Source organism: Neopsephotus bourkii, unplaced genomic scaffold, assembly GCF_033783945.1.
Source record: "Neopsephotus bourkii isolate Nb327-2 ecotype Australia unplaced genomic scaffold, CSIRO-AGI_Nbou_v1 NB_1707, whole genome shotgun sequence".
Classification (NCBI taxonomy): domain Eukaryota; kingdom Metazoa; phylum Chordata; class Aves; order Psittaciformes; family Psittacidae; genus Neopsephotus; species Neopsephotus bourkii.
In genome coordinates, this window is record NW_026902181.1 from 7,447,402 (window position 1) to 7,519,490 (window position 72,089).

Genomic DNA, 72,089 nt, shown 5'->3' on the forward strand with positions numbered 1-72,089 from the left:
TATGACAATAATATATATTTTCACAACAAACTGTTTGGTTTTGTTTGTTTGTTTGTTTGTTTTTTCTCTTAAAATTCTTGGAAATATTAAGTTACCAAGAAATAAGAAGTGATCTGTTAAATTATTCTCTCCACATTAAATGTAGGGTGAAAAAGGAACTAACCAAGATAAGAATCAGGACATCTATGACTATTTCTACTGTTTCTTTTTCTAGTTTCAATGTATGGGTTATGTTAACCACGTAGGTAGGAATTTTTGGACTCATAATTGCATGGTTATGGAATATAGTATCAATCTGGTGTCAAGGCTGTATATATAAGTGTCTAAGGAAGATTGTCATGTCTTTGGGAATATATTTAGATTAACCTTGACCTTGCATTATCTTATCTTGGTGGGGAAAGACAGTAGATGGAAGGAATTGCCATTTGTGGACCTGATCTGGTTCTGGTTGAAATCAGTGATGGCAGAACTATGCAGAAGAAAACCTGAGGTATCTCTGAAGAAGTTTATTCCCCATCTGAAAGCATTGATGTCTATGACATTGTTTTGTATCTGGGATAACTAGCTCTGCAGAATAACAGGTTTAATTAGTTTAGAAGCAACATTTCACTGATCTACGCTGCTTCCAGAATTGAGCAGCTATTTCTGCATAATGCTATGCTGTTTGTAAATTGAAGGTGTGAACTCATCCCTTTTTAGTTGTAAGAGGATCCAAACAGGACATTTATTCTTCAATGCCATAAGGTCGAATTTGTATGTGAGTGATCCAGATTTGTTCCTAGGCAATGAGACATGTTGCTAAAAACAAGCAGTCCATTTCCCGAATTGTTTAAAAAAGGGGAAAAGGTTTTATTAAAGGAGCAATTAACCTTGCAATGTGAAATATTGGAAATACACAGGAACACCCAACACATAAATAAAAGTCAGAAACAAACTGTGTCAGTTGTCAGAGTTGCTCAAGCCAATCTACAACAGAGCAGCAGGCTCTAGATATAGAAGAATTAGCAAGTTTATCTTGATTTTAGTAATATCTTTGATATTGCTTTATATGGCATTCTAGTAAGAAATCCGGGCAAACATTCTCAATGAATTTGTTGTAGATAAGCTTACTAATTGTATCTAGATGTTACTTTTCCATGGGTCTTTGATGTATTGAATGAGTATTTGTTGAGGCTTTCCAGTATTCAAGATCTTCAGTAGTATGTCCTGATAATGGTATTGAACAGGCTTATAAAACATTTGGTTGGTGAGAACTCTGTATACACTAAGGAAACTAATAAAAATTCAAAATTATATTTCAAAATAAAGTTCAAAGGCTGTTTGATGGACAAGGGCAAGTTACTGCACTTAGGCAGAAATAATCAACTGTGAAGTGGAGGATGGACAACCCAAGTAAGAATACTGTAGAAAAAGCAAAATGGATACAGTGGATCTTAAGCTGAATGTTAGTCAGCAAAATGATTTAAAAGGAGTGTCCTGGGTTCAGATTTGAACGTGCTTGGGTTGATTAGCTGAGAAGAAGACCAAAGTGAGAACATGGTAAGAGGGAATTAATAGCATAAGCTATAGCAAGAAAGGTTCTGATTAGAAGTAAGGAAAACATTTCTAATGGCAAGGGAGGTGAAGTTCTGGAAGAGATTTCCTAATGATAGCTTGCAGCATCCATCAACAGATGAGACAAACATCTGTTAGGAATGACATGGTTATAACTAAGCCTGCTGTAGTGTGGGAGGAAGGGAAATGGGTAACCTTTGGAGTGATTTTGTGTTTCTGTTTATGACATTTTCCTGCAGAACTCTTAGTAAAAACAAGAGTTGCAACTGGAGTGATTCCTGCCTTGTGCACATAAAGTAGTTTTCCTGCAGTGCATGTCATATCCATGAGATAGAAACACTGTGACAGCTGTTCATTGTATTTAGCAGGTAGGTTTTTTGCTTCATTCACTCAATTATTGTTCATATTGTGCAGTGCAGGTTTGACCCAAAGTCCATCAGCCAGCAGAATGGTCTAATAGATATACCCAGTACAGTCAGGCTACCAAAGTCTTCTTTGACCAAAGTCTTCCACTGTTTTTGTAACCCAACTTAAATACCTTGGGCTTCCTTTGGATTCTTTCCCAGGTTTTGTTTGCTCTATTTTTTTTGTTTGTTTGTTTGTTTTACATGATTCAAGGTCTTGCTTGATGTAAGCTCTGGTAATAAGGGATTATGACACTGTGGGTGTTTGTATAACACCTGGTATTACAGTGCCTGAGTTTAATTGAATCTTCAGTGTGCTACCATAACACAAATAATGAGCCGCAATAGCAGACACTAAAGACCGCAAGTCTTTCTGTTGACTCCAGTGGAAGTAATTGAATCAGGCCTTGAATGAATGAAGAAGAGTTTTATAAAAGAATATTCTTGGTCAGTAGTCTTTCTGAATGTCTTCACATCCTTGTGCCATCTTATTCTCTAATTCTCATTTGCTTGTGTGAGCTGTCATCTTACTTGATTTGCTGTGTCCCCGCTGTAGCATTTTGCAATACAGAATGCATGAAATATGCCTTTCATATGAGCACTCTAGTTTTGCTAAGACACGTCTGTGGTCAAAATTTGATATTCTCTGTCTAGTCACGGAGTTCAGAGGCTACTGTTTTAATTTATCTAAGAAAGCATATTTTCCTAGAGACCTGGCTTGTACATGAAGTATATAAAGAATGGAACATTTTAAAAATTATGTGTAATTCATGCACAAATGCTGAGCTAAGAGCAGAAGTCATAGCTTGTTACCTTTAGGAATCTTTTTTACTTTTGCTCTTATTTTAAAAAAGTATTTCTTTCTGTATTATACAATATATTTTTTAATTGGGGAAAAAAATCAGAGTCTAGCTAATGGTGAGACAGCTTAAAAATAATTGTAACTAGGAACTGGGCCATGATTAAAATTGTTCAGCTGTTCATTTTATTGTTTGTTCCCAAAACCTTAAATGCACTCTCTGAGAACAATAACAACAGTTAGCATGTAACTCCGTATGGGCCAATTCATGCAGTCCTCTCTCAATGCTTTCTTACTGCAGAAAAACTCTTGTTTAGAGGACTTTGTAAGGAATTCAGGGCTGAAAATATATGTTCTAACTATTTTGTAATAATAACATGAAAGCTACCATGGAGAGAGAAGAAAAAAGCAGAAAGAAAGGAGAAACAGAATTAAGTCTACTCTTTTGAAATATTAGGATTTGTGTTAAGTGTATAGAACAGAACCGGCTGTGACACCCCTTTGGATAATATCTATATCTCAGTTAATCTCACTGAAATAGGTGGAATATTTGCTATTGAGTTTGCTACAAGAGGGATTAAACTTTGTAGTGAGGATTATAGTGATAGGAAGTACATTGAAAATCAAAACCTACTGAAAAAGATGATGGTCATTTTCTACAGTGAAACATAAACTGGGTTTATAAGTAAGAAATAATTTTTGCTAGTGGTTGACCTTAGCTGATGCATTAAAAGTTCCAGCTTCTTCAGACGGTGGCTGGTTGACCTTCATGCTTGCTAAAACCTTCAGATTGGTTTGGCCTCTTTGGACCTACCAAAGCTAGGCACTTCTATGGTAAAAAATGGGCTTTTCACCTACACATCTACTGAAATCTTGGTCTGTGTTTCCACCTGCAGAACAAGGTTCTACCTTCTAAGTCTAACAAACAAGACTGGTAGTGAATTGAGGTAATTGTAACCTGTTGTGGCTGAGTTCAGAAGTGATGAGCTATGTTTAGGGTAGGTTTTTCAAAACTCCATTGCTTTTCAACAACTGCTAGAAGAAAAGTCTTACAGGCACTTGTGAATGTCATTCCCAGAGCTAGCTGCAGTGCATACAAAGACTGTATAGTTCACAGTGTCTTTCCACTATAAAACCTCTTATCACATCCTTAACATTTTGATTTCACTGAATTTCAGTTGGATTACCAACCAGTTACCAAGTTGGAATGCACACTTGGGCACTTTTATTACTGAATTTAGGAAAAGCTACTGTAAGCATAATTTGAACCTTTTCTCTAGGGAGAAGTACTGAAACCTCATACATGTTTTAGGATGAGTAAGGATGTGGTGTCACTCACAGTAGGAGCCTCATTTAGAACCCATTGATGTCAATGGAGACACTTCCCTTTGCCTGAGTGGGCTGTGGACCAGGAGAATGCAAGAGTAACTGAACTAAGAATTCTGCTGACTGTATCATATAGTATATGCTGTACAGTTTTACAAAAATAAACTCATCTACTTAGCCAAAATACTTCATGTTTAATTAAAAAAAAATAATATAAAAAGAATGGATTTTACTGATGTTTTAAGCTTTAATTTAATGTAGCATAGTGAAAAAGACACCAAATATTCTAGTTTTGTACCATTAGAACCAGATGGTCCATGAAAGACTTTCGGCTAAATTAGAGTTGGGAAAGCTTGTAAACTCTGACTAGTCTGAAAATGTGCTCAAAATTACTATATCAGATGATATACCCAATTTTATAATGTGAAATTCTTTGGCTGTTTTCCTGACATCTTGGTAAGGTGTTATAACATTTAGGCAATTATAAGAAACTTTTTGGATGCTACCATCATTATTGTTCTACTCTGTAATTGGAAAAACAACAAAATTGCTCTTATGCAGTGGATTATCCAAGAAAACTTCATGGTGAAGAACTAATGACGAAAAGAAATGTTATTGCTTATTATTCACTTACCGTGTTTATATGATGGATCAGATTTGTTTGTCTCAAAAAATTAAAAAGAACCCCAAATGCCCCAACCCGAAACCTCATGACCTTTAGCCTTGAAGAATGATAAATCTTCTCTCTTTACCATAATAGCAGTGCTGTTTATCTAACATCTCTATCGGACAATGACCAGACAGAATATTAACTGATTAACTGCAGAATGCACTGTTAAAGTAAAAAGATCAGCAAGAATGGTCCATGCAACTTAACTATTAAAATTTACTTCACTATTAATTCTGCCTCCTCAGTCCTGTGGCAGTCCTTCTACATCCTAGAAGATATTTTGCCTGTAGCCAGCTGCTGGTTCCATTACTCTGTAGTCTGAAGAGTGGAAGGAGGAGGCTGTTTTTATGAGGTAGACAGGTAGGAATTCATGCAAATTACTTAAGAGAAATAGAGGTAACCTGAAATGTATTTCCTATTGCTAGTAGAGATTGTCAGAAAAAATCCTGCCCATAGTACTTCAGTAGAGTTCACCTACACTTAAGATCAGATATAACTTTTACAGCCTTCTTACCTGACCTATATAAGGTTGCCAATTGCAACTTGTAATCTGCAACTGAATTACGGCTGTCAATTATCTTTGGTTGCTACTGTTAATGGTCTTGATGACATTATACAATAGTCATATCTTGGGCATTAGGAATGCATTTTCCAAAAAATTGTTTGTTTGGTTGTTTTTGGTGTTTTTTTTCCTTCTCTGATTTCCTGCTAATCCTTCTCAGATGAGAACTTGCATCTGCTGTGTTAGTGGTTTCATTGTTCATAACTAAACTGTTCCCATACAGAAGGCAAGCAGGATCAGGTTCTATGTGCAGGTATTTCTTAATTTCAATACTGAAACATGGTCTTGCTCCAAGTTTGTCAAATATAGATCAAGCTGATTTCAGTGGGGCTACTCACTGAATAAGGGCTGGAATTGAAAGTCCTTCCAGGAAGTTAAACTACCTTGTAAAGAAAACCACATTTAAAAACATGGTAATAAGAGGGCTACAGTGGGCAGCACAAGAGCTCGATTCAGTAGCATTGTGCCTCTGAACAAGCCAAGGTTCAGTTACAATTTGTGTATGACATTTAGCTTGTTTCTAACTGCAACCCAAATCCCTAGTAACTCTGCTAGCCTAATCCTCCTCATCCTCCCCCCATGTAGATATATATATATAGGTATGTGTCTAACCACTTATTTTCATGCATGTGCCTGCTATGGGTTGTAAATTTATATCAGTGATTTGCACAACAAAGTCAAGTGGGTACACATAGCTCTGCAAATATTGACAAGGTAATATGTCCTTTGGTCTTCTGTAGTTTCATAGGAGGGTGCTGTCTTAGGACTTTCTTTGCTTTATTCTTTCAGGGCTCAGGACCTTCCTTTTCCTTTGAAAATTAAGGTCTAGTGAATAAAGCTCCCAGACTTCATCCATGATAACTGACAATTTTCATATATTAAGAATTTTAAATGAAAAGTTTTATTGCTTCTACATGCTCAACCAGACCCTTCCATAATAAAGATAAAAAAAATTAGATGACCATTGTAAAGTTGTAACTTACACAATTCTCTGTACAAAATCATATATTGTTTTGGCTTTGCTTTATTAGGCATTAAAGTTTATTTGGAAGATCCTTGTATCTTAGTGAGACTTTTGAAAAACAGTCTTTCAAATTTGTAGGGAACTTGAAGCAAGAAAACCTTAATGTAACTTTGGGTTAACATTTCTCAACGCTGTCCATGTCATAAAACCCCAGACATTCATTTGTATAATTTGGCCTTAGGGTACGGGGGGGAAGTAGGGGATAGGCAATGGAAAATACACTGGAGGAGAAGGACAGATGTGGATCAGAGAGACTATGGCAGAAACTTATGAATTTGGAAAAAAGCCATATGTCTTTAAGACGAAAAAAGTGGAAAGAATCTTGACTCAGATGGCTATAAACCATTTCTTAATCTGTGACCTACAAACTGTCCTTTAAAAAAATAACCAATTCCTCAAGCCTCATCTTGTAAAATTACTCTGAAAACCAGAACTCAAGCAAAGAGCTAACTTTGGAACTAGCAATGAGTTTATATTTAAAGATACCTGATTGTTTGGCCATCAACTGAATGATGTACCCATAGAAGTCCTTAGAAAATAAAATGATTCCCTCTATATATAAAGTGTGTGCTCCCATTATGCCCCAAGTACTTGGTGCTGTTGGTGCTAACATAGGGACCTAATGGTGACCCTGAGAATTGTACAATTCTCCCTGGTTTCTGCTTTTGTTGTAGAGAACAATGAGGTAAATTCCAGTCAAACAACCTCTTCTCCCAACATATCAGCTCAGTGCTGTAGGTATTCATGGTTCCAATGTAAACCCAGCCTTTGCTCAACCCATTCTAAGCTACATCTGTAAACCTAAGGTGTGCTCCCCCTGCCCATGTCCTATGAAGTAGCCCGTGCATGCAGAGCAGCTGTTGGAAGCATGTCAGCCATTACCTGCTCTGAGGTAGTGACTTGTACAAGGTAGCTCAGATGCTGCAGAATGCCAAACAACCACAGGTCTTCTTGTTAACAACCTTGGGAAGACATACGCTGAGCTTTGTAATTGCTTGTATTTGTTTTAATGGAGATGACAGAACATTCAGCATGTGGCTGCATATTCGGAGTACTTCTGCTGTAAATCTAGAAGACATTTTTTGAAAATATCTTACAAGACAACTTGTAAAGTAGATAGAGATCATTTTCTTTCTTCCCATTCACTTCATAGTTCCCCTATGAAATGTGAAGAGAATTGAAATTGTTGATATGGCAAATGACAATTTGAAGAAGAACCAGTACTTAAAGGGAAGAGCAAATAACATAATTATTTACTTGTGACTCCTGTTTTGCAAATCTACATTTTGCCCTTAGGTCAGGAAGTGCTTAAAAGCTGGTGCTACACTAATCTGTGCTTTGGTCTTAGAATTAGCAAATAAAACACATGGTAAATACTGAAACACCAAACAAAGGTAGCTGTTCTGAGAGCATAGGTTGGAGTCCAGGAAGTAAGGAAAGCGGAGAAGGAAGGACAGACTTTCTTCATAATGATTGCTTTAAAGTTACCTTGCATATTAACTCATAGTGAGATTCTGTAGCTCTGCCTATGAAGAAACAGTATATCATAATTTAAAATAAAATAAGAGCTATATGCATTAGTTCTCCAAACTGTTTGAATTCATTTAGTACCAAGAGGTGAAAAAGCTGCTTAAATCCATGATAGAATTTTAGACTGGCTGACCTAGGTAAAGGCTGGCTGATGCATGCCTGAGGCCCACCTGAAGTAGTAAATACAACATCCCTGATAAAGGGCAGCCATATGCATGCTTTGAGCCAAAAGAAAAGTATAATTTCTTTGAAAATTAAACCCTAGCATGGACATACCAACCAGGAATTGTCAGGATAATGTGCAGCAGAAATTCTTTCTCTACTTTGTATTAGGTGACAGGGTGACACCATGAAATGACTGCTAACTCATGTGTTGATTCTGTGCCTTGGAGAGGCTATTGGAGAAAAGCACAAAGAGCAGGTTTTGTGCTGGTGCATTCATTTGGCATTGGGAGACTCAGTTCATGTGTTCAAGTAATAGTTTCCAAGGGGAGAGGGACCACAGTAAGCTCTCCCTGGCTCTGGTGTAGCACAAAATTTTGAAGAATCATTACTTCTTCTGACATTTGTTATGTGATCCTGTAATAGCTTCTATTCCAATGCATATCCACAGACAGGATGGTTTTAACATACATCAAGTCAGCCAGCCAGCCATATGTTTTGAGGCACATAATACAATTATTGATATGAAAATCAAAACAAGGTACCATATAAAGGCAGCCACTGTCAGATCGTTATGGATGAGACCATCAGTCTTGTTGCTGTAACAAACCCTGTATTCATTATCGTAGCTCAGGGCATTTTTTTCTTTGCCAGAATTGGTTGTTCTTTTAATGAATATTGCAAATCATAACCCAAATTATATGCCTTAAAATGTCATAATTGTTGATTTGTAATGAAGATTCCAGGAGCTTGATTTGTGTCGTGGTAAAGCATTCCCTGATGGAGGAGAAGGAGAGAGACATACCATGAAGAGGCTGCAGAATTCTGTGTGAACAAGCAGCAATTCAGACCTCTGGTACAGAGTAATCTGCGTGCTGTGTTTGGACTTCAGTCTGGACTCTCCTCTGAGCTCCCTCACAGGAGGTAGTCCTGAATTTGACAGTGTTTTGGTAAAGACCCAAAATGTTTCACCAAAGACATTTAAGCTTTATTGATAGTGCTGTATGTCAGCTCTGTTAGTGTCATAAATTGAAGGTTTTGGGGGGAAGAAATGAAACCACACTTTTCTCCCAAGCTGATCAAAAATTGTGCATTTATACTTCCTGTCTCATCTCCAGATAATAGTGTCTTTTCCCTTTTGAAAGACTGTGGACTAACTTTTAATTAAAACCAAAGAAAACCAGAAGAAAAATCACAAGAGAACTGTCAAAACCAAATGTCTGCTAAAAGCTCCTTGTTTTTTTTTTCAGTTGGGAGATTTTTATTTTTTAATTAAATTATATGTTTTATGCATATTTGACCTTTTTACAAGAAAGCCATGAAATTTTATTGACTGTCACCAGTTGCAAAATTTAGAGTTCCAACAGAACAATTCTGAAGAGGAGCTTTTAAAGACAAATTTGTTAGCTCAGAGTCCAATTTTGTCTGCACTATAACGTGCAGTGAGCGTGTAAGTCCAGTGCGGACACCTGGTAGCATCTGTTTTCTATGTATCATTTACTGTCCAACCATGACAGCCTTATTGGCATATTGACCTTCAACTAAAGTCACTCATGAAATAAGAACAATGAGTCACAATAATTGCTTGGATCAAGCAAAGGACCAAGAACTCTTGAAGCTGTTCACCTTCAGGGCATGCTTTATAGCCCAGTGTCTTGAACAGATATCTAGGGAGAATTGGGAAGGCTTGGCCTCTATGAGATGGGGAGATGTTATGCAATGGGATGTTCTTGCTGGCTGGTTCTTTCATGTGGGTGGGGCTTTGTTGTTCTTGTTTTTATTGTTATGGATTGTGAGATGAGGGATTGTTTTTCCATTAGAAAAGGCAAAACAACTGCTTTCAGTGTAGAATGACCTTTTAGATTATGTGCATGAACCACAAATAAAAAGAACACAATGAAATGCTCCATGGGCAAGCATAGTGAGTTTGACTCACCACAGTGTTACTCCAGTTCTGCACCAGATCCGTTCAGCTGAACAAAGATGAAACTTTACCACTCTTACTATCTGAGGGGAAGAGGTCTCATTCTGCCCCTGATCAGAATGCTGGTCTGGAAGGAATGAGCACTGCTGATTCGCTGTGTATCATATACATGACATTATGTATCCTGACATGACATGACGTATCCTGACATGACATGACATTTTTCATAAAGAATGTTCAGAAAAATTAGACTAAATAAAAAGATTTGTGGAAGTTGCATTTCCTAGTTCACCGTAACCTCCATAGTATCAGAGAAGGTGTTGGCACTTTGACTGTTTTACAGAAAATACTTGCATCTATGTCAGTTCTAGGAAACAGGGATTCTAATGGCTAGTGGCTGACATAACACATATGTCACACTTATCCTTGTTAGGATGTTTTGAGGCTTTCCTTTGAGTAGCTCCTTACCACAGAAATAAATCATCTCCTCATAGACAGCAGACGAACAACAACATGTGAAGAGAGGATTTATGGCTCTGGCTGCTTTTCTGAATGCCTTAGGTGCCCTGGACTGTAGCTCGATAGTGCCTCCTAGAGGCACAGACTATAGGTACGACGGCAGGAAGCTGCAGTGTAGCTGATACGTTGAGGTAGTGCGCATTGCCAATTGCATATTTACCAGTGTGTTGGCTGATTTCCTCTGCAGCTGTTGTGACTTGTGAATATTTGAATCATTTAATGCAATGGAAATGCTCAGTACTTGGCCTCTGAACGAGTGCAAACTGTCTGTTAATATGAGATAGTGCTTAATGGTTTCTGGCTTGCCTTTGTTCCCCGTTGTGGATGCTACACTAATAGCTATGCCTTCCAGGTGAAGAAGGAATCCTTGCTTTCCAGGAGACGGTGAATCTAGGTGAAAATTATGCAATTCTGTGAAGGTGAATCAGAGGATAATATTGATTGGCAGACTTGACTACATTTTAAACACTTTTAATCTTAAGTCAAGATAATGGCTTGCACAAGCCAGACTAATTTATTTCTGGTGATTGATTCATGCCATGATCAGATTGATGATTGATTGCAAAACATGGCTATTCTTGCAATATCTTGAGAGATGGTTGTTCCAAACCTTTTCACGTATCTTGACACTGAGTTGACTTCCAGTTGGCTAGTGGGTAGCATAGGAAAGAATGTCAAATATTGATTTAATGTAGGATAGAAAAGGATGAGTTTGGACATTGACCTTGACACTTGTTCTGGCATGTGCCATCTGGAGGGTACATTTCTGGCATTTGAATCATCCAGGCTTTTTTTCTGTAATTTACCTCATTCAAAGTGGATGGGACTGATGCTATGTGACCTGATAAAACCCAGGAAGTCCACTGTTTTGTAGAGACCATTAGACATTTCTGAGATGGGTTAAATAATTTCACTGTGCTGCAAATGCTTTCTGAGAATGACTCAATCATATGAACAGAAAAAAATAATCCTGTTGGATGCATCCCTTCTCTTTACAGCTGTTTCCATCATTGCTTCACATCTGTGGTCCTGTTCTCCATTTGTAGTCACATTTTTTCCCTGTCCCTGTTCGATGGTGAATGCAGCATAGGACTACTATGGAAGCAAGTATTTTATGTGTCTTCCATCAGACTTTACTGTGCCAAGTATTTTATTCTTTCTAAACAGAAACTTATTCTGGATAATGCTACAATTAATCCGTTCTTCTTCTAAGTTTATCATGTTCTTCCTGCTTATACTTCTCTGGTCCTTGCTTGCTGTATGTCTTAGTTGTTTGCTACTGCTGATGACTCCTGCTGTAGCAGCTCCTGGTTCTTTTCCAGTTGTTAATCTGGTATTAAGTGAAGGTGCTGTTTTCTTGTCTGTCCTGAATCAGAAGAGGCACCTGGACCTTTATCAGGCAGTGAAGCAGAAGTGCAAAGCAGAAGCAAAGTTAGTGTAACCGGATGGCTGAGTGTGTAAACGGAATTCTGTCAGAACGGGACCATCAGAACCTGGTCTGTGGTGGGTGGTAGTTGTACTAATAGTAAGTATATACTACTAGGTATATCAGAAAATCTGCATTGAAGGATTTCAGCTTGTTGCCTTGCTTGCTATCCTCTTGGACTGACGTGAGAAATGCAGTATGTTTAACACTGCAAGTTGCTATTAAATGGTCATAAGCCAGTATAGCCTCGAGGCATTATAGTACAGGAACTTGTGAACACATTTCTGTGCCAAGATGGTATCTGATGGTAAAGCTTTGATCCTGAAGCAGACTTTGTATTTGTCAGGGAATCAGTTCAGTGTACGTTCATATGAAAGTACAAAGCTGTCTTTTTTTCAGTAAAGTCATCAGTTATCACTGTGGTTGAAGGAAAGGCAAGACTGACCTTTTCTGCACTGGCTCAGAAAAAAAAAAAAACCCAAACATTTGTATCGATCATACCTGCTTAACATCCAGTTCTTTGTGCAGGCAGCCAGTGCTGTCTGGAAGATGGGAAACAAAATGGCAAGCAAGACTTTATATTGGGAAAAAATAGAGCCCTAATGCAGATTCTATTCCATATATATGAGCAAACCCCAACCAATATCAGGAATGTATAGTGCATAAAAGTTGTCTGTGCATGAAACTGGGTGAGTTTGTAGTAGAAAATGTTCTGCTGAGGATGTTGAAAATCTGCCCTGACTGAGTATAGCCTACTCCTAGAAGGTGTTCCTTGAGCACTTCTAGGATTCTGGGGCAATCTCAGGGTTCCACTGAAACAGCTTGTTATCCAATTTTGTTTGGGAAAAGATAACTAAACAATGAAATGAACATTTTGGTGGTTTTTTTCCTAAAACTCGATGTGCTTAAATTTCCTTTTTGCAGGAAACTTTGAGATGCTATGCTTTGACTTCTGTTTACAATGAAGACTTGTTTGGAAATATGGGTATTTCCTCCCTACAGATTAAAATGTCCAAGTTTTTATCAGCTGTTACAGAACTCTGGCTTTCTCTGGCAATGGAGACTTAATGCCAGGTCAATACTTCAAAGGTTAAGAGAAAGACATCATCGGTTTACTCAAACAGACCATGTCACAGCTTCTCCATTTCCATTTGCAAAATTTTGTGGGTTTTTTTCCTTTTTTTTTTTCTTTTCCTAAAACAAGGTAGTGAGCATACAATAATTATTTCAAGCAGAAACAAGGTGGTTGAAGTATCTGCAAGTAGGTAAAATCAGAATTATGCCCTAGTATTGTGTTGACCTCCTCTAATTTACTTCTAATTGTTCAGCAATAGATTAACCAATATGAGTGATTTATTTCATAACAGAAGTGTGCTTTTTATTGTCAGTTAAGACAATATTAAGAACAATTACTTGTGTCATTCCCCTTAAGCTCAGTGAAGGTTTGAGGTAGTGATCCAAATGGTTTTGGTATTCCAAAGTATTTTATTTTTTTTATTCTCTGAAATTGGATTGAGGCTGACATGGTTTAGTATGAGGTGGCAGGGGGGTTGGAAGTAGATGATGTTAAGGTCCTTTCCAACCCTAACTATTCTATGATTCTAAGACATTTGAATGCAGCTTTGGACCAGATGATCTCTTGAGGTGCCTTCCAACCCTTGGGATTCTGTGATTCTATGTTGAAGTGTGTCTGAGATTGGGACTGGCAGGTATAAGCTAACACCTATGCGACGCTTGTAGCAGCAGCTAAATGATAGGATGAATATATTCCTTTACTGAGTTTGTGATGAAGCACTTCTGCTGTGAGACTGCAGGTGACATACCCTTCCTAATTGTCTAACCATAGAATTTGCATTGTTTCTTCAAACTTCACAACACTGATTCTGAAGAACTGTCCATTAAACTATCAGCAGCCAACTGACTGATTCATCTTGGTTTTATTAGATTACTTTCAACAATCCTTATGAACAAATTCCATTGTAAATTTTCAATTTATGAAGTGTTGTAATATATAATTTCATGTATTTCCCTCAAAGATAGTGTAATAGATTCCTTCTTTGTATGTCTAATTGCAAACTTATTAGTTAAAAAATGATGTTACTAGCATGCAGTATCGGTATCAAGCATGCGTCGGATTCCACCATTGAGGCTCTTGACATTTTTAAAAAGCTTCAGAGTTAAGAAATATCAAAATAGTCTCAAATAAGATGCTACACATTTAGTTTCTTTATTGTTGCTGTCCTGAACCTTTAGAAAGAATTATGGTATCTATTCTTCTGTCTATGTGATTAAGTGATGGTGTGTCTATGATCTGCTGGTACAGACTTGTTTTTGTTATCAGAGTTTATGCAGGGAAAGCTCTGTGTTTCAGAAGTAAAGCTTTGTGTTTATGAGTAATTTTTCTCTGAACTGGTACTTTCCCATAATGAAACAGTTGGCTGAGAGTACAGTTTTCCCTGAGTTAAATGAGATCATAAGTATCCAAGATTTTCCCTGGAAGTTTTTCAGCACTACAGGGATGGAGAGGTCTCTTGGATGCTCTTCCTGCTGATACAAAAATGAGGCTGCTGAGAGCTCTTTGCATAATATGTAAGCTACATTTATGTTGCCAAAGTATAGCTGACAGGGAGGGGGGTGTTTGTGAGCTTGTGAATGGACTAGTTGCAGTTTCACAGAAGAAAACCAGCTTCATCTGTCTAACCCTTCTGCTGGCAAGCAGGCCATGAAAAATGAAGGTAAGACACTGTACCTATTTATTACTTCATTTCCCCCCATAAATTTTAACCTTGTGGTTAAGAACCCAACAAAATCCAGTAATTCTCAACTGTAAGCAAGTAGAAAAATAATATGGCAGAGCGTAAGAGGTTATAAGTATTCAAACCCTAAATATGTTAACATGGTTGCATGTCATGTGACCCACCACAGTTCTGACACAAAAATAAGTTAAATGTTTGAAAATGTTCAGAATATTGCAAATTTCTGATGATAACCTAATTAACAACAGCAATACAACTGTTAAAAATCAAAATGGAATGAATGAAGAGTTGTGTTGAAATGATATAAACAGCCCTTTTCCTTAGCTATTATTTAAAAGCTACAACTAAAGCCCTCCTACAGTAATACTGTGCAAGCTAGAGATTTTGCAATGCTTGCTGAGTGTATTACTCTAGCTGTGAGTGATCCAGCTGTGTTTTAGGGCATTCTCATGATCTGTTTGGGTTTTTGGGGAGGTCAGTGTGCCACAGTTCGGTGAGAAGCAATGTCTTCACATGATGTTGAACAAGGTAGCAGGTAACAAAGAATATTATGGCTGTTCCAGTGTGATACTGTAACAAGCATAATTCCTGTTGCTGGTTACCCTAATAGCGTATCTGTCTTAAACCAATATGTTCTGAATGTAGCTCAATGAAGCTGTTTGTGACTCCTGGGCTTGTACTGGCTGCTGCAAACTATGCCCTCAGCCATAGCTGGTTCCTGCAGTGGGTAAAGCAGTGGTGAGGATACCAGCTGCACGTGCAATGTTTGGAAATTAAAATTCATCCTCTGTCAAGAAGCTGAACAGTAAATCTTGAATGCCTGAAGTGAAGTAAAAAGCTCATTAAAAATCACAAAAACATGGAAAAAAACAACTGCTTATAGAAGCATTAGTGAAATTTACTCAGTCATAAATGTTATCTGCGTGCCAGGTCTTCTTTCAAATCCATAGGTTTTTCTCATTTAGCTACTGTTTAGTAGGAAACCTAATAAGCCTCTGCAAATAGCTACCTGTCCCAGAGCAATAGATGCAGGCTTCAAGTGTAATGATAACTGCAGGAGATTATCAGTTAAGCCTCCAGAAAAAAAAAAAAAAAGAAAGAAATTAAAGTGTCTTCAGTAACATTAAAAAGAATAAAATCAAGGCAATCTGAAAATCGATGTTTCCATCTATGAATGATTTCAGACAAAAAGTACCATTACTTTAACCTTTTCTTGTTTTATTTTCCCCAACTTCCAATCTGTGATGCTGAAAGTAGTCACTGCCTAGTTATTTGTTACATTCAAAGAAAATGTTGCCAAAATATATGGCTGTTAATGCTGACTTTTAACTGGTTCTTATTTTCTAAAATTTGCAAATATTTTAGAATTATTACCAGAATCTCAATCAAATAAATATTTTTTAATTTTATTTTCCTCAGTCAGGAAGAAAAAAGATAGGAAAAGACGGATTCAAGTGTTTTGCAGATGATTAATTTTCTTCTGTCTCTTCCTGGACTCTGAAGCGATAAAGCATCTTTTGAATTAAAACTTTAAGGAGCTCAGCTTATGCACTTTTTCTGAAGTTAGGATCTGTGGATTTTGGGGCAGGTACTGCTTTGATTCATCCAGTTATTCAGCAAGTATGAGTGATTAGTATTACCTGAAAATGTTTAATTTTTTTATGTCATACTAGATGTCATTGCTTCTGGTAAATATGTTTACAGTAATTTTTCCTACTGCTGTTGTTGCCATTATGGCACCTCTATAGATGCATAGCACTTTCCAAACAGGAGGGCCATTGCTTCACAAACATTTATGAATTTGGATATTTGAAACTACATTTTGCCTAGTCCAGCAGCTCCCTTGTTCAAGTAATGTCAAGATGCAGGTGAAAATCCTGTATGCCAGGATTTTCACCAGGAGTCTTCTGTAAATAGGGCAGCTGATCTTCTGTGCTGTGGTGCATTGAATCTTCACATATATAAGCATTTTCAAATATGTACACTACCATTCGTGTATGTGTGATTGACTCTTTTCATCATATCTAACAATTTTTATCTAGAAGAGCTTGGTATTACATTTACCAGATTTCTGCTTGGCTAGATGTCAGGGTATTCCAATTTGAAGAATTGTTCTGTCTTAAACATGTGTGTATAAACATCTTCCAGGACAATAATAAATAAATTTAATCTGAGAAGAATACTTGTGGTGATGGAAAGGAGGTAGACCTCACCAGAGTTGTGTTTCTATTCTACCTCCTCTCTTTCTGATTAAGCTTCTCAACTGCAACACTGGATGCTGCATTTTAATTCTGTTCTACGCTCTGGATATTTGGATCATCCCATCCTGTTTCTATGACAGGACATGAGCAATTAGCGGCAGTGAGATCTACCACAATGTGTTCTCAGTTGTTCCTCTCTATACTTTTTTGCTTCAGAGGAGCCGTCTGTGGGACTAATGCCCTCTCTTTTAGAGGAGTGTGCTGATCAGCTGGCTTCAGAGATTTTCTTGGTCTTGATGGTGACCATTTAAACTTGCATATAAAGTGAGAACCTACCTCACAATCCTTTAGTACCTAGTCACACAAGAAAGTCAGATCCAAGTTCAACCCCCTGCACTGTCTGGTCAAGACAAGGAGTTCAAATTTGTGTCACTAACTCCTCACATGAGTATTCTATCCAATTACTCATCAGATAATTTCAAAGTGGAACCAGTCCAATAAATCACTTCATATAAACTGCTTCAATACTAGTTGACAGTCAGTGAGCAACAGAGTAAGAATTACTCTCTAACCTGATGTTAACGGTACTTTGGAAGCTAGGGCAAACCCTGTTAACACAGTGAGAAAGAAATTCCCTCAGTATAACAAAGAGTGAATTCTATATAAATATTCAGAGAGAACAATCCTGCAACGATTTCATAAATCTTGTCTTGCACTTCCTTGTCTTTTATGTTTGCATTTGCCAAATGTTTGCATTTTCCAAAAATGTATCCTCATGAGACATATGGAACATTTCATGTTAAATGAAGTACAGTGAGCTGGGTGGGGATGGTAGTGGTTTTGGTGTGGAAACCTGGAAAAATTGTGAATTCGGTTCAGTTTGAACCAACATTCTTTTTCAACTGTTTGGCTTGGCAGCTGAACTGAAAAAAACAGTTATTTGCGAAGCCCTAAGCCCTCCTTTGCAGTTGGACCCCTGCGTTTTACTAGGAAAATTGTAGCATAGTCCCTGGAGCTGTTCATCCATGACACAGAGGCATGAAATGGAAATCCCACTAAAATTTAAGGTTGTCTGAAGTTTTTGGAAATGGGGGAGCTCTAAAATGGGATTAAATGATGTCATCCACAGTATGGGTACTACTGGACTCTCCAAAGACACGTTGTTTTCACAGATTTCCTCTTTCATTTGCTTGTCAAAAAGGTACCTCTGATGCACATGCTTATGGGAAGTGTTAAAGAGGAGAGCTGTTGCGTGAATTTTTAGCTGGGAACAGAGACGTTCCTTTTTCTAACTTTTTCATTCCATGATGTAATCAGAATTTCAAACCAGGTCAAGCAAATTTCAAGTGCCAAGCTTTTTCTTAGATGCTGCTTATAATCAAACACACGCATCTGCACTTTTAAATACCTCATAATTAAACATGCAAAACTGGAGACTTAATTTGAAAATGTAAATTAATCACGTTGTAACAATTGAAATTCATAACTGAACATCCATTAGCAGACAACGCTGTTCCTCATCCTTTTGTTTACATGTTTATAGTAATCACGCAATAGGATTTATGGTGCATGTCACCCTTTGAGAATTAATTCTGCATCAATGTAGGAGATGTGTTCCCATTTCTATTGTATAGCTTAGCTCTATAAATGAAAATAATTGCAAATTAAGCCCCAGATGTCTAAAGAACAGCAGGAGTGACCATTATTTTATGTATGATGCATGTCATATCATTTCTGTGTCACTCCTCTAAGGGTTAACTGAGTTTTATGTTTTGGACATCATAGGAAAATAATAAACAGTGTATCTCATCCAATGATCATTTAACATTTTTTTGCTAAATAGAGGACAAAGATATTTAGCATGTGTTTTCAATTGCCTGCTAAGAAAAAAGTTTACATGAGATAGACCTTTTTTCATCCTGAAAAATTGTGAATTTACATTCTGTGGCAATTTAGAAAATAATAGAATTTCTCCATATTGTGTATTTAACAAGTAAAGAACTCAGTTACTGTGGTGGGCAACATTAAATATAGATGGATGAGAATGAGATCAGTGTAGTGAACACCAGCTGTACTCCTCAAAGCCAGTATGTGTGTGCACATTACCTTAAAGACGTTTACCCAGTGGATGTCTGTATTTGCCAGTGTTTTCATTTATTTCATGCCAGTGCCTCTACATGATAGGCCATGAAGCTTTCCATGACAAGCATTTATGAAAGAAACATCCCTTTCATATTTGCATTCCCATTGAACACCAGCAGCACTTCTATTGTTGGTTTGAATGACTCTGCTAGTGTCAGAATTCACTGTAGGGTTTGGGCTCTTCAGTAATGTGGAGCCTGGTCAGTAAAGCCTTTTCATTAACCTGGATTAGGCCTTGGAATTATTCTTCATCAGCTCAGTTAAAAATTTTGCTTTGAGCTTTCTCACTCATGCAGAAGGTCTTCGCAAGTGAACCTCTCCTCTGGTTCTATTATATAAATCCAGCTTGATCCTTGGTGTCTTACTTCTTAATGTAGTATGCAACTGTCTCACACTCTTCGCTTCCATCTTCATGTTGCACCTCCCAGCAGGTCAGCTCCTTCCACTCTGTTGCTTTGTTGATTCTTTTCAAATAACCACTTTTTTTATAGTGCTACTTACAGGAACTACCTCTCTACTAATGGGTCTGAATCACAGCCTAAACTGTTGCTATATGCATCTTAAAGAAGCCTATCTTGTCCTATTCTATATAGCAGTATCATGTCTGTAGACACTGCAGTGAATTGTGATGAAAAGAAGGTGGAATTTTTTAAAGAAAAAACTCTCACCTTTTTGCACACAAAGTACCTAACTCTGATGAGAAGCACTTGGACATAGATCAGAACTTGGACTGTTCAGTTACACTGGGGCATACAGTACTGAGTGTGAAGGTAGGAAAGTATTTATAAAAATGTAGCAAAATAGTTTTATGATAATTAGTGGAAAGGAGGTCACAGCCTGTCTTTCTGTCCTGCACAAGCCTCTTATTTATTATTGTGGCATGACAGCACATGGCTCTTGAGTTTTTAGTGGACTAGTACCATTTCTCAGTTGTTTTTGCTTTCTTTTTTCTCACAGTAAGATGTGACTTAAATTCCTTAACTCACAAACCCCAAAAATTCAGCCCACAAGCCCCAGAGGTATTTGGAGTTTATGTATTGTTTAACCAAAGGCCTTTACATAACCAGATACTGGTAAATTCTTTAGTGAAATTCTCGAAGCTTTGGGCTTAACCACTGCTTCTTGCAGTGATGTGTTTGAAAAAATGTCAACTATGTAGCTGTACTGGAGGGCTAGTGCAGTTGAGGTACCTCCTTTTTCTCAAAGTGAAACAGTGGTGTCAAAGTCCAAGTTGAGGCAGGGTCCTGGCTCCAGCTTGAGCAGTCCCATGGTGACATCAGAATTTTGGCCCCTATATTTAAACTTCTTTTGTTATCGTCATTATTGCAAAGAAAAGCTAAAGATTAGGCATGAATGATTCCATTACAGAGATATCTGCTGGAGTAAGCAGAGGACTTTAAAGCTTTGCGAGTTGGGAATTGCTTCACTCATTTTTCATAGGTCATTAATTCTGAAACCTTTATGCTGTCTGCAACAATGGACTTGCATATATATGGAAGAAGTTCTCCAAACTGTAGGCAAACACCTGAATTCCAAGTGAATAAAAAGGAGTAATACAGCAAAATCTTTGTTGGAAGGAGAGATGTAAAATTACTTAAAGAGGCTAGAGAGAGAAAGACACAGAGGATTTATAAGGCTGGAGTTAAACAAAACTAAGTAGGATTTAGAAATGTACTTAGAGAAAATAATCCTGCAAAGGAAGGTTCCAACCTCCCTTTCCACCCAAATTCAAAAAGGAACACTATTAAAATGTTCTTAAAGTATTTAGTTTCTTTTAATAACACTCATGATACCTTGGGCAGTCCAGTGTGATTCTGTGTTCATTGGCAAAGCGTAGTAGCCTTTTGGATACTTAATCTTCATCTAAGTGTGTTTCAGATCTATGTATGATTACCCGATCTATGTGTGATTACCCTCTTTTGCTAAATATTGGAGGTTGATCTACTCTATAACACAGCAGTTGGGTTTCAGGTAATAAACCAAAATGATATAAAGGTATCAAGCTTCTTGGCCCTTAGTTGACTTGTTGCATTTTCTTCTGAAGTATGGTATTAATGAGAAATCTCATTGTCAGGACCCCTCTTATTGAAGTATTTCTGAAACTTTGTTTTTTTTCTAAATCATCTAGATAATCTACATTTCCATACAGTTTACTATGGAAAACTAGTGAGAGCACCCAGAAATAAAATCCAAGATTGGGCCTTTATTTCCCATATCTTTAACATATTCTTGTTCAGATGTCCTGGAGGGGAACATAGTCAACAAGCATAGTGCTCAACAGCCAGAGTCTAGAGCAAACTAATCTGCCACTGCTGCTCTGGGCAGTGGATTCTTTGTGGCTTTAGGCAGAGAGAGCATGTGTTCTTTCAGTCTGAGTTTCCTTTTCTGTAATATAGAATGCTTAAAATAATTTAATTCCTATCTATCTGACACAAAATTTTTATTTGCTATAGACAGATGAAATGGTATTGAAATAGCCTTAATGAGGATTGTTCAAAATCAGAGCATATCCATCATTCATCATTATTTGTTTCCATTTTTATTTTATTTATTTTTATTTATTTTTATTTTATTTTATTTATAATGGAAAGGACCAAAACATTTAAAAGTTGGATTTGTATTCTGGAGAGTATTCTGAATTTCAAGAAAAAACTACACCCTCCCCCCCACCCCATTTCATTATGAGAAATATTCTAAAAGCTTTCCAAAAGTTTTGTCTTTATGCAGAACCACATATTTCTTCATGCCAAAGATGAGGTTTGGCACAGGATTGTCCCATACCCTTGCCAAAAGCTCTCCTAAGAGCACGCTCAGTTAGTTTATATTACTACTTTTGAAAAAGGAAACATTAAAGAAACCATATTTTTAATACAGTATAAAGGTCTTCTGAAGGCTGAAAATGCCTCCCTCTGGCCCCACCTCAGTGCAAAGAGCTAGGGGAAGTGAGGCAAAGGAAGTCCTACAGTCAAAGAGCTGCCTCTGTGTGAGGCCTGGGAGCTAGGACAGCTTCACTCTAACCCTCATTGCCCTGCAGGCTCTGTTTTCAAAAGTTGCTTCGAAGTCTGGTTGCCCAAGTCGAGACAACCATGGCTTCATTTTCAGCAAGTCTGGGTACTCTTAACACCTGTTGATTTCACTGTGCTCAAGAGAAGGACCTAGGATGCCTCCTCCCAGTCTTCCAAACTACTGCAAGTGCATGGAATACCAAGTGCCTTTGTCTGTCCCTCTCCCTCTGTGACCCTATGAGAACTATTGTATTGCCTTTGCAGCTTCTATGAAAGGAGACAAAGCCAGAGAAAGGCCGTGGTTCTTGTATGCCCAACTTGCCTTTTCTCTTAATGTAGTATAACTTTTAGCTGGTGTCTTGAAGCCCAGGCCTTTTTCTGGTACCTAGAATGACACACTAGGCATATTCTCTAACTTTTGAATTAATATGGCATTGCCCTACATGCTTGGGAGAGACTTGATGGATCTGCTTAAACCTGCTGAGAGAGACTGCTGTTGACCAAACTGTTTCATCTGAATGCAGAGGCTTAATATTTTTACACTTCTATAAGGACACTCCATGTCTGAGGTAATATATAATTAAAACATAGAAGGCTATTTTCATAGACAGGCCTGATTCTGTAGGTATATTATGTATAGAGTGAGAAAGCATGTCAGGTGATTGTAAAAAGACTTGTCTATTGTTTAAAAAAAAAAGCATGTATGTGTGTCTGTGTATCCATCCATCCATCCATCCATCCATCCATCCATCCATCCATCCATCCATTCACCCATCCATCCGAACTCAGATTCTACTTTTAGAAACTTAATACAGATGTTAAAGCTGTCACTCAGCTATCCATCCAGCTCACTCATTGTCTACAGGCTGCATGGGCCAGGCATAGTCAGCTATCAGAGAGAACTCAGCTAAAGCATGGAAGACACTATTTTCCATTTGATTTCCCCACACTAAAACAACAACCAAAATTTCTGCATTTAATTTGCAAATATGCTTCCCCCCCTTTTTTTTTTTTTTTAAGTGAAACTGCTGCATCCAGAATTTCTTGTTCACCCACAATGCCTTTTCTTCCTATAGATCAGGCCAAAGAATTTCTGTTAGGTGCTGAATACCTAAGTGTTAGGGATGCATGTACAAGATCTGTAAACTAAATTTGAAACCCTAGTGATCCTTTTTTCTCTGTCTTTGAGACCTGTCAAAGTTTCACCAACGTGGATCAAGTTCCAAGGTCAGGGCCTTTAAGACTTTTTAGTGAAAGTTACCACTTGAGTTACAAAAAATTTCTACTATAATATGAAAATGAAATCATGCTGAAAATTCTTGAAGTATTCAAAGGACTAATCTTATAATCTGCAATTGTCCTCAATGCTGGTGTTTCTGGAAGAGAATAAATGTGGAAAGCTTCAACAGGTACGGTCTCCTTTCATAACTTCACACTGATACTCAGATGGCAGTTCTTTAGGAACTTCATCCCTTTTTTCTGCTGTAAATAGGTATCTTTGCTTAAGTTAACCTGCTGGAGAATTAGGGAAATCAACATGTTCTGTAGACTCACAGAGTGAGGACTGTTTATTTGTGCATTCTGGCCTCCCACATATTACAGGCCAAAAAATACTGCTCTGTGACATCTGCATTGAGCCCAGTTCTTTCAATGTTTGATTAAAGTGTCATCTGTAAATGTAAACTTATGAACACAATTTCTTTTCTACTGCTGTTCATTTTGAAAAACTGTGATTCCCTGAGCTCAGAATGAATAAAGTCTCGTTTCCTACAGCACTGATTCACTGGATTTCTAACAAGGTACAAGCTGCAGTTGGAGCTTTTCCAGTAGCTAGGAAATTTCTGACATCTCAATACTAGTGGATTCTCTGAAGCCTAGTATGTTATGTTCACACTGAAGCCTTTCATTAACTGAGAGCACTAATAAGGCCATCCTGTCCATCCATCCGTTTTCCTTCTTCATGTTAAGGTGTCTGCTTTTATCAGCATTATGTTAGGAATTTAACTATGTTTGGGGTTTCTGCTTTTATCAGATATGGTTGGAATCGGTGATTTTGGCCAGAAAATTATTGAAGGGGTAATATGCGTGTGATCACTCATGCAGGCGAAGCTTGACTGCATATGGTTTGTTTCCACAGGAAATCTGGCACTTATACTGCCAGAAATATCTGAACCCTTGTGGATTTTTACTATTGTATTCTTACTGTTCATTAGAGAAGGAGACATAAGAGAGTTTCATCAGATGTAAAACAACATTCCCAAGGGATATCATCAATGACCAAAGGACTCATTTCTTTCTGACATTCTGCCTGTTTATGGGGGTGCTTTGCATCATGGTGGGTCTTTAAAAAATGTATTTAAAATACACTGCCCTGCCAGACTGGAAATGAGAGCTAGTAAATAGTTTAATTTTTGTCATATTGTCAAAGCACTTTGTCACGTTAAGAGCTAATAGGCAGGATGCAAGTGAAATGTTGAGGGTCTGTTTACATTCACTTCTGTTTTTATTTGCTACATCTGAAGACGCTCCTAGATTTTGTTACAATAATACTTTTCATTTAGAAATTTGGACCTCCTCTGATGTGAGCCCCAAACGTTTCCATTTTAAGTGCAAAAAATTGATCCCTATGTAATTATAAAGTGGTGCCAGGTTCTAACCACTCTACCTTACCTACCCTAGTCCTTTGGAAATGTTTTACTTGCAAGAACTTTATATACCAAACATGTTTGTTTAATAAAAATGTTGTTATGATAACTATAAACAACATATTTTTTATATGACTAATGTTTTCATGAAGTCGGCTTCATTTTCACAGGTCACTGCTTCCTTTCTAGCCTCATAAACAGTTTTCTCAATCATCTTGGGTACTGAGTTGGTGCCTTAGCACTTGGATCTGTGCCCTATGATTTGATCTTCTTTTCAGAGTGTTTTTCTATTTGTCCCTGTCCATGTGCTGTTTTTCTGACACTTTTTTAAAATTCTTGTGCCACTTCATGACAGTTTTTTCTCCATGTTGTGCTGTTAAAAGAGATGAGATATATGAAAGATAACTGGACTTGGTGTGAAAAAAAAACAACAACACAAAAACGGCAGCTGACTAATAAACTACCTAGAAAGTATGGGATTTTTCTAAATTCTTGTGTGTGTGTTGGTACCTTAAAATCTACATTCCTGACTTTATCTATAACCTGGGGCATATTCTGGAAATGAGCTTAAGCACTCTATGAAACTGTAATTATTCATAAATAATCTTATTGTTAATCATATGCATCACACTAACAGAGTTTGATATAGGAATTATACGAATAAAGTTCACCTGAGGTAACAGAGCTTATTTCTTTTCTAGGCATCCAGCCTGGATCTCAGCTGCAAAGTAAGTAACCCTCCACATCTCATTACCAAAATAGCAACCTGCTTAATCCTTTGCTGTGAAGAACAAAGGTTTGATTGAGTCTCTGGAGCAGAAATAGGATCTTAGTAATGCACTGGCAACTACAGTGTTTTTTTTTGTTAAAAAAGGGAGAAACGTGAATTTGCTGCTATACGTTAGATTAAGAACTGTTATTGTTTTGAGATTAATTGAATTGTTGTGCTTTTCCATGGCACTTAAAAATCTATGAAATATCTTGTAATTTAATATTCTGGATGAGTTCAGGAGTTACTTCCTTGAAATTAACTTCTATTCTTTTTATCTGTTCTGAAAGAGTCACTCAGTATCAGTTAAATGGTGTATTGCTTACTGTGCAAGTGGTAGATCTACGAGGAAAAGTTCTTCTGTTGCTTCTGACTGGAGTGCTGATATTCCTGGGCACAATCCATTTGCTGTCCAGTGGATCAGAGCTGATAACCAAAACACCAACAAGGTATCTAGTGCTCAGCCTTTGTGGAGTACTGACTTAGAAGAGCATCAACCGAATGTCCAGGCTTGAACTTGTTACAACTGGTGTATGAATTCACATTTTGGAGTATTAGAGCTCTGATGATGTTTTATGGAGTCTTTTCTTTCTTTTGAAAGATTTGCTGTCATGTAGTGTTGGGCTGCAGTGGACTGTGGAATTTGGGATCCCTGTGGAGTAGGCTCTCTATGCCTCTGGCAGCTCATCAGGATAAAGTTGAAATTGGGATTGCAGAGAAGAGCCAGAGGAATTCCACTTGGTAAATTAAATGCTATTGAGCTTGAGGACCTGGAAAAGGGTGAGGGAAGGATCTGGGTGAGCTCCCAAATCGGTATGAATGACTGGCATAGAAGGTATTGCTTAGAGCAAAAATAAATGCAGTGTAACTGATCTGTTGAGACCAGCAAACTGTTTCTGGAAATGACTGGTGCTTGATAATTCTTAGTGATAGGCAAATGCCATACTCCAAAACACGTGTGGTCCATTGTGCAATTCTGTGTGGGTGTGGATCTTTGCAGGTTATTGGCCTATGCCCTCTGGCACAAAATGTGTTTGTTTAAGTCTTAGCATGTAGAACTTTGGGTGTTTATCTTCATGTCTGTGTGAAAGGTTCAGGGTTAAGCGAGGGAGAACTATCCCAGAAACTGAGGTCAGCAGAAACATTCTGGATAACTGTTCCAAGGCCTGAGTACTGTCACAGAAAATGAAGACCAGTAAGATGGCATTTGCAGTGAACCTCAGATTCTCTGCTTTTATTCCTCATGGTTAGGACAAACCCTGTATTTGGACTTCAGGAGGTATGACAAAGATATGTCTATTGTTAGAGTATGTAGGCTGAGACTTGTGGCTTAGGTGTGTGGAATTTTATTAGTAAGTTCAAAGAGATGTCTGAGCATAATCTAAGGCAATTTTGTTGTATTAATTTCTATTTCATCCTGATTGTATGTCCCCAGAAGGTTTTAAGTATCAAGTTTTGATAAAACAGGAATGTTTCAAGTGCCAGAAGGATATTTGGGCCAAGCCTGTTCTCTGTTATACCATTGTAAAGCTGGGTAATTGTGTTGACTTCTGAGTGACAGTGGTGGTGCTTGAGTAGTACTGGACCTGAAAGAGGAAGGGGTGAGAGCGTGTGTGTGTGTGTGTGTGTGTGTGTGTGTGTGTGTGTGTGTGTGTGCGTGCCTTGGGCAGCGAAACAGCTGACTGAAGAAACAGCTCATGTAGTGCTCCTATTTCCCCTTGATCGTTTCCAGCTGTCCTCTTATCCCTGGCATACAAAATGTAATTAGTTTGAGCTTATGAAAATAAGTGAGAAGCATTCTGTATTACCCACCTTATAGTGTTGCACATAAACAATGTGCTCCATGCAACAAACTGGGATCACAGATGCTAAGTGACTTGTAATTATTAAGCCAGCAGCTGAGTAAAGGGAAAGCTCCTTTGGCAAAATAGTCACAGGCTAGACGGTTTTTCAGACTCTATAATAGGGAAACACATGCTTACATGCAGGAGAAAAATGTGTATTGTACCTGGCCCACAAATAAAATGTCACAGATTTCATGCTTTGATCATCACAAGTTTTCAGCACTGACTGAGGCAGGAACAAGGAAAGAGCTAAATAGAATAGTAAAGGAATAAGGCAGTATTGCTGTTTCCCCAGCCAGTAAGTACATGTTGGTAGGATATTAAGTTTGGGGTGTTTTGTGTTTACATTTCTTGCACATATTTTATCCTAGATGGCTTCCTCAGAAAATATGAAGAATAAGTAGATATAAAATGTACTCAAAGAGATTGCACACCTAGATTTTCCCACCTCTTAGTATATTGTCACGATGCAAGACTGAATGAATGCTATTTTAATGCTGCTGCAGCATGACCTGATACACCTTGCTGCTCATGTTCATAGGAAAGTATTATCAGAAACTGACCGAAGTCAAGAGGTGCAGAAGAAAACACATTAAGGCAGGCATGGAGAACAGAATGTCTTAACACCATTGCTGGTCCCAGAGAAAGGTTTCAGAGAATTGGATGGGCTGCTATAGGCTTTGACTAAAGCAGCTTGGAAATTAAACCCTCAAATTTAAGTGAATATTAGAGACTTAGTTGACAAGGTTATGCAAAAGTGGAATATGTGTGGAGGCTGCAGTCATGATGGAAGAGTTTCTGTGCAAAGGAGAAGAACACGTTGACAGGTTCGTGTTGCCCAACTAGAAGTGTTGTATAAGAGAGGGAACTTTTTCTTGGATGTGTGTGGACAGTAAAGGAGAAAACAGAGAATAAAGCAGAAAACCTGCTTGGAAGGGTGGGGGAACTCTTGCCTTGTATGAATTTTGACTGTCTTACACTTAACCCCCTATGCAAGCTGAAATGAGAAGGCTACAGATGTTCAAGCAGTTTCCACCTAATTTAATGCATTTATCCACCTATTCTGTGGGTGGAGATGGCAGAGGAACTTCCTGTTAGGTGTGTTGGTATGATGGGTGGCAAGTAGCCTGAGAAACATGGTGGAGACATGTATAGAAAGGCTGGGTCTGGAGGTGAAAGTAGATAAGATTCAGAAGCAAACCAGTTCTTAGTTCAGATTAGAGCTTTTAACTCTGGAAAGACAGAGCAATAGGATTTGTGTGCACTGTAGAAAGTTTAATTCTATCAGAGCATCTGATGTTTATTTCATGTCGAAGGCTGATGCAGCTGTAGGAAATCTCATGTGTTGGAAGATTGCCGTGATCTTAACTATAGGGTTTTCAGACTTCAATGCTGCATTTTAATCTCTCATCCATTCAGTAATAGTGTGTGAGGTGCTGGTTTTCCCTGGGCACCAGTCATCTTACAGAATCTGGAAAATTAAAATAGTGAAAGGAGTTTGTTAAGCACATGTTGGTTTCATATTTTCATGAGGAGGTGGATTCTGAAGGAACACATCCCTCTGATCAGAAGAGCACTTAGCCTTCTTAGTGGAGCAGGACTCAGTGTGAAGTTGGGAAAGTGTCAATGAGGAAGAGTTTCGATATACAAAGTAAGGAATAATCATATCAATCCATAAAGCAGAGGAAACTGCTGTGCTCTCACAGGCTCTTTAAGCTAGTGAGCAAAGCCAGCCTTTACTGGACTGTGAGAATATTAAACAAGATTTGTCCTGCATTTCTGCTCCTGACTACTTGAGTCACTGAAGGTATGTCTACTCAGGGTTTGGCAGGCAGATACGCTCACTCTGTCCATGCTCCAAGCTGGCTGGATGAAAGCTGGCTCTGAATGGGAAGCTGTGTAGCCATCACTAGCATGTGGCTGAGCCTGAGCTAATAAGTCCTGCTGGGAAGCAGAATATGTTAGCTTGGGATCAGCATTAAGGGCTGCAGTTACATGACTTTAGGATTAGAGGTAGCTTGTATCTGGGCATCTTGGAGCACTTGCAGAGGGAATTACATCTGTTTGCAAACCTGCCATGGAAGCACACTCTGAATATTTTAGAAGGGTTAGCCAGACATGGTGATCTGGGAAAATGGTGCCTAAAAGGCTGTCTGTTCTGTTTTTAAAAAAACTTGAGTAAAAATCCAGTGCTAAACTCCAGCTTTAACAAGCCATCTGCTCAGTGCTTTCTGTCAGGTCTGAGGCTTGGTGTATGCTAATTTTTGAGGGAAAGACTTAAAATTGTATGTTTGGATGGAAACCCAACTGGTCAGGGAGAAGGACTGTACAACCATGATATATGAGCACCTTGCATTAATATCTGCCTGAATTCATTTCCTGTAAAGCCCATTGCACAAGCCACTTGCTCCCTTGTTTGCAATGAATGCAAAGTGCTAATGACAGGTTATTTATCTGGTGTCCCAGACTCCTAGTTTTCCTAGGTATTCTTGAAGATGTTCTCTTTCAAATTACTTTCTGTAATTAATTTACATGCCTCTGATTTTCAGAAAAACCCTGTCTAAATAAAAGCCATAGGCATTTAAACAATTATTCTGTCCTTAGCCTCAAGAGTCCATTAGTTGCTATGCTCTTGAAGTGAATTAAAACAATGCATTTTGCAGGATATAAAACTATTCCTACTTGTGGCAGTGGATCACTGCAATCATTAGATTAATACCAACTATTATCATCCAGGATGCTCATCTGGTTTTACTGAGCTTTGTTAATGAAATGGAAATGTATGATTAAAGTCATCCTGTCTGTCCCTCTAAAGTTGTGCCTGTGAATGAGTCACTGTTTTAGAAATGGGTGTTGCCAGACACTGATATTGAATACGGCTCCAGCCGTCAGAGTTCTAGGTCCAGCACTGCATTCTTGGAGTTCAGACTGGAACACTGAAATTCCCGTTGAAATCTGTGGGAATTCTGCATGGCCAAAGCTCAGCTACCTTTATGGCTGGCTGTGACAGCATGGAGAGAGATGTAGCTCTATGCAGTATGCATGTAATAGCTTGGGGACTCAATATGAATTTCATGCATCTCTTCACTTAGTCACCTGAAACCCAAGATGGAATTGAGGATACCACATTCCACTTAAGCTTTGTTTGTTTGAGGTCAGTTGAATGCCCTCTGCTGTCTCTGGACGTGACACCTTCTGCTCCACTGGCAAAGTTGCAGCTGTGGTTTCTGTGCTCAGTGGGTACAAGAGCTATTTGTAAAGAGCAAGCCCCAGTGTGTCAGCTGGCTTGCCTGCCCTGCCTGCTGCAGTGGCCGTGGCTGGCTGCATGAAGGGTGGAATATGCTTGAACCTTTTGGCAGGTATATAGCTGTTTGCATGCCCCAAAGCAAATAGCTCCCAAACATCTTCGGGTGGAGCTGTTCACAAAAAGCTGTGTCTTGTGGGCAAGGTTGACTCAATAGTTAACTTAGCTTGTTTGCTTTATATATGAGATAGGGTTTGAATAGTCCTGGTCTTGAGGAATTTCACATCTGGATTCAAATGCTTTATGGCTACTGTCCCCTAATCTGTGCCATGGGCTGTTCCCAAGTCCTAGTTCGGTACTTTTCCAAGCTTTGTGTTTCATGTTGTCCCTTCAGGGGCATTTGTAAAAGTGGGAGGGCCAGATTGGTAGTTGTAAGAAAGGGAAGTATCATCACTGACGTCAGTGCAGCTCTGCCACTTCACATTTGCAAGGGATCAGGCCTGTCTACCGGTGTCACAGTCTGCTGGGGAGGAAGGGAGGCAGCCTGAGAAGTGTTGGGTTTGCGCTTCACCAAGTGATAAACAGAGAGTCTGAGCGCAGTAGCCAGACATGTTATAAAACAAGCTGTTGGAGAGACAGCTCTGTGTGGAGGCTTGAGTCTTGATTTACTCCTGGTCATTGTCCTGATATTTTATGGCTTTAAGACAATTAAAAAAACCCACCACATTACTATGTGAGCTTCTGGTAAGTATAATTGGCTAGACCCCTTGTGTGGCTTGTGGGTGGTCTCATGTGACGTAGGAGGCCAATTGTGTGCAGAGATGCTTTTTGTGCATTTGGGTAAGGCTGTAGTAGAAAATCCAAGGCTGGTTGCTCTGTGTTGCCAAATGTAAATAGCTACACATAGGTTTGAGGTCATTTAAAGCTTCCAAATTCTTTACCCATCTCAGGATATTTTAACCATTTTTGAAAGCATGAGTTTAAGGGAATAATCCTGTATTGAGAGAAAGGGAGACTGAAAACTCGGTAAAGCAGAAGAGAGCCAGGTTTTTCTCAGGTGCAAAGGGGAGTAGAAAAGGGTGAAAAGGCAACTTGGTAATAACACACCCTCTCAGAGATTCACTAGTGCTGTTCCCAGAACTCTGCCTGTTTGGTGCATTTCTTCTCCTGTGCTTCTGCTCATATGAGCAGTCTCCAGAAATCAGGAATTGGGAACGCGTAAGAAGTAATTGCCTTTGCCAGGTAAATGGGAACAATAGTGGAGTGGGAAGGAATGAATCACTGCCATTAACAAGACTAGGGTTTCTCTCCTCATCAACACAATGCAGTGTCTATTCTCAAATGTCAAGGCTAATAACTCACCATTTACAAATTAGATTTAACCCCCTCCCACACAAACCCACAGAGTCTTTGCTAGCATTCAAGCTTAGGTCATAGCTGCCTTTCTCGGAGGGCCACCAATAAAACCTTTAAAATATATCTCCTCCAGACAGTCTGGCTGCTTTCAAGATCGAATACTCCTCCCCTTTTCCCTTTGGATTTTGTTTTAGCTACAGTTACGTCAGTGAAAAATGTGGAAATGTCTTTGAAAGCCCATCTAAAGCCCTAATTATCCTTAATGTAAGAGGACCATTATCGTCTACAGATGAAATGAATAATACAAGAAAGTAAGAAATATTCCAAAGTTTTGGTTACCTTAATAAATTCCTAAACATGAAGGAACTCACAGATCTTCATCCAATGCAACCAGAAATTACTAATGCAGGTGGGAGTATCAAAAGCTTGAGTTTTTCAGTTGGCATCTTACATCTTCTGTTGAAACGGTGCTTTTCATCCACTGTACTGATGGACTATGACTACAGATGCCCAGAAAAGATATAACAAGGATGCCTGTTTCCTGGATAACCATCACGTAGGTGTAGAGCATGAGATGCTGCTAATTTCAGAGGTTCATCAGGATATTAATAGACTGCTTACTTTGAAAGTAATGGGCTTGTTTGAATTCCTGGTCCTGAAATACAGGAAAAATTCAGGATACATTTTTCAATCAGGATGGCTTTTAAAGTGAAGTTGAAACAGGTCACTGGAAAAAAGGATGCAGAAAGAAATTTGGGACTGATTAGTAAAGTCCACTTACCAGACTCTGCTTGCCCAGTTCAACATAAGCAGTTTTTTGTTAATTAGTAAATCATTCTGTCTTTCTCTGCAGATTGAGAATTCTTCAAAGTGTCTGACATGCAGTTCTTAGTACAGCTGCTTGCCGGGGGTGCGTGCTCTGTGTGGGGGATCTATCAGCAGCCTGGCTACCTCTGCATTATCTTGGGTAAGGCCTGGATAAAAATCAAAGGCCAGATTGTTCTCTTTTACCAAATGTGTTGCCTGGGGCCTGCTAATTAATAGAATGTCTAGGAATGTCATACATCTATTGAAAAAAAAAGTGTCACTTGAAAATTGCTATTGTTTTAATTTAATGTTGTCATTTTCACATAGTGACCGATATCTCAGCTTACCACTCTTTTGAAAGAGCAAACTGGAACATGGGAAAACAAGCCACTCATAGGAAAACACTGTCTGTTTTTAAGTCATTTTTTAACTTAGGTCCTACAGAGCCATAAATGCTCCCACATGTTGACTGGGGGCCTTATCCTGAAATCCGAACTTGTGTTTCTTGTGAGTTATTCCATCATAAGTCAGTGCTGGAGGCTGACTGTAAACAGGGGTTGCAGAATTGGTCTGATTTTGACTTAGCAATAGAGCATAACTCTATGAACATTTGCTGGAGATATGGCAGCTAGTAACATGGGCAGGCCAGCTGAAACTCCGAAGTTTCATGGTGGTAGGCATGCAGGATTGTCTACCAGTAAGTGTTTGCAGAATTGGGTGGTAGGTGGTCCTACTTTATTTGCTGTTTTAGCAGAAGTCTGGTACTTGTTATGGAGTGAGTTAGTTCCTCTGGGAAAGGTGGGTGTAACTTGTCAGGACATGAAGGATAACTAACCTCAGACATTTGGGAAGTTGTGTGTGTGTTTTGATGCATATGATTTTGTTATGTAAAATAGTGAGGCTCACCCCCTTCTCTGCCTGATCGTGCCCTCTTGTGGGTTTCTGAACAGTTCTTTTGAAGGAGAAGGGTAGCTCATATGATGAGGTGAGAAAGATGAATGGAAATAGAAACCAGGAGGAATCAGATCTTCAGCTGAATAGTTATAAGGGCTTCTAGCATTCAGAATTTTTTTGTCCTGTGTCACTGGGCCTATAGGGGAAAAATGAGCATTATCTAAAGGTTACATCTTGATTTTTACACAATAATTTGGCCACAATTTAATTGAACATTATGAGAGACATTTTGTATGATATCCCACTATATGTACTCCTCAGATGCATCCCCATGCTGTTGGAAGAAGCTAAAATCATTCTTTTTCTTCTCTTGGAAGCTTGTCTTCATATGTTTTATTTGTATCAATGTGTTACACAAAGGTGTGTACTTTCGGCCTTGGCTATAATTTTGAAGGTTTCTTATGTTGAAAACTCCCTCAATCAACAAATGGATCATTCTGTGCTAGATTTTCTGGGAATCCAGGAAAGATGATGGTATTTTGCAGGTGGAAGGAAGCAATGGGAAATGAGGGGAGTATATTTTAGCTATCAAATACGGTAGTAGTATCCCTGAAACGCTGTGCTTTAAGTGTGGTATGCTGGTCTTGGGTTTTATGAGAATTCTGGAGGAGTTTTGTGCACTGCAGTCTGATTGACAAAGAGATTTTCTGTCCTTGCATGACCTTCTTTTAATAAAAAAAAAAAGAAAAAAAAAGAAAAATTCAATAAAAGTTCAGCCACACAGCAAAGGATGAATTTAAAGACTGCACACCATGTGACAGTGGTAAAACTTTCATAATAGCCGTCATATTTGTTGGTTTAAAAATCAGCTTCATTGTCATAGTTAATAGTTTGCAGCTGCTGTAGAACACAGGCAAATTGCTATGTATGTGTCAGTCTTAAATGCAAGTAAGATCCACTGACTAGGATGACTTGGTTAGTTTGTCCTATCTATTGGTAGTATTGCTGATCATCATCTCTCCGTGATGAGAGAAATTCATTGCCATATTTCAGCACTGCTGCGCTATGTGATCTTTCAAGTAAAATAAATTTGTTTTCAGTGGCCTTCCAAAATATACTCCATGACATCCCATTAAAAAGGCTTCTAGGGTTGTGTATCAGTAGGTGCAGTCCCCCTGCAAATCTGTGGGATATCATCATTGATTGAACTGAGGAAGGTAAGTTACATGAGAAGTGTTAAAGAATCAAAATATGTCACCTAATGTGAAAGTGTGAAGTGACAGAAGCCTGTTTAGAAGATCACCAGGTGAGTTCTCTGCCAAGTTATAATTTAGGAATGTTATTTTTAATTTGCATCAAGCTCATATCAGATGGAAATGGGAAGTAGATGGAACAATTCCTCTCCAGCGTGCTGGTGATGAGCAAAAGGTGTATAAAGTCTGAATGGTCCAGTGGCCAAACTGCAGCAGCAGGCTGAGGGCAAGCAGAACTGTATGCGAAGTGCATGCTGGTTATCATGGACTAGCCCATTCAAGAGAGCCTCCCTAAGGTACTGGGAGCTCTGGCAGCCACAGGGAATCATGTTTAAAAGGGTGTGTTGTGCCTTTAGGCTGAGAAACACTGAAGTCTAAAGTAAATACACAGGATCTCTAGTTAATCTATGCTTTCTTTTTCCCCTGGCCTTTTGTCTTCCCTGGTTTTTGGCAGTTGTTTTGTTTTACAGATGAGTGGAAGTGTATACCAGAAGATGAGTGGAATCTTTGAAACACTCTATTCAGCTTGTAGAGGGCTCTAGAAAAATGGCTTCCTGGAGCCTGGAAATTCTTAAAGAACAGGCACCTGCCCCTATTTCTTAACAGTATTCCCCATCCTCTTGATAGATTTTCCTAGTCCTCAGGAGGGAAGGACATCTGGACTGAGCTCAGGTAGTTTGTCAGCCCGTTCACAATTAGATCAAATGTCCTTTCTTCTGCAAGAGGGAAGAGGGAAGTGAGATATATTCCTCTTGTTAGAAAAGGTGGGACAGATGTCTGGAAGATAACGGTTGTATAGATATATTGGAACTACTCCTTTTGTAGTAAAGTTGCCTGTATCTTTTTGCCTCTTGAGATAGAGCATTTTGCAGGTTTTTGACCAACAGTTCTCTGTCTTTGACATCCTTGACTGTTCCCTGAAGACCGTTGACAACCAGCCATGTTGGTTTCCTTTTCTGAAAGACATTCTTTTGTGAAGGAGACTTCTTCATCTACATCTGCATGTACAAGAGCAGTAGGCCTCTGTATTACAGGAAGAGGGTGGACTTTAAGTAAATGTATATAGGTATTGGCAGGATTTTTCTCGTCAAGCATGAAGTAAGTCTGTTGAATATAAATCTTGATATTTCTCGTTGTAACTTGCCTTGGTTCACCACATAATTTACCGACATTTTTCCACCAGCAAAGGTCTCTTGGAATTGTTGAAATAAAGCTGGAACAGCCCTGATTCTTGCAAGACTACCAAGTCTTGGGAAACGGGAGAGGTGCCTGAGGACTGGAGGAAAGAAAATGTCACTCCCGTCTTCAAAAGGCAAGGAGGACCCGGGTAACTATATACCAGTCAGCCTCACCTCCATCCCTGGGAAAGTGATGGAACACCTTATCCTTGGTGCCATCTTAAGGCATATCAAGGATAAGAGGGTTATGAGGGGCAGTCAACATGGCTTCACCAAGGGGAAGTCATGCTTGACCAATCTCATAACCTTTTATGAGGAAATAACACGGCGGATGGATGATGGCAGAGCGGTGGATGTGGTCTACCTTGACTTCAGCAAAGCGTTTGACACAGTCTCCCACAGCATCCTCACAGCTAAATTGAGGAAGTGTGGTCTGGATGATCAGGTAGTGAGGTGGACTGTGAACTGGCTGAAGGAGAGAAGCCAGAGAGTTGTAGTCTATGGGGCGGAGTCTAGTTGGAGGCCTGTATCTAGTGGAGTGCCTCAAGGGTCAGTACTGGGACCAGTATTATTTAATCTATTCATCAAAGATTTAGATGAGGGAATTGAGTGTACTATCAGCAGGTTTGCTGTTGACACTAAGCTGGGAGGAGTGACTGACACGCCAGAAGGCTGTGCTGCCATCCAGTGAGACCTGGACAGGCTGGAGAGTTGGGCAGGGAATAACTTAATGAAATACAACAAGGGAAAGTGTAGAGTCCTGCATCTGGGCAGGAACAACCCAGGTTCCAGTATAGGTTGGGGAACGACCTGTTAGAGAGCAGTGTAGGGGAGAGGGACCTGGGGGTCCTAGTGGACGACAGGATGACCGTGAGCCAACACTGTGCCCTTGTGGCCAAGAAGGCCAATGGCATCCTGGGTTGTATTAGAAGGGGGATGCTTAGTAGGTCGAGAGAGGTCCTCCTTCCCCTCTACTCGGCCCTGGTGAGACCTCATCTGGAATATTGTGTCCAGTTCTGGGCCCCTCAGTTTAAGAAGGACAGGGACCTGCTGGAGAGAGTCCAGTGCAGGGCAACTAAGATGATTAAGGGAGTGGAGCCTCTCCCTTATGAGGAAAGACTGAAGGAGCTGGGTCTCTATAGTTTGGAGAAGAGGAGATTGAGGGGTGACCTTATTAGTGTATATAAATATATAAAGGGGGAGTGTCATGAGGATGGAGCCAGGCTCTTCTCAGTGGCAAACAGTGATAGGACAAAGGGGAATGGGTACAAACTGGAACACAAGAGGTTCCACTAAAACTTGAGAAGAAACTTCTTCTCAGTGAGGGTGACAGAACACTGGAACAGGCTGCCCAGGGAGGTTGTGGAGTCTCCTTCTTTGGAGACATTCCTGTGTAACCTTATCTAGGTGTTCCTGCTCCGGCAGGGGGATTGGACTAGATGATCTTTTGAGGTCCCTTCCAATCTCTAACATACTGTGATACTGTGATACTCTTTTTTAAAGGCATTTTACCTCCTATCTGATTTCCAAAGTGGAGCCTGATTTTCATTTCACATTGTCCCGTCCCCATGGCATTTTTGACATTGTCCAGAAATCAGAAGCCTTGAGTTGGAAAGGTGTCATTAAAACAATGGCTAGATATACTTGGAAGAAAGGTTTATTATTTGGCTGAGAACTGCTAATTACCAAGCAATTATGACCAGACAAAATTTTTCACTGTCTTACACTGCCTCTTGGGTTTAATGTCTGACTGAAAACAAAAGGCAGAACATTTTTGAGGAGTTAAAAAAAGGTGAACAGATGTATAAATATTTCCTCAGGGTATTCTTTGCTACCTTGGACTTCAAGGCCTGGAGTTTGGCTGTCATTGCCTACTTAGAAAGCATTCTTGGATCCAGTAGTCTGATCCATCTTTTCTCTCCTGGATTCTCAAATAATCTAATCATAAAAGTAGTTTGGGAAATACATTTTGTGTCTGTAACTCCTGTGATCTTTGGATGCTTCAGGAGTCAAAACTCCACATGGATTTGCCACAGCTGAGGGCTGTGCGTTTGAATCAAAAATCCTTTTGCACACAAATTAGAGGGCAACCAGTGCAAAACAATGTGGTTATAATGCATTAACTAAGCAGGAAGCATGGAGATCAGTCTCTGCTGTGTCAGGAAACAATTTGTCTGTGGAAATGGCATGGCACAGTGCTTGGGAAGATAATGCTTGCAGCAATGTTCAGTAGTCTGGCTGCTCAAGAAGGTCCTACAGGGGCACTGTCAGTGAATCAATGGGCCTGATTTATCACTGTGTGTTCTAATTCTACTCCAGGGTGACTCCATTCAAGTCAGTGAGTTTATCCTAGGGTAAAACTGGGGAAAAACAGTGCCTCATGCTTCTTGCTTTCTGCATTAATTTCTTCTGCAGAACCACATTGATTCTTTCAGTTCTGTCCTCTTCAGGGCTCAGCTACAACAAGGTGGGAGCTGGAAGTCTCTCAGCATTGCTCAGAGGAGTCTGGGTATAATCCTGGTATCAGCAGAAATTTCTGAATCCCAGGTTTGCCAGCTAATGCTTAAAAATGGTTTCTGATGAAGATACAGGAATCTTACAGTGTGGTTCTTGAGAAGTAAGGCAATTTGAAAACAGGGTTTATTGTTGGGATGGTACTCCAGAGGCTGTCACACCACTAAACTGAGAATAAACAGAAAAGAAAGCGTGCATGAGAATGCCATGAACGTGGGTATAAATGAGGGAGGGGGTAAACCCTTGCCTCCAAACAAAAAGGTTGGCATTTGCGTGTAACAACATGCAGGTGTTTTGCCAGCATGAAAAACAGAATTGAGAACTGGAAATCTACGTCTCCATGTTTGTCTTTCAGCAGGCTTCCAGGCATGCACATTTTCATTCAAAATCACTACCAAGCTGTTTACGATAGATCTGTGCCAACTGCACTGTTTTATGTATCCATTTAAGCCAAATCATTGTGACCTGATGTGGCTCAGTTTTTTAAAAGGGTGCTCCTTCAGAATTTTAATTTTTTTTCAGTTCAAAGTAAAACACTGGGGGAAGTACTGGAATGGATCTGAAAACAGTGCAGCATTCTCATGCAGAGGCAAGAGTACCATTCAGGCAAACACTTGAAGAAAATCTGTCTTTGGTGTGTTTTTCAAAATTAGTCTGAAATGTTAGTTGGAAAAATATCAGGAATCTTAGATGTAAGTGAAGTAATCCATATGCTCTAATTTTGCCTATATCTGGAGTATTGGGAAGTGCAATAATAGAGTGTCTATGCTCTGTTTCTGTAATCTTAGTTTGATTTTTGTTATCTGTATGTACATTTATTTAAGAGTGTATGTGAAGTCTGTTTTTTTCTCTCTCTCTTTCTTCTTTCCCCCTCCATTTTCCTTCATATTTCTCTGCATGTAAGTCTTATACTGAATTTGAAACCTGTTAGAAATATGGAAAACAAGTAAAAAAGATCCTTTTTTGGGTCAAGTATGCTACTATTTGTCTTGGATTATAGAATATCCCTTATTTATATATTAGCTGTTTAGATATGTTCTCTTGCATAGAGAATAGGTGATTATGTTTAATTGTGATTTTGGTTTGGTGTTTTTTTTTTTTCTCAAATACTACTGAACAAGTCAATAGTAAAATTTTCTAAATTTCTTGAAATTGAGGTCAAATGTTTTCAGGCTCATAAATCCTCTTGGTCTGCGTAAGATATGAAATTTGTCATCATCTACAGTTGATGTCAAATCTACATCTACAACATCATTCAGTACCTCTACCTGGTTGTAGCTTCATCTGAGATTGAACTGAGTATTTTGGCATTGCCAGAATTTGTAATCACCAGTTGATCTTACGTGCAATATCACTTACTAGTGGTGCTGGGTTCATTTGTTTTTTAGATGTTCCCACTACAACAGATACAAATAAAAATGGCTATTATCATCATGTGCCAGGCTAGGAGGTTTTTTATTTTTTAAAATACTGTAGTTGGTGAGAGACATCCTTCTGTTGAAACGGGATTCAGTAGCATAATTGATGAAATAAGGAGGAGATTACCCGAAATGACCTTTCAGCCTGAATCTTTATTTGAACAGGAAAATTTTTTTTTCTGAATGTACTTCCAGATAGTATCTACATTTCTTAGAAACTTACAGGGCTTTTTGTGGAAAACCCCCGAACTATTTTTGTGTGGCTTTGGCCAAAAATACTTGGTTTTCTCTTACCAAATTTCAAAAAGGTTGAATAGTTGGCTTTTCTGAAGGAAAGGCAATACTTTCCATAAAGAAAAATCCTCATTTTCTTTCTAGCACTACTCTTTTTTTTTTTTTTTTTTCTTCACATTTCTGACAAGCAAAAGAGTATGAAAGTACCTGGAAGTATTCAACAGCTGTTGGATCATGAAATTTTAAAGTAAAAAATAAAATTTACTGTCTTTGAGTTTTTGCCTGCTGCAGCACCACTCAGTGTTAGTATATTAGGCTCCCACTTCCACTTAAATGCAAGTGCAGATGAGTATTTCTGCTACTGCATTGTTGCAAATGCCATTATGGCTCACTGCCATTGATATCAGTTACCTAGGAATAGAGGCTGTGATTGCCTAAACAGCCTGTACTATTGCCAAAAGGGGTCAGCTGCCCTTTTCATACACCTTGGTTGTGGTTGCTAGAGTGTTCATATTTGTGCAGAAGTTGCTGAATAAGGAAACTTTGGCAACTGAAAATTAATAATGAGAGAAAAGGAAAGTTAATATGGCCATGAGGGAGTTGCATGAACAGGTAACAGAAACTGTGTGTTTTGGTTGAAGTATGAATTTATATTGCTTTGAAATTTAAGTGCAGTGATGTTATGTGCTTGAGATTATGCAGTCCTGGTGCCACAGTGAATTACCGATGTTCAGTTGTATGGGGCAGTTTTGTTTGAAAACATGGTTTGGACTACCCCTCCTGTATAGTGTATTTATGGGATGTTTCAGTAGGTTAGCGTAAAAAGGCAACCCTGATCATGAATCTTACTCCTGTGTGAAAGATGTTATGAAGTTACCTTCTATCTAGATTTCTGCCTTCTAATGTCCTTCAGTTCTGCCTGGACTTTTTCTGCTAGTCTGTGTTGCCCTTCTTAGAGAGACAGAGGGGTTGCTCAGGTGCTTTTTTTCCTGCTCTTCTCTCAGTAGTTTGTGGAGATACTTTTACAGAGCCTGAAACTGTTTTGCAGAAGGTTAGAGTATAATGTTGCTGCTGTTCTGCCTATTCCTTATTTAAAACCAAGGGATTGAATCCCCTGACTTCCCTAAATCAGGGTTGGAGCCTGTAGTTATGACTGAAATGAAGATGAAGTCTTAAATGAAGGGATTAGGTAGTTAAGATGTGGGTTTAGAAAATACCCATTTTTGCCATCAGATAATTTTGTGATATTTCTGTAAAGAAGGCTCTTCAAAAAAAAAAACAAAAAAAAAACAAACAAAAAAAAACCTGGAAGGAATTCAGCCGTGAGAAATTCCAGCAGTGGGAATTTGAGATGTTTGGGAAATCAGGAGCAAACTGAAACTGAAGTCTTATAAATGGTGGTATTTTTTTTTTTTTTTTCTGGTGCCAAAAAGCAAGCCAAGTTATTTTGTCCTGAATAATCTGTAGATTTAATCTCTCTTGGAGTGCCCAAGGGGTTCTCTGACAGAGTTTTGGAATCTGTGGTTCTACTCGGTGCTGTGTTTTGCAGCTTCATAGCAAAACTCTGAAGCTGATTTCTGCAATGGATAAAGTGGAGTTTCAGTATATATTTGATCTCTTTTAATAAGTAGAAACCTTAATCATTCTGTAAACAAAGACTGGGCACAGTGTGACTATTCCTAAAAAAAAAAAAATAAATTTTACTGGATTATGGAAGTAATGTATCTTGTATCTTCTTCACTTGCAAAATATAAGGCCTTAATTTCAGAGCTAAGAATAAAAAAGATGACAAAGAATAAGACTGGATTGGAAACTATTCAGCCTGTGCCTAACTCCAGTGAAAATAGTTACGGTTGAGCCATTTTGATGAAAGGATTTACAGCCAGTGATCTAGAATTTAATAAATATATGTATTGAAACATGTGGAGATAACGATTACCTGAGGAATACTTGAGAACAACATTATAAGATGCATAATTTTTTTCATTTACCATGAAAATATATACTATTGTGTAGATTTCCTTCATCTTTCACACAGACTAAGAAATGTTGTGGCCAGAAACAAGTAACTTCCAATTGGAGACTGAACATGGCATGTCTGTCTTCCAAACCCAGATATTCTCCAGCACATCTGCCAGTAGTGGACGCTGACCTTCTCTTTCCTGCTGTGGACAGGTGTCATTCAGTTCAGGAAATGTCAGGGGGATGACAGAGAGTTGGATTAGCTCAGCAACAGGGACCCTACAAGACATGGCCTGAAAATCTGACTGTGCTGTTAGTCAGGATATATTTGAACATTTCCATTGCATAAAGTCTTTAGTGTTGTTAGCAAGGCTAGTGACAATATAATAGTTGCACTTTTACCTATACATGGGAGTAATGGTAGGAAAAGCTAATGAGCATGTATATGGCAGGTATTTTGAGGTATTTAAGTAAACGAAGGTAGAGCAAAATTTTGTATAGAGAGGTAATCCGTTTTGCTAGAAGAAATGTTAAAACTGTAAAGAAACAAAAACTCTCGTGTGATGACAACTTGTCACTTTTTTCCAACTTTCACATTAGTTGCTCCAATGATCCCTGAAGTAATGTAAACTCACTATTTTTTTTTTTTTTGGTAATTAGTAGTGATTTATTAAGTTCAAACACAGAACAAAATGTAATTTAACTATCTGCGTTGTGTGGATTTTGCAATATGAGACTATCGTTAGGGATATGATCTTCTGGAATCTGATACTGTGTTTTACTTAGCGTATCTATCATAGAAAATACTTGGAATAAACAGCAATAGTTTGGTGACTGTGATATTTTACTAAGAGTGTATATACTTGAATGTGTATTCAGGTGAGAATGAAACAGATGAATACTGTGATGTATGTATTAGGTACCCTTATTTTAGGAACCACCTGAAGTTATGTGTCTGACCCCATCAATACCATGTGCCGTCATAGAAATCCTGGTTCACTGAAGTGTTAAGTTCACTGCTATTCAGGAAACTGTTTCTTTGAATTCCATTTTCTCTGTTTTTAATAAATCTTGGTTTTGGCTAGGTCACTCTTGCCTAGGTAATTTTAGAAAAATGTCTGTAGAATGCCGAGAAGCTCATCAGCTTTATGAAGAAGACCTTAAGAGTTTCCAGAACTTAAAAGTTCTTCTCAGTACCAATCATTAGGCAGGAAGCACATTATTCTGTTTTAATAAATTTTGCCTGCCATCAGGCTACAGTGAACAAATAAAAAAATGCAGAATCCCACAGACTAAGAGAAGGCTGAAATTTGGTGTTGGTGGATAGCAATATAAAACAAGATGAAAAATGTCTAATTTATGCTTGGCTGAGCACCAATAAGCTCTTGCAGTGCATGAGGAATGCCATCCCTTGATCTTTGTGTCAGAGGGGCCATTAGGCACAAATGGAGGTATGTGATTTGCTGATAATAATTTCGTAGGAGAAATCCTCAGAGAATTTGTTAGGATGCATCCATGGCTGCCTGGCTGGAACAAGCAGAGCTTCTTGGAAGGGCAACTCTTCATCTGCCGTAAGATAACTAGCCCATGAAAAAGCTATCAAAAATGGTGGACTCCTGTGTTGCGGGTGGCATTTCAAATATGGCAATAACTGGGTGCCAAAGTGGCTAAGACAGAAACTAATGCCTTCAGAAAATGAACGTAAAAGCATTCTTACTCCTGTTCAAGTAAAAGACAGTATGTCTTATTTCCTATCTGTTAAAAAAATCTCAGAATAAATATAGCTGTTGAATATCTTGAAATGGAAAAAAAAAGTCCTCTATATGTTTTGTTAACTACAGTTTCATAGTATTTCAGCCTCAATGCATAGTAGCTGCATAGGAGCACTTACCACTAAGCCAGGTTGCATAGTGTGCTGGAAGATAAAGTCAAATGCAGAGAAACTACCTGTTCTAGTGGCTACTTCTAGACTTTTAACAGACGTTTGTATGGGGTAGAATGCACACCATAATTTCCGGCCGGTCTTTCAATAGTAAAACTTAACACCAAATTCCTAACTTTATTAACACTTTCATTTCTGTGTAACCTGATCCTGATAGGACCAGATAGGGTTTAGGTAGGGTTGGAAGGTGATGAGTATATATAACATATAGACAACCTGATATGCATGTGCAATATGATATATGAGAGCTGAAAAATATGTGTGAATGTCATATATAAGGAGAAACACACTTCTTAAAACATAGGAAGTCTGAAGCTAGTCTCAGTCCTCTCTTCTATGTAGCTACTTGAACTTAGTCACTTAATGATTTTTAATGCAAATTTAATAAACAGGACATTATTTGTACTTGTTAGAAATTTTCGGCCTCTTCTATCCATTGAAAACTTTGCCAGTAGGTCTTTTTGAATAATTAATTTTTCACTTTATTTGCTGAACTAAAAATAAAAAATATCTAAGATTGACTTAAAATGAATTTCTTTTTTATCCCACTGTAATGATATATCCACATATAATTAAAATAAAATATTTCTACTGAAATTAAATTTTATGCACCAAAATACTTAATTCCATGTAATTTGGGTTTTTTTATCCTCTCTTTAATGAGTTACTAAATTTCTTTTGAAATGAAGAAACAATCCATTTTACTGAAAAAATACTCAGACAAAACATTTAAATATTTTTAAGGCTACATTTGCCAGAAAATAATCTAATGTGGGTTTTTTTTCAGGTTGATTTACAGGTGATTACTTTAACTCTCCTGGTTGTTTTCTGATGCCTGTTTATCATACTATATTTTGTAAAGTTTTTGGAGAATTGTGATGCATACATTTTGTGCACCTGAACTATAAGTATGGATAAATATATGTGAAGCCCCTTCCTTATGATTGGTGTAAGCTGCTGGTTTGGCTTGTTTTAATCTTGAAAATCTTTAGTTTCTACAGGGTAAATGAATCTTTAGGCTTGTTTTTCTGGGCTTGGAAAGGAATCATGCCAACACCATGTTATCTTGTCCTCCATCTCCACTACCTTTCAGGTGTCCATTTACATTAGTTGACTTTTGGAAGTGCGAAGTGCTTAAGGGGATTAGAGAAGACTGAAGAAGAGGAATTTGAAGCATGTATTGAGTAAGAAAGGTTGGCTGAGGAGGGAGGTTTTGGAGCTTGTGTTTCTGGACAACTGCTTCACAGATTTTATTTAAATGAGCTGGGGTTCATTAACCTGTGTAGCCTGGAATGCAGACCCATTTGAATGGGTCTGAATTTTAGTGCAAATATCTTACCCAAGTGTTAAGATAACACTTCAAGTGGTAAAGTAAATTTTTATTTTTACTAGTAAAGGTCTAATTTAAATTGACAAACACACTTAAAACTGCATATGGGCTCAAGCTGAAAAATAGAGTGTATGAAGCCTTTCTAAGTTCAGGAAGGTTGGGATCCAAACCTTCTACTGTTCTGGCTTTTGTTTGCTTTTAAATTCCTCTTTGGTTCTTTAATGTGTCTTGTGTAAATCTAAGATGGTGGGAACGGAACAGGTAATCACAAGGGATTTCCAATAGTTTGGGTGGATGTTGATGAGAACTTAATAATCTCTTGAGTCTTGACTGCTAAGACAAACTCAGTGTGTATGGATGCCTAATGGCTTTCTTATTAGAACACACCTCCAGCTAGGACAAGTTCAATCCTATTAAATTTTCCAGTGTCCAACCAAAACATATCTCTTTTCAAACACTTCGCTTGAATCTTTTCACAGTGCGCCTCATCGACTCTCATCCCCAATGGGATGACTATCAGTGAAGTGACCTCAGTAGTTGCTCCTACTATTTTTGGATGGAGTTGAAAGATTATTATTGTTATAAACATATAATGCTATTCAAAATGCAACTCTTCATGTCATAGGATCTTCTGTCTGCTGCCTTTCTGTATTGGAGCAGGAACTAAAATTTGGTCCAGTAGCCAGAAAGACTGTAATTTATGGAGTGACACCCACAAACTTGTTTTGATTTCAGTATTCCTCATTTGACAAGTGTTTACCTAGACAGTGTGTAGTCAGAACACATTGCCATTTTCTGCAGCCCCAAGTATTTGATGTGTCAAAATTCCTGTTAAAATAGATAAACAAAATCTGAAATTTCCAGATGGACAACAGTACTGCAAACAGTCTATGACTGCAGTTTGTAAATGCTTTAAATCACTTGTTACAATACAAGCACATGTATCAAAATATTAGGACTTGTATCACAGCAGACTTGCTGTAATCATGAAGACGCTTAGTGTCTGGTCAGATAGACTATTTTGATTCTGGTGGATCTGATGTTATATTGTCCTCCACATCCTCATAGCTGTCCTGCCACATGAAAAAAGTACAGTGTTTCTGGTGAGCCCAACACAGGCAGACAGACCAAAACTGTCCTTGGTAGTGGGGTTCTGATGTGTTAATATTATGCTGAAATAGGGAAGAATGCTATTGAGTATATTTCCTGGGACTTACCTTCTAAACTTCTTAGACTTTTACGTAACTAAATTGAGAAGCAGCCTGAATGCCCAAAGCTTGATTTTTCAGGAAAAGTTGTATGTGTCCTGCAGGTGTTTTCTTTGTGATTTTATGTAATCCGAAATGCAGTCTGAAGGTAAGTATGATAGTTGTAGCTCTGTGCGTGGTTTGAGAGATGTGGTTTACAGATACAAGTCTCAAGAGTGGATACATGAAGTAGATACTTGAAAGTGGAAAGTGTAATCCATGTATTTCATCTTTTACCTTCCTCCTTCATTTTGATTCAACTGTGTATGTCATGTATGCCTACTTAGTATAAATGAAGAAATACACATTGTGCATGTTCCATATTACCTCTTTCTGAATGAGTTACACAAGCTTTGTTACTCCCTTCATTACCAAGAATGGTCAAGCTATTTTTGTGTAGACTGGAGAGGAAGTTTATATCAAGATGACACATGACTGTCTTACAAGAGCCAGTTGTGACAGGACAAGGGATAATGACTTTAAAAGAGGGTAGATTTAGATTAGATATGAAGAAGTTCTTTACTATGAGGGTGGTGAGACACTGGAAGAGGTTGCCCAGAGAAGCTGTGGCTGCCTCACCCTTGGAATTGTTCAAGGCCAGGTTAGATGGGCAACCTGGTCTAGCGGAAAGTGTCCTTGCTCACAGCTGGGGATATTGAACTAGGCAATCTTTAATGTTGCTTCCAACTCTAACCATTTTATGATTCTGTGATTCTATGACAATTTTGTGTTTAACTGAGGTCATAAGGGCATAGAAGCAAGCACTGAAATTCTGACACCACTCATGAAATTTCGGGAGCTTGTATTATTTTGTATATTACTGATGAAAGATTATAAAAATAGTTACTTGAGTTTTAGACAATATATTTCCTGTTTATCAGCTGCAGCCTGAATCTTCTTATGCCAGTTTTACATCATTTTCTTTGCTGATTTTAGTCCTTTTAGTATAAAGGAAGACTCATATTCCATATGGAAGAGGGTACATTGCACTGGAGCCTCGATCCATATCACATCTCTTGTCCTGGTACAGCAATAGCTACTTCTCCTACAGTCTGGGAAAGCGGAAATATCCCCAAGCCCATCTGCCAAAATGAGTAACTGAAATAGAGAAGAAATTCCTTTCTGACCTCATGCTCACAGTTAACTTATTTCCTGAAATATGCAATTTTGATACATTGTTTTATCTTAGAAAGCTACAGGAATTATTAGTGGTCATAAGATGATTAATTCATTTTGAAAGTCTACTGACTCAGTGAGAGTTAGCAGTAGTCCATTCTGCAGATCCACCATAGGTAACACAAAGAAATCTTCAGTGTTTTTAAGCTTTGTAACATTTTCTGGAAATAAATTCTGAAAGAAAACTTTACCTATACACAGACTTGTCTTTGAGACAGAGGAGAAAGAAGCATATATTTTGTAGTTTTCTATTGCTTTTTAAACAGCCTAAACCATATATGTCAAAGCAAAAACCTATTTTCACTTCTGCTTTCTAAATATGACCCTTTTGTTTTATTTAATGTTCATGTTTTAAGCAGGAGATGGGAGAAACAATGGACTGAAAAACTGTAATTTGCATTGTGAAAAGCCACTGCTGTTCAATACTATTTGGTGCTATACAGATCTGGTTCATATTAGATTTTCTGTAGTATAGATCTTGTGAATCTGATGATATAAAGTGCAAATATCACCCCCCACCCCCCAACATATTTAAGAACATCTTAACACTGATATAAAAAAAGTACAGCTTGGTACTTATTTAGAGAACTAAGCATTAATTATATGCTAAATTACATATATTAATTCTCCTGTGTGAGTAGTTTGGTATCTATGGATAAAAACCTGCATCTCAGATATGTTTAATAATTATATGTGGACATTGAACAAGGGAAGGGTTTTACTGGATCATTATCCTTAGTCTTTTACACTGAGAATGAACTGCATCATGTAATCCCATTCCTAGCCTCATTATCCTTCATCATAAGCCAATGAATTAACCTTTGTTCCTGCACTTTTCTTGGGAAGCTGTTACGCAGCTAATTGTAAGGAAACTCATTCTTTTTAATTTCCAAAATTAATTCAGGCCACTTTATTCCCCTCCCAATATGATCCTCTAGCTGGTCTTGTAGTTTTTACTTCATGCTATTACAATTCATAGAGAGCAAACACCTGTGCTCCCAGTTTTCTCTTTCTCCCAAAGTAGACTCTCAGTTCCCTAAAAGGAATGATTAGCCCTTCTTTCTGTCTGTTCTGGTCTAAGCTTGTCTTTGCAAACAACATAACACAGAGCACTGTCTGCAGTTTATTGTTACTTTGCATAATGATATTAATACATCCCTATTTCTGCTAGAAATATTTTGCTTTTGCTGCAGGTTAGTATCACATTGCACTTTATCATTATACTGGTGACTCGTAGTAATTTTGTGAGTAAGTTTTACACCTAGGTCTTTTGCTTGATCTGTCATTTCCAGCTGACCAGAACTTTTTCTATAATGGTACTTACTAGTCACAGTATACTTGGTGAAGAAATATGTTGGCTATCACATTCATGAAGAAAGAGGCACTACCATATTTGATGACATGTTTGTTCCAGTCTGTGTATGGGAAATTATGTGCCCACATAATGATAAAATTTCTGATAGCCATTTTTCCTCCAATGAAATATTAATGAGGTCCTCATTCAGGTTCAGATTTGACCCACATGAAGGAATGGCAAACTTCTGACGCTAGTTCATTTTCCAGCCTTTCATTCAAATGGATGTTGACCATAAAAGCTTCAGTTTTCTTCATGTTATTGCAAAATTTTACTTACAAAAGTGGTCTTTATTCAGCTGTGGCAATATTCTACTCTTGATTTTATTTCTAGCTTTTAGAAGAGTATCATGTATTTCAGTATCCACGTTCCAATCATGACTGATACTCCACCATGTTTTGTTATGGCTCTACTATCTGATTTCCTGTCTTGTGCTATTGGTGCCACTTCCTTTGGTTTGTAACCATGCCACCTTTCATTGGTTTCCAAACTGCTAAACTGCCTCTGTTACCTCACCCACTTCAGCTTGACTGTGTATAATCCTTTCAGTAACTGAACTGTATCCATGACTACTCCTGTACTCTCTGCTTATACTTTTCTCTTTACTGCTTCTGCTGATTTTTTTTCCTCCTTCTTTTTACTGAATGTTTTTAACTGTTTTTGTATTGCCTGTGTGCTAAAATCAGGTTTGGAGAGTCAAATGTTACTCTTTTTCAGTCTTCTTCCCTTGGCTTCTTAGTTTAAACTTCTGAGAAGTTATGCCATTTTATAGAATCATAGAATAGTTAGGGTTGGAAAGGACCTTAAGTTCATCAAGTTCCAACCCCCCTGCCATGGACAGGGACACCTCCCTCTAAACCATATCACCCAAGGCCTCGTCCAACCTGGCCCTGAACACTGCCAGGGATGGAGCATTCACAACCTCCCTGGGCAACCCATTCCAGTGCCTCACCACCCTAACAGGAAAGAATTTCCTCCTTATATCCAATCTAAATTTCCCCTGTTTAAGTTTTAACCCATTACCCCTTGTCCTATCACTACAGTCCCTAATGAAGAGTCCCTCCCCAGCATCCCTATAGGCCCCCTTCAGATACTGGAAGGCTGCTGTGAGGTCTCCACGGAGCCTTCTCTTCTCCAGGCTGAACAGCCCCAGCTTTCTCAGCCGATCTTCATATGGCAAGTGCTCCAGTCCCATGATCATTCCCTCAGGTAGAAGCTACTTTAAGTGTCCATTTTCTCCACATGCTTCCTTGTATATATTTTATTGTATGATATTGTATAGTATATTACTATATTGGTTTATTTAGAGTATTTTTAAGGCCTGAATCAACAATTATGGATTTTTTGGTTTGTTTTCCTGTGGCAGGAGGTTAAAATATTTCTAGAAATATTATAATTTAACATAAAAGGATGTAAACAACTGATTCCCTTCAATTCAAGAAACAGTCCATGTAGAGAGTGTACAAAGTCAAGAATCTTGATCTGGCATCAGTGTTATTCAGTGTGAATCTCATGCAAGCCACAAAGCCATTTTGGTGCCTCTTCTCAGAAAGCTGCTTGTGTATGTAGAGTATATGCTGACAAATCTTCTCCTTCCCATCATCCTAGTCCAAAGATATGTCCCTAAGAAAATACTTATAGAGAGACATAGAGTCTCCAGCTGGCAATCCTTTTACTTTGGATGCTTGGCTTTTTGCCAGGAAAGGCCATTTTTGATTCATATAAGGGCAATATGTATTTAACATATTTCTGATTTCTTCAGACACCTCTGAGCTGCTCATTTCAGCTGACTGAACAGCTGGCTTATTCTGAATAGAGCTAGGTAATGCTTGTCTGCAGAGCAGATATCATTGAACACCATCAGTGCAGTGTGTAAATTCTGACAGAAGTCTTCTTACTTAGTCAGCAATTTTTCATTTTGTTTAAGGAAGGTATAGGGGGTCCAAAAAGTAGGAATAAATTTGAAATACAAGGGTAATGTTTAGTTTCATCCCCAAATCCAGGCAACTCTCCAGAGACTTCTACAATCCCAGCTATCTGGAATATTTGGATGGCAGCTCTCCAGTTTAGTGGCTGCAAGAAGGGTTGCTGATTTCAATAGGTGTTACTTCTCTCCCAGTGTTAGCAATGGGTCATCAACTTTCAGAAAAAAATTTGCAATAGAAGTTTCTGGCAATTTATAATCACTTTTGACCCTCTGTGTTTAATGATTGGCTTGTTCATGCAAAAACTTGTGCTCAGGTTTGCAAGTGCAGCTATTACCACTAAACACAGAGACTGGGTTTCCTTTTGTGTAAAATGCTAGTGCAGAGCCAAGCTGAGAGTTTGTATCATGGATGACATTTGCACAGATTTTCACTTCTTGTATATTTGGAAATTTTAACCTCTATAACACTGGAGAAAATAAAAATTCTCCTATACTTGTTTCTGTAAAAAAAGAGTGTGTACTGGACATTTTCCACTGTTCCTTTGTTTTGTTTTGGTTTGATTTTTTTCCACTTGCTCTCAGACATTTGCATGTGGCATTTTGGCAAACACAGGTGTATAATTCACGCTTATTCTTTTGTCTGCTTTAAAAGGGTTTCTGCCTTTGGAAAACTTGGCTCTATCTATTCATGGTCACTTTCAACAACTCTTATGTTGGGTTTTTCTGTTGTTCCCATATCCACTTGGTTGGCCAAAGCGACTCTGTGTTGACACTACGTTGGCCAACAGAAAAGAACTCCTGCAGTTTCAACTGGCAGGGTTATTTTCCAATTCCTTCCCTTGATTACTGAGACATGTAGCTAACTTTGTACAGCTTCTTTGTTTCAGCCAAAAGATGGGAACATTTTGTTGAGTGAAGTGTGTCCTCTTTACGTACTGTTTATTTTACATTAGAGGAGTTCTTGAGGCAGGATGTCCTACATCACTTCATAGTTTTAATAAGGAAGCTGTCAGGTTTTATTATTAAGTGAAAAGTTACAAATACTTCAGTCCAAACATCTTTATACATATTTTCCAACAACTTGCTTCCTCACATCAGTTCAGAATCTGCAAATGTAACACACTTTAACTACACATAATGTGATGTAATGGAAAGCTTGTTAGTCTTCAGCACAAGTCAATAAAAGAAAACAACTCCACAACCTTGAATATGATTTGTGTCTTCATCACTTGTGTGTTTTTCTGTGCATATTTTAACATCTATTATGTGGTCTTCCTCTCTTACCTCCTCTTATTTTTTTCCTTGGTGCTTTTTCTTGATGTATTCTGAGAGCTTGCAAACAAATAGGTAGAGGGAAGGTGAATAGGGAGAAAAGATTTCCTGTTTTGTATAGTTTTCCATGAAAAGTGGAGTCTGTCCCTTTTCCGATACAATCTTTTAATTTATTTATTTTTTTAATCTGTTTTCGTAGTCATTTTTCTTAATAGCTAGTTCCCTCCAGCTGAGACACTGAAGGCAACAACTTCCATGCCCAGAGAAACTTGGCATTGAGAAATGACCAATTATGAGTTAAAACAAGGACAGATAAACCTTATTGGGGCAGATGCCATTGCAGTAACAATGAATTTTGGCTGATTACATTTTTGGATTTATTTTGTATATTTATCTTTGTATATTTATTTTCTATATTTATGTTTGTAAGGTGCAACACTTCCATCATTGCTTTGTTTGTCTTACCTTCTAAAAGCTCTTCTTTCTTCACTTTTGGTATCTTAATCTTGTAAATGTTGTCTCAGCATGACATAAATTTCACATATATAAACTGTTTCTGTTAATGTTCAAAAAACAAAATGCAGCTAAACAAGCCAAAGGTGATTATCTAGCTACCTGCAGAATAATAAATAAACAAACTACAGTGCTTGGATATAAGAAGTTTATTTTACCTACAAGAAGCTGAATGTGAACACTAGCTAAATTCTAAGATTGGAGACTACTTGTTCTCACATTCTTATTCATAAAAACCAACCAAACCAAACGAAATCAAACAAAGCCACCACCAAAAAAACCCCCACAACCGAAAACAAAACAAAACAAAAAGCAAAAAGACCCCAAACCCCAACCCCCTGATTCGTTCAATATCAAAGAGCTGCCATTATTGACAGCAGATTTGTTCTAAGGTCAAAATGATGTATCTTTCTCCTTTCCTATTTTTTAGTGATGTCTGAGTTCCTATAGGATTTAGCAAAAATTTCCCTTCAAGGGGAAGTTGGATTTAGGAGTCTGACTCTTCTAGGTTCTTTCAAAAATACAAGCTGTTATTAATAATCATCCAATGCCTGTAACATTACATCAGACTTCAGCTTTTTTAAGTCCAGGAGACCATATGGGTACTGTATTCTCAACAACTTCTAGTAACTTCTAGCTGATTTACCAAATATTTAAATCATTTTTTTGGGGGGGAGTGAGAGCTCAGTGGTAATTTAGTATTCATTGTAGGAATTCAGACAAAGAGGGAGCACTCATTATTTATTGAACTATTTTATTGAGCTACTAAGAACTGATTTAACTGTAAAAATATTCTTATAAAGAGACATTTAATTGATTTTAGTATAGCTAGTTCTTAATCTCTAAAGGATTAGGAAATAAAACCAACATTGTAAGTAAATAAGAGAGATATAAAATATTTTCCATAAGTAATTAGGAAATTGTGATAGTTTTTGAGACATTAAAATGTTTCTAATTATAAAAATTAAAGCTGTGCTATTATGAAAACCTTATGAAACACTATTTTAAGCCTCTCATATCACTTTTCTATGTGAAACTGCTTTCATCAGTATGTGGCTAGGCTTATTGTGGAGAAAAAAAAATCAGAAAATGTCTCAAGAAAATCTGTTAAATTTAGCAGTTAAAACATGCTCAACAGAGTTTCAGGACTTCAGGTGTATGGTTTATGCTTTAGAAGGACGATTCTTCAAACAATAACCTATCAGTGAAAGAATATAGAGCCCGTTCTGATGTTATTACATTTCTTAGTCTAGATCTCATGGATAGCAGTTATGAATTCAGTGTCTTCTATATGATATTACTGTGATTGAGGTAATTACTTTGTTGAGACAGGTCCTGCAAATGTTTCTACACTGTGATTGCTACCAAATCCTAAATGCCTGCTGCCTCCTAGAACAAACATATGGTAGGAAAGCTGCTGGTGGAAATTTTGTTTTATATTCAGTGTAACAGGGTAACAATGGTAACAGTTGCCACTGTTCAAAGGGAAATGACTGATCCAAAACAAAACCTTAACCTGGCAACCTGTCAGAGAGAGACAAGCAGCTATGCCAGTCAAAACAGCAAAGGCTGTACTGTTCCTCCTCCCTCAATCTTTCTCTTACTATGAAAGGCAGTATTATGTTTACAGTGTTTATTTTATCTCTGAACCTTTTGCTGTTGCAGTGCTCTAGTGCTTTTTTATAGTCATTTCCTGCTCTTAGGTGGAATGCTTTAAGAAATTGTCAGTCTGTTTTGTCTGTTGCTGTTGTGCCTGTGCTGCACTTCAATGCCTAAAGTTTTACTGTCTGTTACTCAAAGCTTCTGCTTTGGCTGGAACTGAAGAAGCTGCTCCAAGAGAGGGGTGGGGTGTAGCTGTATCACCCTGGGAGCAGGTTAGAGAGGGAGCTGCAGCAACCTAATGTCTGTAGGATGAACTCTGTCGAGGCATCTCACAACATCTGGCAGCATGTGGTGAGGCATTTGACAAAAGCCCTCTCATCATCTTAAATGTCAAATGGGGACAGATGGAGATTTTGTGTTGGGGCAGGGTGTGACTGCATGCCAGGCAGCTGAGTTTTTGAGCAAGGCTTTCACAGTCCAGCAGTTTGGGCACTTGGACCCTGTAATATGTCAGAAGGAAAATAGCCAAGTGTCACCCTGTGGCACCTCAGGAGTAGCTGACCAATACCATACTTTGCAGTTTAAGAGTGGAGCAGCAACATGAAAATCTATCTATCTTATCAACAGCTCTTGTGTAGAAGGTGAGTCACCTCATAATGGTATTACTTGCTGTGCATAGCTTGGATAATGCTCTTACTTCCAAGGAGATCGTGGTCTGGAGCAGACAGCTGCTGTCACCAGAAGAGCATCCTGCACCGTAGTGTTCTCATTACAGCACAGTTCAGCAGTGCCTATAACTCAGAGCAGGAGATTAAAAAGAGATGAGCAATGGTCAGATTGTCAGCCATTATCTTGTGAAAAAAAAAAAAAAAGGAAAAGTTTTTGCATATCAGTAAGGGCACTAAACAGACTACCAAACCGAATCATAGACACAGTGTGAGGTGTCCATGCCCATGGCAGGGGGGTTGGAACTAGATGATCTTAAGGTCTTTTCCAATTCAAACCATTCTATGATTCTATGATTCTGTAGTATCTGCATTAGTTGAAGCCAGTAGCTCCCAAATAACCTCAAGCTAGGAAGAAACAGGCGAAATGCACATAAATCCAAAGACCTGAGCTTCCCCAACCACCTCTCATATCTTGTGGGTGACTTTGGCTGAGAATGAAGCAGAAAAACATTGGCATTTCCTTTGTTGAAATATTATTCTGCCCTCATGGATGTAGGCAGTCTTTTCAAAATGTATTAGATTTTTATCTGCAAAACAAGAAAATTTCCTCACAAGAGGAAACTTTCAACCAGCAACTAAGAAAACCAGTTCATTTTAACAAGACTTTACAAATCCAAACAGATCTGCTTGGCCAGAATACCAAGATGGAGGCAAATAAATACTTCTCATGCATCTGCAGGGTTACAAATATCCTTATGCCTCATTTCTTGAGTTTTGGCATGTCTTTTGTTGTTACTGTTATCTTCCTGTCAGATGTATTTGCTTGCTAGGGACCAACCATAGACCTTGGTGGTCTGTGTAGAGGAAGAACAGGAGGAAGGCTGCTAGATGTAACCATAGTTGTAGCTGAGAGTAAAAGGTAGTTAGAAACCTAGTGAGGTATCCCCCTGGTGAAGCAGCGTTACCTCTTGTGAAAACATACTCTGTTAAGTTACATTTTTGCATCTTTTTTCACTGTCAAGCTCTCCACACATGCCACCCAGGTCACAGAAGGCAAAGGCAGGACTGGGAGAATGAAGAACCACGTGCTGTAGAAGAGTTTGAGATCATCTAAGGAACCTGAAGGTGCACAAGTCCATGGGACCTGATGACATCTTCAGATCCTGATGGAACCGATGGATGAAGTGGCTAAGCCTCTATCCATTATATTTCAGACATCATGGCAGTGTGGTGAAGTTCCCACAACTGGAAAAGGGGGAATATAACCACCATTTTTAAAAAGGGGAAAAGGAAGGCATGGGTATTATGAGGCTGGCCAGTCTCACCTCAATGCCTGTCAAGATCATGGAACAGATCCTCCTGGAAACTGTGCTAAGGTATGTGGAAAATAAGGAGGTGGTTGGTGACAGCTAACATGGATTCCCTAGGGTCAAATCATATCTGAAAAATCTGGTGGGCTTCTACAGTGGGGTTACAGCACTGGTGGATAAGGGAAGAGTGACTGATACCATCTACCTGAACTTGTGCAATGTGTCTGACACTGTCCCATTTGACATCCTTGTCTCTAAACCGTAGAGGCATACATTTGAGGGTTGGGCCAATGTGTGGATAAGGAATGGGCTGGATATTTGCTCTCAAAGATTTTCAGTCAATTGCTTGATGTCCAAGTGAAGAACAGTGATGAGTGGTGTTCCTCAGAGATACTGGGAATGGGACAGTGGGAGTGAGTGCATCTGCAGCAAGTTTGCTGTTGACACCAAGCTGTGTGATGCAGTCGATATGCTAGAGGGAAGGGATGCCATCCAGAGGGACCTTGACAGGGTTGACAGGTGGCCATGTGTGAACTTCATGAAGTTAAGCAAAGCCAAGATGAACCCAAGGAATACCTTGGTTTCAGGCAGTCCCAAGCACAAATACAGGCTGGGTAAAGAAAGTGTTAAGAACAGCCCTGATGAGAAAGACTTGAGGATGTTGGTTAATGAGGTCAGCATGACCCAACAGTATGTGCTTGCAGCCCAGAAAGCCAACTGTATGCTGGACTGCCTCAAGAAGCAGCATGACCAGCAGGTCGAGGGAGGTTATTCTCCCCCTCTACTCCATTCTCATGAGACCCCACCTGGGGCACTGTATTCAGCTGTGGGGTTCCAGACACGAGAAGAGTGTGGGCCTGTTGGAATGAGTCCAGAGGAGGGCCATGAAGACAATCAGCAGGCTGGAGCACCTTTGTTATGAAGACAGGCTGTGAGAGTTGGGGTTACTGAGCCTGGAGAAGACTCCCTAAAGATCTTCTAGCAGCTTTTCAGTACAAGGATTTATAAGAAACCCTACAAGAATACTGGTGAGAGTTTTTTTGCAAGGGCATGTAGTGATAGGACAAGGGGAATGGCTTTAAACTAAGAGAGGGTAGATATAGATTAGGTATTAGGAAGAAATTCTTCACTGTGAGGGTTGTGAGAGACTAAAAGAGGTTGCCTCAAGAAGTTGTGGCTGCCTCATCTGTGGAATTGCTGAAGGTGAATTTGAATGGGGTTTTGAGCAACCTGGTCTAGTGAAAGGTGTCCCTGCCCATATCATGGGATTTGGAACAAGATGATCTTTAATCTTCCTTCCAACCTAAACCATTCTGAGTTTGTGATTCTGTAAGATGGAAGGGAATTACCCACTGGTTCGAGACTATCATCTGATGGTGTCCATAGCTGTATTGTTTAAAGTATTTCCCATTTTTTATCTCATAGACAAGGAACAAGGTCTGATGCCACCTGATTATACAGACCTAGAAAACCTTTAGCCTATTGCAGCTATACTGATTTTATTCAGGAAAGGAATTGGCCGTGAGCACTTTCTGTGACAAACTGAGATTGTGAGTAAAAGAGGCTATTTGCTTTAGATCCAGCATCTCCCTTCTCCTATCCCCATTGTATTCCTTTTACTGTCATTTTCAGCTGTTAATTTTTGCTTTGTGACAGTGTAACACCTTGGTTACTTCCCACACCATTCTTCTTGCCCCACCTTAAAGGGTCCTGTCTCTCTCTGTAAGCTTTGTTCTAACAGCTAGAAAGGCTTTTCCCAAATCTAAGCTAAGTCTTCTGTCAGACATGAAGCTTATTATTTCTTGCTATCCTTTGATGGAAACAGGAGAAGTGATGACTTAAAAGATTTTAGAGTCAACAGTGGCTAATGTTTATCATTCTGTCTTCAGTCTTCTATTTTTTTCCTGGTCAGTCACATTTTATAAATTTCCTCTTCTTTGTTCTCTTCAGGACACTTTCCAGTTTACCACATCTTTCTTAAAATTGAGAGACAAAAATAGATGTAGTAGAGGCTTTAATAGCCATTAGTAGAGTGGGATAATTTCCTTCCATGTTTTATGTAGAGCTTTCTTTTTAATAAACACAGAATTATATTCTGTTTTGAAACCTTCATCTGCAGTTGACTCATAGTCAGTCTGTTATCCAACTTACCCCATCCTTTCTTTTCCAGCCTTCTCTCTTTTATACTGGATGTTTGAGCTTCTCTTCTAATGTAGAACTTTGAACTTTATAAAATTTCACCTAAATTATTTCATTTCTTCCCTCTTCATACCCTGTTAATATATCACTTACTTTACTACAAACTGCTTGTAGTCCCTTCCACTTCTGTGCTTTGCCCAGGTTTTAAGACTATTTCCAGTACCACTGAATCATTAAGACTTCAGCTATGCTGAGATCTTCTCAAGCAGATTCTAGTTTGAAAATGAGCCATTGGGTGTCACATTTTTCCACACAGTTGTATATGTATCTTCTAGCAATAATATCTAGATAATGTTCCACTAGTTTCCTTAGTGAAGAAATTGTTCTTGAGGGAATAGCAGTAAATTTTATGTTAATTTCCCTACCTTTATCCTTGTATTATTTTGCCATGATTATAATTATTCTAAAATATTTAAAAAATGCTCTTATTTTACTCATCCCGTTTGAAGCACCTTCAGCTTCCTGGATCAAATTCTTCAGTTGGTGGTTAATCCAGTTTAACTATAACACAGTTCCTTATCTTGTGTAAAAGACTCCTGGTTCATGTTCTTTACACACTAAGAAGCCAAAGAACACTTTGTACAAAATGAAGTGTGTTGCTTCTAATAGTACATGTCTGTCCGTCACAATGTCTTTCCTGGACTCATTCAATTAGGACTGTATAATTTTGGCTGGTTTACAATACTTATTTTGATTTAATTTCCTTCTTCTGATATTTTTCATAGCTTACTTACTGTTCCTTCAAGGCTAGCACATGAACTACGTATTTTTAAAATGGCCACTGTAGATTGAAATATTTAGATTCACATGTTTATTAGAACAGGCCTTGGATTTTCCTTGATATGAGCTGGCTTGACATATTTCAGCATTTATTTATTGAAATATTTATTTGTCTATTTACTTATTTAACTTAGTCACCTCAGATAAGTTGAAGCTGATATTGTAGTTCTCCCTAGCAATAGCAAAGCTTCAGATTTTGTAAAGTTCATTGAGAAGATTGTGATATTAAAATATGTTTAATACGTATTTTATATAATGGGGTCTATCTTTTGATAAATTTATTTTAAAGTTTACTTTCCCTTCTTCCATTTAAGGTTCTAGATAAACTGCTGTTGACTTCAGTTGCTAGAGTATTTTCCAGTTTTGTAGATATATCTAGGAATTTTTGTGGTGCATTTGTAGAGTAAGTTATTACTGTATAAGGGTTTGACTAACAGGATAGGGCTGTTGGTATAAATATCCACACTTGCCATAATATATAGTATTTTTCTTAGCCCCTAATTTTAATGAAGATTTTGTAGTGCATCAAAAACTCCACAATGGTTGCATTAATAACTCAAGGCAAATGCATGTGGTCATTAGTTCTTTTTGTTGGGTAATTTTGTTTTATATCATGTCTTCCTCCAGTAACATTTAATGAGAATAACATTCGTACTATAGTGAAAATAAGCCACTATAGTATGTGTTGTACTTTTTGTTAGACACTGGCTTTCAAGTAATACTATAAATCATTAATGATAAGGGCATTCGTCAAGGGTCAGGGACTGGAGCTGTTTAACGTATTTGTTGCTGACATGCTGTGGGATTGAGTGCACCCACAGCAGGTTTGCTACCGATACCAAACTGTGTGGTGCAGTTGATGTGCTGGAGGGAAGGGATGCCATCCAGAGGGACCTTGACAGGGTTGAGAGGTGGCCATGTGTGAACTTCATGAAGTTAAGCAAGGCCAAGTGCAAAGTAAGTCCTGCATATGAGTTGTGGTAATCTCAAGCACAAATACATCTTTGGCTGATAATGAATTAAGAGTAACTCTGAGAAGAAAGACTAAGACTTATTGGTGGATGAAAAACTGAATACAAGCCAGGAGCCAACAGTATGTGCTTGCAGCCCAGAAAGCCAACTGTATGCTGGACTGCCTCAAGAAGCAGCATGACCAGCAGGTCGAGGGAGGTTATTCTCCCCCTCTGGTCCATTCTCATGAGACCCCACCTGGGGCACTGTATTCAGCTGTGGGGTTCCAGACACGAGAAGAGTGTGGGCCTGTTGGAATGAGTCCAGAGGAGGGCCATGAAGACAATCAGCAGGCTGGAGCACCTTTGTTATGAAGACAGGCTGTGAGAGTTGGGGTTACTGAGCCTGGAGAAGACTCCCTAAAGATCTTCTAGCAGCTTTTCAGTACAAGGATTTATAAGAAACCCTACAAGAATACTGGTGAGAGTTTTTTTGCAAGGGCATGTAGTGATAGGACAAGGGGAATGGCTTTAAACTAAGAGAGGGTAGATATAGATTAGGTATTAGGAAGAAATTCTTCACTGTGAGGGTTGTGAGAGACTAAAAGAGGTTGCCTCAAGAAGTTGTGGCTGTCATTTCTGTGACATGATATTATATGAAATGAAAGTTGCTCATTCAGTTGAAAGTAACATGTGTAGCAGATATTACAAATCATGCATCAAGTTGTCACAATATAAACATGAAAGTGTTTTATCAAACAATATATAATTATTTTATTTTACTTGCATTCTGGCTTCTAATTCTTTAAAACACATTATCTTCATATTGTGAAGCTTGTATCACAGTTGTGAATGCTACAGATTCAGTTATTTTAATACAAATGAGACTTCCTATTCTTTATTAACCACAGGACTCATAAGAGCTGGAGATTGAAGGAAAACCTTAAATATTTGTGAATCATTCCATGGACATAGTAATTTCTTCAATTATTATCTCATTGTCAAGTCTCCTGGTAGGAAATACTTGCATGTTCTGAAATTAATACCTGTTTCATATTTGTGTTTTAATTTTGTGCCTGCTACTCAGTCTTTAACTGATTTTGAACAGTCTTTATAACCCAGTCTATACTAAAAGGTCTAGGCAAAATTAAATTATCCATATTTGTGAGTTATATCTGGCACTAAATAAATAAGGACTCATTCCTGTTTAAAATATCATAAATCTTTAATGGTAACTTATGGTTTGAAAAATAATGCTTGTATCCATATTCACTGTTTATTGGTTGAAATGGCTGTTCTCCAGTAGAAAAGTGTTGTATCAGCTCTTTTGCAGGTCATTTGTAATGATGAGTCTGATTCACTAGATGCACTTGAATAGAACAAAGGAATTCCAAGTGTTAATATTACAAGATTCTTTGTGTCATAGTTCTCAAAGTCAGTCAGTTTCAGACTGCAGTCCATATTAGATTCTCCTAATTTCTTGCAGCATATCATATCAGTTTTCAAAAAAGTGGTGCCTAAAATATTTATACTCTAATAACCATCATCTTCTTCAAAAATTTATAATACCCTTGTCTGTCCAGAATAACCTATTATTTCAATGGTGTCATATCACTTTTTTTTTTAAGCTGCCTTTATTGTTTTTATTTAATGATGTATTGTTGGGTTAAGTGGTTTCTTCAGACTAGACTGATTTTCTTTGATATGTGACGTTATCCTGTTGATAGCCTCTATGTTGAGGTCTTAAGTTTGACAAAGTGATTTTGCTGAAACTGGAAGTTAAAATGATACAAGGCTTCTTTTCAAGACATAATTCTAGTAATTGAGTCTGTTTGTGTGATATGTATTGGTAGAACAGAATGAGTAGTTTTGCAATGAATAATTTATTTGATAAATGTAGATTCTCACTTCAGTATAAGAACAAAGTAGTTACTTTGAGTTATTTATTATTCAGATTTAACCAATTTTTATAATCAGAAAATTACTCTAAAATTGATAGATATTGATAATTTCTCTGGGAATATTGACTTAGATAAATTTGAAACTCGAGATTAAGTCTAATTGGTTAATTTCTGGTACATAGTAAAAACATGGTTTCTGCTACCAAATTGGATAAACTTTTGAGTGCCCAGAACTGTTATTCATCATGTAGTTTTAAAATATGGTTCCTATGAATAATTGTGCATCAGTTCAGAAGCTCACTTATGTATAGCATATATATATATTATTGCTTGTGTGTTCATGGAAAGCATATATAAACAATATTTGAGCATATTCAAGGTGAATTTACTTTAAAACGTGTGAAGGAAAAGAGACTATCAAGTTTGCATTATTTGGCTGAGCTTATAAATTATGTAATTTATAGCTTCATCCTGTTCCAAGTCAGATCTGCTCACTTCAGTGGAAGAAGGCTTTTTAGGAAGTGCAGAACTGATTGGGATTGTGGAAGGGGCTGACACAGCTTTCTGCTGTTTGAGCACGTGTGATGCTGGCTGAATCTCTTGCCCATGGTTCTTACCCTCAGTTCCACTGGTTTGTGTGGTATCAGTGGAAAACTGACTGGCTGAGAGTTATGCCGGGGGGCGGGGGGGCAGAAGGGGGGGGGCATCCCTGTAGCAGGTATGTGCTTCTCTTTGCATGGTCTGTTCTTCCATCTTTGCCTGTAGTTTACCAGAAGATGCAAAAGTTTAAGGTCATGACAACATCTGCCTGTCCTGTCAGGAAGACAAAAGGGGTGTGAATTCTTGGCTTCAGGGATTTTGTTTGCTGTAATTAGATTGCTGAGAAGGATTTTTGTTCGTGCCGTGTTTGCTTTCTGAAGTGAACACTGTATATAGCAGACAAAAATAAATGTTCTTAAAATAGGAATTGCTATCTAGAAAAATGAAAAGTGCAATTCAGTCTTCAGCTATTCAGATGCAGGTCAAATGAGAAGCTCTTCAGAACTTAGTGAATAAAAAAGAGTAAGTGCAGGGTCTCTGAGATGTTATACTGGAAGCAATATTCCCAGGGAAAAGAACAGATTTCTATCTAAACACACAATGTTATGCTGCATCTTTTCTTAGTATTAATGGGCACTTTGTTTACAACAACAACAAAAAAGGTAATTTTGGGGGTCATAGTACATTTATTTAGGGTAGAAGAGATTTACTCTGCCCAGTGAAAACGTCAGCATTAGTAAGGGAAAATAGTCACATTCTCTGGTGGCTATTTTAAGAATTTCACCTGAGTTCTTCAGACCTCACGACCCCTTTCATTATTGTTAATAGCCTGATGAAAATCTGTTTTCAATCTCCAGCATTTCAAGATTCTAAGTAAATAATTCTGTCCTTGAACCATAGTACGGATTAATTACTAGCTGGAAATTGTTCCTCATGAGCAGAGAATATGAAAGTTTTTAACAAAGAGAATATTTATTAATCTTGTGAGATGTTTTTTTTGGAAGACATATAAGTATTTCTGAGGGAAAAAACACTAACAAGCTTCAGATAGAGGGCCACATTTTCTGTATACTTGTATATCTCATGTGTCCCAAATGATGTTATAATAGCTGTATGTCCTTGTAATGTCAAGTGCAACTTGTGGCTTCTATGAAGCAGAATATTTGTTCTGAGATATTAAAAGCATTAAATGTGCATTTCCAGACCAATATGAAGAGCCTTGTTTTAACAAGACACTTGAAAAAATCAATTGTTAACAGTATGAAGAAAATTATTCAAAAAAAAGACAATGGAAATATGGAAAAAAGTAAATGAACATTTATCACTCTAAGGGTTGTATAATTAAAACCAGTGTGTTCTCTATCTGGAAGTTTAATCCCTAAAGGAGGTGGATGGATAAAAGTGACTGTATACATATCTACCTTTATTATAGTTTCTTACATTTTTTTACTCAGTGTGCTTCATTCATGCTACTTCAACATTAGGTGGAATGATGTTGTCGCAGCTCTAGCTTACTTGCAACATGAGGAGTGTTGCTTCAGAAGCTTGCCAGCTCTCAGGTTATGCTCTGGGTACTCTTTAGTTTGCTTTATTCTTCAAATTTCATTTAAGTCACTATGGCTTGAATGTATCATATATATTCTTTGATCCATACAGTATCTGAGTCTGCTATAGGTTTTAGGTGGCAGGCTTGGTTCATAACCTTTAATTTCAGAGCACTGATTTGGTCTTAGGAATCTTAGCAGCAGTTTCTCATATCAGCAAAAATTGTGAATGTTTCTCAAACACTAGTTGTCTTTGGATATGTAGACTGAAGATCAAAATTTTTGCCACTGTTCTCTTATAAGTAGGGTAAAATTAGATGAAGCTCCTCTCTAATGACAAAAAACAATTTTCAGTTGAACTTAAAGGGCAGAGAATCCTTTTGATAAAGAACATTCAGGAATTTGCAAAGCCTTCCTTGAACAGCTCAAAGGGTGGTTCTTTGAAACAAATGAATTCTATAACATCATAAGTGGGGGAAACAAAAAAAAAAAAAAAAGATTCTAAAGACTGAAAGGGTGAGAAAGGAAAAAATATAACATTGGGAAAGAACAAAGGTGCCATAAACCCCAAAACAAATAGGAAGAAAAGTCTACTTTTGATTTATGGCCACTAGAAGGGATGTTCTTGGCACACCTTGGACATCTGCATTTGCAGATATATTTTTTTGTATGGCTGCACTCCCAGTGCAATAGGTACTTGATTGTTATGACTAGAGATAACAGCAGGGTTCAGGGTCGTGTGTGCTAGACCATTGAGAAGGCAGGAGTGTTTGCGGACATTACCATCAAATAGTCGGAATAACAAAGCCCATATACTTAACTGTTAGTGCCAGGTAAGGCTGAGTTAATGAAAGCAAATGCTTGAAATGAATTTCTTGCTGCCATCTTGTGTCTAAAGGCAAAATGGCAAGGAAATTTCTAGAGTTTCAAGTACTGATTTTACATTAAACATTAGGATATTCCTCTCATTCTTCTTAACACCAAAGTGTAGATAAAAGCCAGCCCAAATAGGAAAGTATTCAAGATTTGCCCTTGAGAAGATTGGGAAAGTGTAATCTAACTTTTGCAAGAGATCCTGTGAATTTTTGGTGAGCAGTTCTCAGAAGAGTGACAGCTAATGTGTTAGAAGTTGCTCTTCCCAAGACTACTCCCAGCAGAACAGTCTTATGAGTTGCTAGAAGAAATGCTTAATAGTAGTATTTCCATGGTGGATAGGGTGGAGCCTGCATTTGCAGTATTGGTATTCCTATTAGTTTTCTCCATTAACCCAGTCAAGGTACACCTTCCAGCAATATTGTACTCTGCTCCAGAAAGACCCCAAAAGTCTGTTGTCCTGTTAAATACATATCATTTAGTAGAAAGAATTTTATAGTCTACAACATGGTACTTTACAGAATGATCTGACAAACTTATACAGAGATAATGTTACCTGTTAAATAAGTTTTTAGATCAATTTCCTGCACAGTTCTCTTAATTCCACTGTTCTTGCTCATGAGCCTTTGCTTCCCTGTGCTTCCATTCTTACATCTTTCAAGTACCATTCAGTATTCAACTCTTCTGCTTCTGAGTTGAGCTGAAGCTCTTGGCTGATAGGAAAGGCTGTTACTCTGCAATCTTTTACAGGAAAGCAGTGCCATTTTCATTTGTTTTCGGAAGGCCAGCTGTAAAAGACAAGCAGAAGTTGATTGACACTGTAAGAGTTTTTGTGGAAGAAGGTGCTTGTGCTAGCAATAGCTCTGAGTTGTTTCCTATTGCTTACTACTGACTGAAATTATCTTGAACATCCATTTACTTCATCAGCTTTATTGCAAACATCAGAAGAGACTGTGACATCCATATTTACAATGTAATGTATGAAAACAGTGGTAGTAAGAAATTATTGGAGAAAGACAGTACAAAATCAGCTCACATAGATAAATTGGCCAGTGGGAAGAGATTTTCAAAGCAGAAGAAACAGTCTTGCGCTGAGGACAACCATCCACCATGTTCCCTGTTCCATGCTAAACTACACATCTAAATAATTTGGCCCTTTAATAGATGTCTGACTTTCTTTCAAATCTGTACCTGGTAACTGACCCATCATGAATTTGTTCAACAGTGGGTCATGGCCGTGTCAGGTTTTTGGGTCATTTTTAGAAGATCCACATTTACTGTGCTGTCTGCACACCCAAACGTCTTCAGTCCTTATCTAACAGAGTCAGTACAGTGTGAGAAACTGGTACACAACTTCCTCTTCCCTGTCAAACAAGTAAACATATTGGGGGGTTCTTGGCTTGAAGAAAAAGTTCTGTGATATTAAAAGTAAAGTCAGTCAATGGAACTTAAAGTTTTTGGCTTAGATCAGTGTTGACTGAGGTCTCTTTAATGAATTTATGTCTACATAGATGGGGGTTGGAATTATGTAAGTGCAGAAAACATCTCTTCATTCTGTAGGCTCTAGAAATGTTGTTGGCGTAAACCACTGGAACAAACTACCCAGGAGAGAAGTGAATTCTCTCTCTCTTGACATTTCTAAATAAGACTAAATGCCTTTATGGAAGATATATTTTGTTTAAACAGAAATGATATGGCTCAGTGCAAAAGTACCTGGATGAAACTCTTTGGCCTGTATTATACAGTCAGATGTCTTTTTGGACCTCAAAATCTAGCGGTCTTCAAAGTTTTCTTTGTCTTACTTTTTTCAGTGTCGTGTTGTTGGTTGTATTTTTTGCTTCTTAACTAAGACTCTAGACTTTTGGGGAGCCAAAAGTGTTTCTGGAAAATTGCCTGCGGAAGGACTGTAGAGAAGCTAGTAAGTGGTTGAGGGCTGCCTTCCTGCTGACAGTAATACTACATAGTTACTGACATACTGAGGCACTAAACTGCAGAAGTCATTCTCAAATGAATGTGGAAGTTACTGTAACATGCTTAAGACATAGTTAATAGTAAGTGAAATAGCAGACAATGTTCATTAGACATGGACCATCATTATGGTTCAGTGCTAACACGGTTTGAGGTGACTTTCAAGATCTACTTCTCAAAAGCTATTCTTTGAGTTTATTTGTTTTGGGGGGAGGGTGTGTGCTTTTATTGTTTTGTTTTCAGTTTTAGTCACACATTGCAATGTCAGGTAACACTTGGTTCTGAATTTATAATTTAACCTTGCAACACTGAACTCTGGATGCTCATATATTTTTTTGGAGATGAAAGCTTAGATGCTGGCATAGAAGAAGACAGTGTCCTGAAAGAAGTGTCTGGATTTAACATCCATCATCAAACTGTATCGGTTTAGCATTGTCAAGAGTCCGTTTGTAATCAATCTGCTAACAGAAGAGTGATAGAGTGGCTACTTTCCTTTAATTAAATAACTGAAACCAAGACTTGGGGTCAGTCTTTGGTGCATATGTATCTGTAAACAGAGTTGGCTACATTTCTACTAGGAATTATTTCAGAAAATACACAATTGCCTGTAGAGATCTAAATACAGTCTGAAGTGAAGGGGAGATTTTCCATTTCAAACAATCTTTAAGTTATGTCACATAGAATAGGGATAATTTAAATGCTCCAGAAATGCACTAGCTATGGATGCACTTCATGATGAAAGATTGGAATTGAGTACAAATAGAGACAGCTAGATACTCTAGAGCACGTATTCTTCACTGATACCATTTCAGGATAGTGAAGTAAGGACTTTGCTAATGTTATGCTTACATGTGGCCTCTTTCATAAAAGAGCACAAAATCCTAAATGTTTGTGCTGAGCTACAGAGCTATTATTACTAGATGTTACTGTATCTCAGAAAAAAACTCAGTGACCTAGGAGGAACAAATTAAAAAAAAAAAAAACAGTACTTAATAAACGCAGTTTCCATATGATCTCAAATCCATGAGAACTGGCAAGTTTTTTCTAGGGACATTATGACTGGCATATAATAGCAGTAATAGTAGTTCTTGTACCATCCTTATATGTGCACTGTGTGTTTTAATTTCTTGATGTTATTTTTCAGACTAAATCTGAACTGTATTTTTTTCTTTTCAAACTTGCCTCTTTGTGCTACCTCCTTATGTTTCTACGAATTCATACTTATTATTTGCAGAAAAATTACTTGAAAAGAAGGATGGGCTGAAAAGTTTGGGATTTGCTTGTACCATCAAGGAACATTTTTCTTGCAGATTCCAGCTTGAATCCAGGCCAGGCCAGCAGAGGAAGACTTTTAGAGCTAAGAAGAAAATGTCAGATGTGCTCAAGCAATAGGACATGTGTATGGAACCATGATCACCACCTATTATCCTTTCTAATCTCGTGTTACTGATCACAGCTAGGGCCACTTAGCATCATCTCAGTAACTGGGTCCTATTCCTGATGGATTGCTCCTGAAATCTGGGTTGTACTCAGTAAGTTAGCAATCACTTTCCCTTCTGCCCGCATCTACATGATATCACAATTTGCAACCTTGTTAGCAGTCTCATTTCTAAGTCCATGTGTTATCAGGATCTCAATCTTTTTGTTCGGTATTTCCATTCATTTGGAGTCATTTCATTTACTTAATTATTGCTCTACTCATTCTTGGAGAAGATATAGTATTCTGTAGGTTATAATGGTTCTGATTCCTTTGATGAGACTTAGGCAGGCAGGAGTGCAAAAGCCCTTATAGGCTGTCCAGCCTGCTAGAAATTGGACTGGTCCATCTTTAGGATTGGGAACTGCTCTGGTATTCAGCTTCTGAGATCTTATGGCCCAGCCCCAAGCCTCTCGCAAGGATAAGTGTCCCAATCTTGCCTGCTTACCTACAATTTCTCCTCTCTCTCCACTTACCTGTGCAGATGGCCCTAACTGGGATATGTATTTACTAATTAGTAACAGCATGGTTTTCCTCAGTGATGTATTTAAGTATTTAAAGATTACATAATGATCATTTGTATGTCTGCTCTTCCACAGCAGTGCACAAAGTGCTTTATTATTCTTCAGATAACAGAGCTGTACGTGCTTACAAAACTTGCAAAACAGTTCTTTAACAGAAGTGATGCTCAAATATATTTCCAGACTCTTTGTCTCCTAATGATGTGGTTTCCTCTGAGACTTCCCCTTAAAGAGAAATCCTTTGATTCATCAGCATGACAGACCCGTTTAATAATAAAAGCCACTGGAAATAAGCATCATGTATTTTATTGGTGTTTCTACACATTGAACTGTAGGGGGAGGTAAGGTCAGACATTTAATTGACAAGGCAACAACTCACAAAGTGATGTGCAGCATTTGTTTGGTGTCCAGCCAAAGATCTGCAGTGCTTTTAAAATGGTAAACTATACAGCAAATATCTGATGTGCCAAACCTCAGAAGACAGTTGATGATGGTTATGGAATGTAAGAGACTGTAAGTAGTCCCTGTAGTGTATTTACTATACTGTACATTTTGCACATGCTATTTATTATGCTGCTAGTAAAATATCTGTAGTCCTTTTCCTTCCATATTAATATTATCATGAACAAAGGCCCAGCAAGAGAATTTTACTTACTGTGAAATAAGAGCTGTACTTCTTGCTGTCCCCTTCCTCCCCTGAAAATCAAGTTAGCATTTTCAGGAATGAACAATATAGAACTGTTTTATTGCCATATAGAAGATTGTTCTGGAAACAAAATTAGGTGTAACATTAAAAAAATAATGTTTCAAACAAAAACTCAACAGTGACACTCCAGACCCAAAAAGAATTGTGCTAGTTAAGAAGTCAGAGAAAGATGATTTTCTAAGCTTCTCCTATTCTCCATTCATTTACTTATTTCACTAATTCATTTCCCACCACGGCCATCACCACCATTAATTTCTTTTGTATTGACTTTTCACAACCTGACATGTCTACAGTTCCATCTTCTGGTCCAATGAAGATGTGATCTGGCTAGCTGCAAACTTGCCAAATCACTTGCCATGGGCAATGCAGCTGCATCAAGCCAGAGTGCAGCATATGCCAGACAGCTCTGCAGGTAGGAATAAATCTTTGGTGCTTCTGCTAATGCCTAAATGAGATGCTCCATCACTGTAGTGTGAAGACATCTGAGGGCTTCCTGAGAGGCTGGCAGTGTGTTTTGTTGTCCATCTCTGTCAGATCCTCAGGACAACAGGTGACATGGCATTAGTTTTGTGTGTGGCCAGGTACATCAGAGCAGAGCTGAGTGCTTGCTGTATAATCTGATTCTCCATTGCAAAACTCTCTTTGAGAAATCCTGACTTTTACATGTTTGTTTTTTGTTGGTTTTTTTTTTTTTCCTGTAACTTATGCTGGATGATCCCCTAGGTTCTATTCTATTTTCATTTGCCCTGGTAGACCTAAGCAAATCAGTTTAATTCAATCACAGGGAAGCTTAATTTGTTTTGAATGTTATCCTCAAAAAAACAATTAAACCAAAAGAAGTCTGTCTGGAGGTGTCTGATTTGAATTATTACAAAGATATCTAAGGTCTAAATGTGGATTAGTTTTAAGTATAAAAAGAGCCTCTGAGGATGAGACTTCTGTCCTTCAAGTTCTTAGGCTGCTACTTAAAGCTTGAGTGTCATGTTTAATGTGGGACTCTCACTTGCCTGTTATTGCAGATGAGCATGTTTGTCAGCCTGAAGTCTGCAACTTTCTTCTCAAGGCATCTATGATTTACTGTGTGTGTTTGCTAGGCAACTTTAACAATGCACCTTTATTCTCTTTACAGCAGCTATGGATCAGTTTCTCTGTGTTTGTGGAAACCCACATTTGGCATTTTCAGAAATGCCTGAGCCAAACTCAAACCTCAGTGTTTGGGTATGGGGTGATGGTAGACACATGCCTTGTCAGTTCCACAGTTTTGTTATTTTTTAAATGTATTTGATTATACACTGGGCTTATATAATGAAAACAAAACTTTCATTAGTCTGGACTGGGAGGGGCTGTGGTTGAAGACAGGGAAGAGAAATGACAGAAAAGGATCATGGAGAGGGAGACAGAGAAGGATGAAGGAAGACACACAAGCAATTGTGCTACAGCAAGTGAGGACAAAAATTCTGGAGACAGCAATTCAGAGATGAATGATTAAGAGCTGCTCCCTCCCAGCTCCTTTGGAGAAGTTTAGAACTGAACTGGTGATCCAGATATGCGTTCTGAGTCTGGGCTGCAGGTACCTGTTTGTCTGTGTGTGAGGCTGCCTGAACAAGAAGCTTTAGGATCAAATTGGATGGAATATGGTAGTCCCTTGATAAGTGCATTTTAAATTAAATTAAAATTGTTTCATTTTGATGCTATGTTTTTTTATGGGTTTTGTATCATCATGGGATCAACTGACAAGTGGGTGTGAACAAAGCCCATCCATATTCCTCTTTCATAAAGATGTATTTTACAAATCAGAAACAATTACAATGTCTGGTTCTCAGCTAGACAGAGCCTGGGACAGAGTGGCTGACCAATCACATCTGTTCTGTGCTTTCTCCTCAGGACCTCTTCTCAGGTTAGGAGCAGTAATGAACTTAACCAGTTTGGGGATAGTTTATGGTGATATACAGATCATGGCAGGAAAGTGGTCTGGATTTTTCGTAAGCTGAAAAGGCAGAGGGCTTAAACTACAGGGAAAATATCTCTCTGAAGATGAAGGGCAAAATTCTCAATTGGTGCACATCTCTCTGACTTGGCATCAGTAAAGCTATGCTGATTTACACCAGCTGAAAAATCTGGAAGGGAACAATGCACTTTTTGTTTAATTTTATGTGCTCCTCAGACC

General features: G+C 38.3%; 1 long non-coding RNA gene across 2 annotated transcripts; it reads left to right on the forward strand.

The window, feature by feature from the left end:
• The first annotated feature begins 12,829 nt into the window (after positions 1 to 12,829).
• On the forward strand, positions 12,830 to 34,161 carry LOC133224622 (uncharacterized). 2 transcript variants are annotated; one of them, XR_009728906.1, is made up of 4 exons: positions 12,830 to 12,989; positions 25,005 to 25,120; positions 25,351 to 25,377; positions 32,063 to 34,161. It is a non-coding gene; the product is annotated as an uncharacterized LOC133224622 (long non-coding RNA). The 2 variants fall into 2 exon arrangements; XR_009728905.1 differs by lacking the exon at positions 12,830 to 12,989 and adding an exon at positions 24,219 to 24,339.
• The last annotated feature ends 37,928 nt before the right edge of the window (positions 34,162 to 72,089 follow it).